Source organism: Ambystoma mexicanum, chromosome 1q, assembly GCF_040938575.1.
Source record: "Ambystoma mexicanum isolate Mex_15411 chromosome 1q, UKY_AmexF1_1, whole genome shotgun sequence".
In the NCBI taxonomy this organism is placed as follows: Eukaryota; Metazoa; Chordata; class Amphibia; order Caudata; family Ambystomatidae; genus Ambystoma; species Ambystoma mexicanum.
The window spans coordinates 1,453,555,394-1,453,627,482 of NC_090922.1; the positions used below are offsets into that span (position 1 = coordinate 1,453,555,394).

Here is a 72,089-nt window from a genome sequence, read left to right on the forward strand (position 1 = left end):
CCTGGATGGCTTTGTAGATGTTATTGATGGTTTCAACATCATTCTTATATAGGCCTTTGAGCTGGACTACAACCTGAGTGTCATCTGCGTAGTTTGTATATTGTACGCCCAGCTCATTAAGGAGCTCAAGTAGAGGTCGAATGTACAAATTAAAAAGCAGCGGCAACAGACAGGAACCTTGTGGGACACCACAGGTTTGAGAGATGGGGTGGAGTGATTATTACCCATGCAGACTCTTACCATACGAGGGCCCAAAAAGGAGGCTATCCGTTTAGACGCTAGTATGGAGCAATTTGGAACCTCTCCTAGCCTTGTCACTAGTAAGCTGTGATCAACAAGGTCGAAGGCTGCAGAGAGGTCAAGCAGCATCAGCAGTGAGGCTTGATTTTTATCTGCTTTAACCGATAGGGTGGACTTGAGGTTGAGCATAGCAGTCTCTGTTCCATGACGAGCCCTATAACCTGACTGTCGAGTACCTAGAATGTTGTGTTCTTCAACATGAGCCTGAAGTTGCATGTATGCTAGTTTATTCAATATCTTCAGTATGAAGGGTACATTAGTTATTGGCATATAATTGTCTTTGTTGGTAGGATCTAGATTTTCTTTTTTCAGCAAGGGGGTTATCCAGGCGGATTTAAGCGTAACCAGTACCACGCCTTCATCAAAAGATAGATTTATCAACTTAGTGATCCAGGGGACCAGTAAGTCTGTCCATTCCTTGAAGATATTCGTGGGACAATCATCTCCAGGACATGAGGTAGCTTTAAGATCCTGTATCACTTTAAGCACCTCCTTTTCTGAGTAGTGAGAGAAGGAGAATTGGGGTATTTTGCATTGGATGTTATTAAGATGTGTTGTGTGTTTTGTGGGTGGCGGAGAAGCCACGTTGTTAAGGGCTTTATTAATGTTTTCCTTATGGGAATCGCTTTTAGATTAAAATGGTGGTTGCCTTCAGTAGAGTCTCTTATCTGGCTACCTTCTAATTCCCTTTAATTGCAATAAAGACTTACCTTTTGCATTCTAAGGACTCCAGCCTGCCTCCTGCTTGTCCTGCCTTCATACACAGTCTGGATTCTACAGATGGCCCTCCTGGACTTTGCGCTTCCAAAGATAAGCTTGCAGAAATAGACTGGCTTCCCCTGGAACACCCATCTGCCATTTCCATGGTGGCCATCTTATCTGTAGTTTCTTTAAAGTGAAAAAACAGGTTGCGCACACTGCGCTGTCTGTTCTTCCTCTCAAAACAGGGTATTAGCAGCCTGAACATTGTTCTGGGGTGCTAAGGCCAACAATGTTGTGTTTGCTGGGCCATACATGACATAGTCACGCAAAGAACTGTCTGCTCTGGCAGACTTTTTAGCTGATGGTAAGGATGCAGTTCACATCCTGGCACCAGTCAGCAGTCTCCTCTTGTAGAACCTTTTCCATTGGCTGCTTACTCTGTTCTCCTCGGGGAATGTTCTTTTGTTGGACTCCTTGTTACCCACTGCTCTTTCACCAAGTTTAATTTAGGTGTACTCTAATTCTTCCTTTTTGTTTATGGGGATAACTTCTTTCAGGTCCATGTTGGTTTTTGCTATACAACTTTTTACTTTGGTTGTTAAATGATGTATCTTTTCACAATGCCGTCCTAGTTCAGACTCTGTCTGCGCCAAGAAGACTCTCGAGGGGTACATTGCACTATTTAGACAAGAATGAAAGAATAAACAAATAATTGTAGGGATTTGAATACTGTTGTGCCCTATTTTGATACTCTAGTCAAAATGATTGCTTGGTTTTGTCCGTAGATTTGGTTTTATTGAATGATTTTTTAAAGTGCAGATCTATAAAGTATGTCTTTTGCTGGAATAGTGGGGTTTTCCGTTTGTCTTCGCTGTCTGCCAAAAATGAAGCAACACACAGAATGTTAGAGGTTATGGTGTGTTTACTTTTCATGTGACAGTAACAATGGTGGTTGACTAACTTTGGGTTCCTTTATATAATGAACAGGGACCATTGAAGATCATTGGCCATCTCCTTGTATTGAGAGCTAATTGCATGCTGGATTTTGATGATTCAAAGCGCTTGCCAAACATCCATAATACATACAAATATTGTAATTGCCCGAATGGGAATGATGATTTATTAAAGAGAACGCCTCACCCGTCACCCGTACTTATCACAGCGCCTACCACACAGGTTCAAGCCATGTTCCCAAGGGGGGTGAGGGAACAGGATTTCAAGGTCAGCCAGAACAGTGAGCCTGTCGCACCTGAAGAGAGAGTGCAGAAGGAGAGACGCACACCCTGGGAGGATAGACAGGATCCGGGGAAGAGTTGGCAAAAGGAAATCAGCAGATCCTGGGGGACGCCTGCCCCGCAGTCTCGGAGTGAGCGAAACACCTTTTGCAGAAGAGCCTGGTGTGCAGTAAAGCGGCAGAAGAGTGGTTGAGCTTGCAACACTTGAGGAGGCCAGTGGGAGCGCTGAAAAGGAAAGCCCTGGTTGGTTGGGGAATGAGAAGTACATTGTAGTGGACCACAGACAGAGGGGTATCACTTTGGGGGTGAGAGCGAGGACCACCATCTGGAAGGGAAAGGAGATTCTGGTGCAGGAGAGAGAGTGCAGCGAAGGAGAAAGGCAAAGTTAGTGTGGGGTTGAAGGAGAAGGCATCCAACTAGAAATGAAGGAGAGCAACATGCCTAGAACCAGGAAGGGACGAGGCACCATCCAGGACAAGGACCCTGGAAGAAGAAAGATATTGGTTGAGAGAGACAAGGAAGCAGTCTTAGGCCAGCTGTGTTACATGTTACATTTCTGATTCGGCACTTTCTTGCGATACATCTGATGCAGGAAGACTGGCCTACAGCTGACACACCCAAGCCAAGCGATCGCAGAGCTGTGGAATGCGTAATGCCTCAGAGTGCATGATAACAGCTCCGCCTGAGAATGTACACAGTGATGAAGCTGCTGGCTGAAGTCCCAAGACTGCTAAAGGCTGCCAGGCAGAGACAGTCTGCTGTTATGAAATGACCTGTTTTGTTATATGTAGCTTCTGCACTCTACATAAGTATGAGCCAGGCCTGGGAGGGGCAGAACCGAATGCAGCCCTCCCAAGCATTGGTGGGTGTTAGGTTTTTAAGTTAAGAGTGTAAGGGGAAACGGTGTATGAGACAATTGGTTATTAAGAAAAAGCAAAAGCATCTCTTGTGGAGAGAGAGGTCCCAAAGGGAAGTTTTTTCATGAATTGAACGTATATTTATCTACGTGACAAAATACACCCATTGAAAATGGTACTCCAAGAAAAATCACACAAGGAGGTAACATAGATCTGTGAGCTGTTGTGGAGTATAATCAGCAAGAATCAGCCTCTGCCCCCCCCCTCTCCCAAACCCCCACAAACTCCTTTGGGTCAATGAGTAGTGAGCGACTAAAGACCAGGGGCATTGCAGATTCAACGTTTGAAATATAGTAACCCCACTTATTTGGTACCTGCCTCAGAGCCGCTATCGACACATTTTTTCCAATTACATCCATACTAAATGTTTGCATGCATTTTAAATAGAAACTCTGGAAAGGAACACTGAACACCGGCCGCAACATGATGACCTCACATCGCCTCGCCGGACACCGCATTACCCGCTCAATGTAAGCATCCATCTGTTAAAAAGTCGGCCATCTTAGCAGTTGTAGCCCCGGGCTGAAATGATCGCGGAAAAAAGGGTACAACCTGGGGAGAACAAGTTATAAAAACGCACACACATCATTTAACTGGGACGTATACATATTTTATTTACACCTCTGTAATTGAAATTGGGGAACTGATTGCACTGCAGGATAGTGGTGACAAAAGGGTCATCTAGAGGTGGAAAAAGGAGAAACCACTGGGATCCCACTGCGCTCACATGGAGTCGTCATTAAGGTGCTGCCCCAGGGAGCTATCTAGATGCAAAAGAGGTGAAAGTAAGGAGGGATTCTGAGACCATTGCGTGATCAGGCACGGAGCCCGGAGTGTGCACGATGGAGTGGACGGAGCACGGTGAAGTATTGTAGGGAAATAGATGCAAGCATTTGGGATGGAAAACCCAGGGCAGATCCATAGCAGACGGCAGCTGCCTCTAGAAGAAGATTAGTTGATGTGCAGGTAAGGTCATTTGGGGGTTGGAGTGCTCACTCAGGCCAGACTATGGTGCTTTCCTTAAGTGCCATTCTTAGATCTGGGCCCAAAGAGGTCAGGTTACCCTATACGAATACACTCAAAGTTATGGCGGTCATATGATGTCAATGAAGTTGGAGAATCCCTAAATTACAGTCGAGGGGGGAGGGGGCAAAGCCTTAACTAGATTGAGTAGTGACACATTGGGCATTTGCAACAACCAGATTTTAAGCAGCAAGCAGATTTTAAGCAGCAAGCAGATTTTATGAGTAGATGAATTGGTGAATTGGTGGAGGATATGAAATCGAAGAACAGTGTGAGGAAAAAGGTAGGAGCGACTCAAAGGAAGCTCAGTTCGGTCTGCTTAGTCCAAGTATCTCTGGCAGAGCCCTGTGCTTGGGGTGCAACGGGCTGAATGGAGCCGGAGTTGGTGCCAGGCCTGTAACCGAGGCAGATGGTGTCATGCATCCTAGTGGGTCACCAAGGCAACAGCAGGATGGAGGTGAAGGGAATTCCTTTCCAATCTGGCATCTATATGAAGTCAGTGTGAAGTAAAAAGGGGGACCCTCGGTACTGGGAGTTCTTTGGGTCCCATGTCATTTCACCGAAAACAATTACTTCGAAGGAATTAACTTCGAAGTTATTACTTCCCTTTTTTTCATTTGGGAGTCCCCTTATTCCCTCTTCCACTCTGCCTCTGCCCCAAACCCCTCCCCGCCCCTTTCGTGTACCCCTTATCCCACAACTACATATATATTTCGAAGACATTTCGAAGTAATCCCTTGAAAGTAAATTATTCGAAGTAATTTCCGCCGTCGAAGTCACGGGATACCGTTCTGTGAGAGGCTTTCTGAGTGCACTGTTCATGTTTCCAAGTATTAACTTAACAGGTGAGCCAACCTCCATGTACTAAGAACTCAAGGTTGTGACCTATTAGCTGGTGGGCACGCCCACCACAGATGTGCTGGGTGGGGGCTGCATGCCAGTGGCGTGTCCAGACTCTTTTGACTGAGGTGGATGAAGTGGGGCACTAACTTATGCAGGAGTGGCTTGAAGTGCGAGCGCACGCTCCTGCGCACCCAGACACGTCTGAATAGCATTAATTTACTATTTGTCTCTACTACCCATATCTACTTCAATTGCTAACACCAGTGTCTTACATTCCTGTGTTTAAAGTTTAATTTAAAAGATACATTAAATGATCATAGTTTAGGATAATGTGGTGGCACCTGCGGTGGCCAATCAGATTCCAAGGGTAACACATGCCGCCCCACCCCTATGCTGCAGCCGTCTCCATTGCTGGACACATCACCCCTCTCTCAGCGGGGAGCTCTCGGCCTTGGCTATCCCTCACATCTCAGCCGGCAGGGTTTTCCAACTCCATGCGTCCAAGGCCAGATCCATGTCAGGTTTTTAAAATATCCTCATTCATATTCATGAGTCAAATTTGCATAAAATGATTCTAAATGTATGCACATTTTTCCTCATGAATATTAATTAAGCAATATGACCATGAGCGGCGCGGGCATTACCTGAGTCGGTAATGCCCCCGCCGCTCGGGTCATGTTGCTTTTAGTTCCCCGGCCCGCAAGATCTGTGTGACCGGGGCACTGAAAGCATTTTTTTCTGTCCAGAAACGTTTCGGGGAAGAAAAAAAAATGTGGAGTCTCCACATTGCTGGAGGCTGCCATCGTCCCCCACCAGTGACAAAGCAGGCTGAAGATAACTGAGGTGGGGAGGGGGGAGGAGAAGAAAAAAAAACATACCGAGTCCCCAGCGGGGAGCGAGGGCAGCTTCTCAGCCGTGGAGGGTCGGAGCAGGGATGGCCCCGCTTCGAGCCTGCTCATTGGCTGAGGGGCTGCCACGCCCCCCCCCCCTCCCTGGAACAATGGCCGTGGAATCCCGGCTGATGGATTCCTGGCCGGGGTAATGCCTCTGCGAGGGCCAATCAGAGTGGTTCTCTCATTCTGATTGCGCCCTCGCCGCGTACTAATGAGGGATATCCTGAAAACCCATCAGGATTTCGACCCTTAAGGCCTGGAGTTGGACAATGTAAAAACTCATCGGGTCTGGCCTGGGGGCTGGCTGGCTTCTGTCCCTCCCCCTGACCTGGCGGTAAGGCCCAGTCAGCGAGGCGGAAAAAAAGACTTTGGGTACACCGTTTTTTCCTTACCACTCCAACATACTCTATACATACATGCTTTTGCAAAGCATGTCAGTGCTGTTCGATATGAGTGCACCCCTATTGCATCACATTGGCAATATTACAGTTCATAATATGCAGATTCCGATGGGAAATCGAGGTGCATAGATAATTCCATACTTGCAGTTCAGCTAAATTAAAGTTTAAAAACACATTCATGTGTCGAAAATTCAGGCGCGCCCAAGATTAAGGTGAAGCACAGACACAGACAAAAGAGCAAAATAACAGCAGGGGCTGCCTACCCAGCAGATCACCCGCCTCAAGGCCTTGCCTGTGCCAATCCATTACCGATCCTGCATGTGTCTGAGTAATAGCTTGTGACTGAAATTAAAGGTGCCAACCATCTCACACGCTTCTTAGTGATTTTCTGCATCTCAAGCACAGTGTTCAGGGGAGTTGCTAGGTCTGGAAAAGACCCGGGGCTAAGCTAATGTCGGAACTGTTGGGACTGGGGGCTAGCTAGCCTTTTGGCTGTAGCTCTTGAGATTCTATCCGGGGCTACAACCAAAAGATTAGGGGCTATATCCCTCTTAGCCCCCCCCCCCCTAGCAACGCCCCTGACGGTGTTCATCGGGGGCGAAGGACGATTCAATGATGCTCCAGTGGGACATTTCATTCAACATTTCACCCCCATTTCCAACCCCTGGTATTTACGTGGGGTGGGGATTAATGGGTGGAGCAATAACGCCCAAGTGGGCTGTTCTATAATGACAAATATAAACACATAAAATGAATGCCCAAATGGACTCCCATAAAAAGATATACACACACATTTATGATTATATCGGTAAAATTATATATTATATATATATATATATATATATATATATATATATATATATATATATATATATATGCACACACAAACATATATGTATACCTATATTTATACATACAAATGCATAACATACATTTTCTTACCTTTCTTGACACTCGATATATACATAGAAAAAAACATAGAAACACAGATAAGCAGATAGATAGATAGATAGAGAGATAGAGAGATAGAGAGATAGATAATGCTATACTTAAAACAATAAAAAATAAAGTATACCCTAGAAGTTCTGCCACTGGCTGAACACCCAAAAATCATTTTTACTAAATACGTTTTTTATCTTGAAAATTAGCAGAATTTTGGTTCGTTCTGGTATGCGCCGTCTTCCCACATACTCCAGAGGTAGCCCGTTGGAATCAGCTTTGAGGAGGTGGAAGATGGCGGCACATAGCTTGCAAAGGGATGAAGGGATATTTCTGGGATAGGTTACTCAAAATAGAGGCCGTGCACAGTAGCAATGGCAAAGAGGGAGGTGTTTGTGAAGGTGGCAGAAGCAAAGTTGTCGTTCTCGTTGTCCCAGAGGGCACGGCTGGCTGCCCGCACACCTTGGCCGCCCATCTGCCCCAGGATGACATTGCAGACCAGCTTGTAGCGTGGAGAGCAGTGCTCCTTCAGTTTACTGCGGATGAGGTCCGACAGGCTCTGGGACAGTTGGCCGGTGGTGGCCGCGTTGTACTTAGCATCCCCCAAATGGCCGGCAAGCGTAGACTCCAGAACCCGTTGTACTCGGCAGACATTGAACCGGCAGCCCTCGTCGGGCTGTGTCTTGTAGGTGTTCTCGTACTGGATCTCACGGATGGGCTGGTTAAGTGGCAGGCCACAGAAACTGACGCGGCCATAGTGCATCCACGGACCCATGGAGAGCCGCTTGCCCATGGGCATTGAGATGGAGTTCTTTCGGGAGAATGGAACGTTGAAGTTGCTCATGATGGAGTTTCTTCTGGATACGACCATTGGCCGCCCTTCTATGCTCTTCATACGCATTAGAGACCGCGGTGGTATGTCTATTGACTGGGAGCTGCGGCGAGTAGAGAAGGAGGCAGCTCTAGGGCGGGTGCCGGAATCTTCTGCTGCCGCCACTTGGTTGAACTGGGCTAAAGTCTCTTGAGAGAGTGGAAGTGGTTTTCCTTCCATGGCCATGTCTGCTGGGCTCATTAACCTGTAAGTGAAGAAGAGAGTTTGTGTTTAGCATCCTGCAGCCACTTCATTCAGACACAATGTATATGCTTGAAAAGTGAAGGTCATGGGTGCAAATCAGGGCAGAGTCGACTCAATCAATTGTCCATAGCTTATCAAAATGAGTGCCATTGAAGTGGAAAATAAAATAAAATGTTATGAGAAAAGTATTTTGTGTTTTACTGCATGAGCACAATCCCACTGCTAACACCATATGCGAGGGGTCAGAAATGAGAGCCACAAGCGTGTTGTATTCTTGGTTACAGACATTTTTATTAAACAAAAATGGGTTGGGAATGCACCCCTCTGGCCTTATTCTAAAAAGGAACTTCCCTATTTAGAAACTAAGACTAAGGCTCTGTCAGGATGTCAGTAACTGAAAAGCCGTCCTTGTTTCCAAAACATCCTATCCTGACCCTCACCGGATAAACAAACAACAAAAGGTGCAAGGAAATGCCTTTAACCCGATGTTAGAAAAAAGTGTTAAAAAACAAAAGTATAAGAATTACTCCAACGAAAATGTTCACCAAGATAAGCGGGTGGTCCCCTTCCCCTGGATTTATAAACAGGATGCCAAAAATGACTCTTTCGCTAACAGTTCCTTTGTGTCTTCACTAGACTCTCAAAGTTCTTGTTCAAGCAAAAAGGTCTTGAAACAGTCTTTCTGTGGAGGTCTTGTAAATTTTCAGATTACCTGGTATATTCCCTTGCCAGGAATCGTCATACAATGTTCAGCTGCCTGGTGTACTCTCTTGCTAGGACTTCTCTTTAGGCTTTTGAGATCACCTGCCAGGAAGTATTGTACAATTTGAAATGCATGGCTTCCAGGACTTCTTATGTGTTTCACAGTTCTTTGATACAACTTCAGCTGCCTGGGGTAGTCACCTGCTAGGACTTCTTATGCGTTTCACAGTTCTTTGTTGTACCACAGTAGCATATACCATGAGGTGCTTGGTATATCTATCTATGGTAATATTTGATCAAACCTCTCCCCCACACTGGCATCCCATGCATCTGAACTTGATTTGGGGTTGCGTTTGTACTTTGCCTTGTCTGGATTCAAACATTCTTCTTATTGGGTCTTCAGCTTGTTTTGCCTTAACTGCATTAAAAAAAATGTTGTCTTTACACTTCGCCTTGACTGTCTCGTTGAGCGGCCCAAACTCCAGGAGCTAACGCATGGCCCGGCCTCTCCATGGCCCTTCTTGCCCGCATGCAGCATTTCTCTACCTGTCCCTGCATCCTACCCTGATTCGCCAGTCCTGTCGGTATGCCTCGTGTTCGGGCACCTCAGCATGGATGGTAACGTCTCCTCCTGCACTCCTCGTATCCATAGTGCGGTTGCCATCTTTAAATGTCCCGCTAATTGAAGGTTTGGAAAAACAACTAGTCTGCATGCTGTAGTTCCAACTCCGGTCACTTTGCACAAACTCCTTGTTCTCCTCCTGGACTCCGTAACTGGGTGGTTAGGGGAGTTGGAGTCCATGACTGTCTAAGGGCGTTTAACTATTAGATGCTTTTTCTCATGGATTTCACATAAAGGCACATCAGAAACAAAAGGTGTTATGTGTGAGCTGAGGGTAAAAGGTGGGGGCCTGAATAGAATGACAATAGGCCATTAAGAACTCGGGTATTAAAGAGTCTTTCTCATGGGGCAGGGGGGACACTGTGAATCCTCCAATGAAGTCATGACATCTCCTCAGTAGTTGTCTCCTCCCATGTGATCTTCCCTCACATAACCTCCCCCAGGGTCAGGTACATGTAACAGTGGCTGTCGCCTGGCCACATGGGAGGAGATCACTGCCGTGGAATCCGTGATGACTCCTTTGGATTCATCATATTGCTCGACAAATAGAATAATAATAATGAAAGTAAAAATGGGGGCAAGTACAAGCATATCAGTTAAGACTAGGACTTCCCTGTTTCCCGTTTCCTGTTTTTAATGTTAAATGTAAACAGAAATGAGCTGCTTTACAATGGATCAGGGTTGGAAGCCCGTGATGGAAATATTCGAGGGAGAAAAGACAGAAGATTATTTTTCCCAAATACCCTTCGGTCGTTTCTCCCCTGAACATTTCAGACTTGGCTCCTGCCCCTGCCCCAACCTCCACCTCCAACCCCATCCCTACCCCCCTACTTACCTCTTGGCAGCACACTTCACTGTGTGCCGCCAACTCGCTCTGTGCCTGCAATGCCTATTCCCTTTCACTTCCGTGATCAGGAACCAGCGCCGCTGGGTCTTTTCCTTTTTTTTCTTTTTGTTATCGGCTGGGGTGGGACACCACCGCAACCCTTCCTCACAATATAGTGAACAAGAGTGTGGGGGTACCTTAGCATCAAATGGGGGATTTGGTCAAACTTTTCGGCCGTTCGGAATTTTTCAAATGGCTGAAATTTGGCCAAATCTCTCATTCAGGGGTTTTTTTGCTGGCTTTTTGGGTGATTCCCTTTACACAATATCTGTTATGAACTACTCACATTTTAAAAGAAGTGTAAAATGATAGACACTTTGAAGACAGACAGCAGCAGTGGAAGCACTACCCTGCCTGCATCAGCAGTGAGCCACTCCTATTTCGGCCCACCGAAGCACATGGTAAGGCGGTCGAGGGTACTGCTCATTTTGGCAAAGTTGTGTTCCTGCGCATTACAATTGAAATTGCCTGTGTTTGAAACTGTAATTTGTGTGTGGATAAATTTGCTGCCTCACGGCCTCCTTCTGTTGTCTCCCAACACCACCCATCTGTTCCTCCTCCTGCTCCCTCCCTCCGCCCACCCCTGATTGGGCACTAGGCCCTAACTGTGCCTGTTATCGGCGCCTTGGGCTTCATCATGTCCTCCGTCGTAGCCGGCAGGTGAAGGCCAGCCCCCTCAAAGGGCCTCTTCTAAGGGCCAGGTCTCTTCCTATATGGCCCTATCGGGCCTGGAGGATCGTGACGCCCCTGTCGCCTGCAGCAATATCTGGCTGCCATCGCGACTCAGCTTTACCCAGCTCCCACTGATAAGCAATCATCTCACTGTATTGTGGACCATTGTGCTCATATCTGTGCTGTACTTGTGCTCACTAGGAAATTCGAACTTAGGTGTGCTGCTTACTGCTGGTTGTTTCCCTTGTAGTGGGTCACCTGCTTTGCTTCCTAGTGTTGTGTGTCATACTGTGTGATCCCTGGCCCCCCTAACCCTCACTGTCCCCTTCTGTGCATTCATCAAATCAGCACTGGGCTGTGCTCCTCATCTTCTCTCTTCAATCTCACTTCCTCTAACTTTCTATTTGCAGCATCTATGGTGCTCTCGCCTGCTCCCATCTACTTCAACTGCTATTCTATCTCCTATCCTATCCCTCCCACTAAGTCAGGAAGGACGAATTTCAAGAGGGACATCCTGGTCTCCAACCCAGGCCTCCCTTTCGCTGATACCTACATCATCAGTGCTTCCTCCAGACAGACTCTCATCGACATCCTCTTTGTCGTTCCCTCCACAGACCTATGCACTCCTCATATGGTCTCGGTTCTTTCTCATTTTTTCTCCTCTCCCATTAATGGTGCCACTCAGTGAGAGTTCCTCTTGGACTCCTTCCACTCCTCCAAGACCATCATTAATGTCTGTCTGAATGGCACCGTCTTGGTCCAGGGCCCTCAGCCCAATCTCCTCCTTTTCGATAGGCGTCTCCCGCATCTTATCAACCTCCTTCCTTCTCCTGCTACTCCTACCAGCTTCTCTCAGTCTCCTCTGCACCTACTTCTTCTGCCACTTCTCTGGCACCCTCCTCTTTCACTCTGGCTACTTTGCCATCTCCATCTACCTCCACTGCCCACTCTTGGCCCCCCTTACCACCTCCGAAGGGCATACCTCAAGCATGTACCCCTCCATGGAAGTCTTTCAAATGTGGCAACCTGCTCCACCTTGCTACTTAGTTCTAGCTCTGCTGTCAAACACTCCTCTGACTTCAGCCACCTCCTTGAAGAACTTGACTTGGATCTCCTTGCTCTCATCAAGACATGGTTCACAGCCAACTCTGTCAGGAGTTAAGGCACTCACCTCCCTGATGGCTACAAGATCCTCTCCGAACCCCAAACCAACCGTCCCAGAGATGGAATAGCTCTGAGTTTCCCGGAGTTGATCCCTGCTTCTGTCATTTCAATGCATGATCTACTCCTCCTTTGAATGCCTGGTCTGCAGGCTGTCTATCTCTCCTAGGCTCTCTCTGACTATGGCTACCATCTACAGGCCACCTGGCCAGCTCGCCCACTTCCTCTCAGAGTGGGCTGACATCTCTTCCTCTATCCTTGCCTCTACCTATCCACTTCTCCTCCTCAGACACTTCAACATCAATTTGGAGGCTTCTAATGCCTCCTCTGGCTCTTCTGCAAACTCTGTGACACTCTCTCTCTTTCTCCATTTACCCTTCGGTCACACACACTCTGTCCGACACAACTTGGATGTTCTCATCTCGTCAGACATCCCCCTCTCAAACCAGCTCATCACTCCTCTCTCTTGGACTGACAACTTCCTGCTTTCCTCTCACCTGAAGCTCTCTGCCCCCCAGGCGAAGCCGACCCCAGAACTGCCACCTACCTTCTCGGTCATTTGGCCCATGAAGCTTGTGTCAGTGAAGGCATTTGCTGCTACTTTCTCTGCTCCTCCTACACCTGTGGCTGACCCACTCTCTGACACAGCCCTCTCTAATGTGCATCTTTCTATCTCCAACAATCTAGATGTGCTTGCCACTGTCATGAGAATCCATCTGAAGCCTACCTCCAAGTGCAACTCTTGGTATGACTCCAGTCTCGCCACCCTGAAACGCAAGTGTAGGCTGGCTAAGAGGAAAGGCAGGGTATCAGATGCATCCTCTGACAAACAGGCCTGCCACCTGCTCCAAAGGCAATACAGACTCTCTGTCCTGACCAAGAAGAGAGCCCACATCCAAGCCTGCATCTCTGTGGTCTCTAACATGGCTGAACTCTTCAAAATCTGCAAGGAGCTGGCCAATCCTTCTGCAGTCTCAACCTCTCCTGTTCCCTTCTAGGCCCTCTGTACAGCTCTGGCTTCTCACTTCACCACTAACACGCAGGACATCCTGTCCTCCCTCTCCTCCTCCTCTCCCTCTCCCTCAACCTCTCTTGGCCCCCCTCTACCTGCCTCTCCCTCTCCTCCTCCTTTCTCCTCTTTCTCTCTGACCTCTCCTGACGAGGTTTTAGACAAGTACGATCTATGATACGATATGACATGATAAGTCATTATACACGTCTGTGTTTCTAATGAAAGTGTCATCTAAGTAGGTGCTCCCAAGCTCCTCCAGAACCATCAAGGACCACATTGATACCCTTGCTCCAGCCTTCGCCATTTTCTGCAATCACTCTTTTGCCACTGGAACTCTCCCCTATCTCCTCAAGCACTCTCTTGTGCAACCCCCTTCTGAAAAAGCCTGTAGAGGAGCAGCTGTATACATCTTCAGGAGATCCGCCCCCTCTACATCCCCTATATTGGAGACATGAGACCGTGCCGTGTTTGACACCAGCCGTCATGCCAATACCGCAGCGAGTGTTTGGAAGAAGATACCCATTAAGAGAACCTTATCGAATGCACCCCCGAAGTGACGATAACCTGCGGGAGGAACTCCCTGAAGGAATATGAAAAGGAGCAAAGAACAAGATCTAGTGACTTCATAAGAAGGTGTGCACGATTTCTCGTGACACTGACTGAAGATGATGTATGGATCCTAGATGGCTAATGGTGAAGTAAAGATCAAGTGAACCGTCAAGTATAAGCGAAGATTACATGTGCACAAAGTGCTGCAGATAACGACCGTTCAAGAAATGTACAGATGCTGAAACACAAGGTAGATTAAGTCATCATCAAAGCTAGCTATGAGTAGTGAATAGAATGCAGTTGAAGCCATCATTGTACAGAAACTGGACATTGGTATCATCAAGTAAGTAAGCCAGAACCCATGAAGCAGGAATGGAAAACTGTGTTGCAGCAAGAATAATAGGCACATGGAGCTGCATGGCGCGGATGCCTGACCTGAAGTCAAGATTCAAGAAGCAAGGTCAGCTATCTATTCTGAAGAAGAAACAAGTATGCGGAGGATGAACTGTCTCCCGTTAAGGTGCGAGAAAAAACACAAAGGATGCCAAGCTTTAAGTTATTTAGAGCATTTAAAAGCTGCAAAATCTGACCAAATTGTGGTCTCCTGTCATGTGAGCCAAGGATGGAAATAAAGCTTGAACTAGCGAGTGCCCTCACTCCCGAGCATTCTCAAAGACAAGGATATTCTGCAAGGCCAAGTACAAAGACAATTTCATGGCAGAAGGCATGGGCGATGAGATGCTGGGCTAATTGAGTGGTGAGGTAGTTTCATGTCCTATCGCCTTGCACCTGGGTCTGGGTTTACGTACTTCTATATTAACCATATGTTCCAGACGTGGCACAAGCATGCCAACCAATGATATTAGTCCATATAACGAAGGACCTTATAGTTTGAAGACCAATGAGAAAATGCGTATCTAAATGTTTCTGAAATTGCATGCTTTTAGAGGTAGGCATAAGTTGTCCACCTGATACCGAACAGCCAATAACAATCCTAGCTACTATAGAAATGTATACTTAGATGTCTCCCTTAACCAATCCTGACCCTTGATAGGTTTTTCACTATTGCCACATAGTATGATGTCACTCTGATGCATTATTTAGTATAAAGTCTATATTTTGTGTGGAGATCATTGAGAGACTGAGCGTACGTCCTTTGATGGTCATTGTACATATAGCCGGTCAGATAGCACAGAGAGTAGAGCGCTCACTTTGACATCTGTGCAGAGCCTGCTGACGCAGGTTTGAATCCCGGCAGGGCCAAACTCAGCCTTTCATCCTTCCTAGGTCGATAAATGAGCACCACACACCGTGGGTAATATTAAGCAGTGCTCAGATACCTGAGGGTTTGTAGTGCTATATAAATGCTAAATTATTATTATTATTGTAACCTCCCTGTTTTAGATAATTGTTTATAAAACAGTACTTTGCCATCTTCCTAAGTTGGTTCCGTTATTTGGACTCAAAATTACTCTAGTGTGATCCCATCCATTCCATGTGCACGTTCCTAAGGGCCATATGCTCAAGCCTTCTGCCCATCCTTACTGTCCAGAAAACTACTGTCCAATCTCTATGACTCCTTTCCTGGGCAGACTCCTGGAAAAGCTGGCCATCTCCCAGTTTACTCTCCACACTGAATCTGTTGGTTGTCTCCATGACCATCAGTCTGGCTTCAGAGCAGCAAGAGGCACGTAAACTGCTTTCCTGAACACCTGTGAAGTTCTGCTCACTAATCTCGATTCTAGCATACCTTCTGTCTTCATCCTCCTGGATTTTTCCTCTGCATTTGAAATGGTTAATCATGCCATCCTGATCAATCGTCTCAGTAAGAACCTGGCCATCATAGATCAGGCCTTGGCCTGGTTGACCTTTTTCCTCCTGCACCGACCCAGCCGGGTCCAACTTGGCTCCTTTCTCTCCACCACCTCTCTCTCTCCACATGTGGTTTTGGCCAGGGCTCTAACCACTCACCCTGGCCCTCTTCCTTCACCTTCCTGTAAGGCAAAAAACCATGGTGTTATCTTCGACTCCACTCTCTCCTTCTCTCCTCACATCACAGACCTTGCCAAGAAGGCCCACTACCAGCTGTACCTCCTCAGAGGCATTCTTACTCTCCTCACTTTCCCCCACAAGCTCACCGTCTCCAGAGCACTGGTACTCTCTAGGCTGTACTACTGCAACAGCCTCTTTCTCAATCTGCCTTCCACTACTCTCCGCCCTCTGCAACTAATCCAGAACAGGACTGCAAAACTTGTCCTTGGCCTCAAGCCCAGGGATCGTATCTCTCCAGCACTGAAATTTCTCCACTGGCTCCCGGGGGCTGCAAGGGTCAAGTTCAAGACCCTCTGCATTGTCCACAAGGCTTTCAGGGCCGGGACCCGCACAACATCTATCTTTTCCTAAACACCTTACTTCTCGAGCCCTTCGCCCAGCCACCTCCAACTCTCTGAGGGTCAGCCGCTTTTCCAAGCAGAAAGTTGGGGGTAGATCTCTTTCCTCTGCAGGTGCCTCCCTCTGGAATGGCCTCTCAGCCTCTCTCAAACTTGAGCCGGGCCACCTGAAGTTCCGGAAGCAGCTCACCTTCCTTTTCGCTTCTGCTTTCTCTCGTCCTCTCCCCTGCTGACCAACCTGTATGCTGCACTGACTGGCCACCTGGCTACCCTCTGAGTCTCACGGGTACCAGCTTCCCCGTTACCAGTCGGCCCTGCACTGCCTCCACACCTACTGCGCACTTAGGGGCTGTATCTGGAACCCCACAGTCCCCTGCCTCCTTGCACTTACCCAGAGACGCGCGCTGCCCTGGATGCACTTCCACCTTCCCTCGCCCCGGCACTTCTCCTCTCCCTCCCCCTTGCACGTTGCATCTCGCACTTGCAGGATCTGAATGACACAAGGCCTAGTAAGATCGTTCGTTTTTCTCCTCCCTCTGTCTTCCCTCCCTTATCTTGTTGCGCCTAGACGCGTTATAAATGACTCATCATATCATATCTTGCGGCTTCACTTCCATGGCAGCCAGCCAATGGAGGGAAAGGATTGCTCAAGCGAGCAGTCTTCCCTGATAAATCGCCCATAACGTAGTAAACTGAAATAAGCGAGGGTCGAGGGTCGCTTGTGAGGGTGCAACTGGATATGTGGGGGGCAGCTGTAACTTTTAAATTGCAGGTGAGGACTTGCCAGGTCCCCACTGCCTGCATGACGTGACATCTGGGACTGATCTGCGAAATGCAATGTTCTGACTTTGCTAGAAAGGGACAATCAGACATGGGCTGAATGCCATTTTTGTGTTTATGCTGAGTCATGATGACTTGGAATTGTATGCGTCATTTACTGTGGCCAGTGGGAGGATGCAGTGATCAGAGCTGTGGCAGGCGAGCCTTCACATCCTGCTGGAAGTTGAGTGTCTGTTGCCTTGGAGATGAGATGAGCTGCAGGATTGCATATGCCCTGTCACAGAGAGAGTTTTCCTTGATTCCAGAGAGAGGAAGGGAGCTGCGTTCCTGAAGGCATGTATGGAGTGCTTCACAATACAAGAGAGGTGGCACTTGGGGCCCTCTTCCTGTGGCCGTGAGAGGGCCCCACATTATGCATTCTGCTGAGATCAGAGCAGGGGCAGAGTGAGCGGGCGAGATAGAGACTGACTAATGAAAATGTAATTATTGAAATGTCTCCTATTCCTTTCCTTATCCACTTTGTCGCTCTAGATGTTTCGGACTACAACTCCCACCAGCTGTAGTCATCATAGACAATGATGATTGAACATGGGTGATGTAGTTCAAGACATCCGGACAGCTGCTAGTTGCAGAAACCAACCCTAAGGAATGGGTTGAGGCACTATCAATAATCACAGAATTAAGGGGTTCGAATGGTACATTCGATGCCCCATCACTAGGCCACCAGTGCATGTCGTCATAGTAAGGAACTAACTTTCTCAAGCTGACCTACAAACTAGCGTCAAGATACCTTAGAGTGAACAATGCGCTATATAATAATAAATAATAAATCAATAAACCTTAAGCCACTTTGTTGGTAAGGGGTAGACAGTTGTTGTTATGTTACTTTATACCATGCACCGCTGCCATTTGCATGAACTCCAGGCGTGATAGGGCCTATTCCCCACAATGCATTGTGACAAAGATGAACCCCGCTCTCCCACTCCGACCCAGCCACCAACCCAACTTGGCCATCAGTCCCATTATTTTAACCAAACCTTGCGGCTGGCAATGATCCCCGGAAAGCACTATGCTGCACACATCATGCAACGTTTGCCCAGCAGTTGGAGAGACTGTGGAGGGGGCAAATAACGTTAGAAAGCCCCCTCCCACTTCGAACGACTTTAGTCAGGATGTAAGTCCAAAGGGCAATAGTGCTTCCGTTTTTCAGGAAGTTGTACATTCGTCCGAAAGGGCACTCAACGGGTTAAAGAAGTTCCATGTATCCCCTTGAACCTGCTGTGCACTGCAAGCCTGGAGGATTACAAATGTGGGTGCATGGAATGTCATGCCACCTGCATGAGTAACCCCTCATCAGCTGGGGAAGGCGACTGTAAGGCTGGTTAGGGGGTTGGCACTGGGGAGGCCACCCGGGGCATTGTGAGAAACCTGAAGGCGTCTCCCTGGCTAAACCCTGGGGATCTGTCATCCAGGTGGTCAGGACACAGCCATCGCTATTGGATCCAGTTCCTGGGGATGGACTAGTGAGGGAGGACAACCTGGATGAGGGTTCCTGGGGGAGTGGGAGTGGGACACTGATGGGTGAGGTGCGGTATCCCCATTCTTTCAACACTTTTCCCCATCCTACCACGAAGGGCATTCAAAAGAACTACCCCAAACCCCTTTTTCGACACAGACACTTTTGCACGACATAGCAGAGAACGGACTAACACCAGAAACATTTACCTGACATGTCCCAATACAAGGGTCAGGCAAAGTCAGGCAATTGATCAGAATACACACACCTGAAAAACCTTTCCCTTCCACACAGGGATAAAAGGTGGAGCAAGAGAGCACAGTACGGGCAAGGCAGACTGCACCATCAGACAGCTATCCAGACCTGGCAGTTCAAGAGGAGGAGAAAGGAGGCAAATATCGAGAGGCCCTTTTTGACAAAACTCTGCGAACACTCCGCTGAAAGAAACGTAAGACCGAGGACAATAGCCCAAGCGTGCTGCAACAGATGTCAATGATACAAAGAGTGTTTCGGCGCCTATAAGCCAGAGTGAGGGAGACTCCTGCTTCTGTGGTACCAGCCTTGACTCAAGTAAAGAGGAAAGTCAAGCGGTTCATCACAGCTGGTGAGCCTAGGGCAGAGAGTCGATAAGAATCGCGCTGTGGTGAATGAAAGTGGTAAAGTGAGAAAAGTTAAAAGAACTGTAAGATTGTAAAGGGGAGACCAGCTGCAGAAGGGGATGGCACCGGTGCTGCTCTGAGAAACTTTGGTCGATCCCAATCTGATTAAAACTACACAAACCAGAAGGCCGTAGGGGAGCCGAAAAGATAGGTCAAAGTGGTCATATAGGAGGTGAAGCAAAATCCCTGTACAGTCAAAAGCCTTTGATCTACAAACTATAAAGAATGCAAGGGAAGTGTAGTCACCACATGAGAAAGCTAGGGAAGTGAATCCCATAAACATCGAAAGTGAATGTGAAGGTGAAGTTGGCAAGTGTGAACCCGGAAGAGGGATGCTGATGAGAAGGGGGCAAAGTCTAAAGTCCCAAGAAACAGTGTGTTGACAAGAGTGAACCGGGCCGATGGATATCCACTAGAACTGTTTAAAAAGACATCAAGAGTTGTGAAAGAAGGAAAAGGCATAGTGAACCCGGTGGAGGGCGGCTAACAGTTGAGAGGGGTCCGAGCCCGAACGAGGGAGCTCCAGGGGTGAAGCCATCACCCAAAGTCTATCAAGAGAAGTAATTGTTATTTGATTTGTGGAGTACAATTTGAAAAGGGTCAGCGCCCGGAAGAGGTGGTACCAGGGGTGAATCCATCACCCTAGAAATACACGAACAGAACTTTGTGTTTGTTTGTTGTATTTCTTGGTAAACGTATCAGGACCGCGGGACTAGGAAACCATTACCCCCAGAGGCCTTGATATCGATAAGAACTGGTTTAGGATCCAAACCCAGAAGGAGATCTGAGGGGTGAAAACCGATCACCTAAAACCACGAGGAACAGGGGGTCAGCGCCCAGAAGAGGGGGACCCAGGGGTGAAAAATACCCACCCTGAATAAAACTAGGAAACACACTTTCATTTTGTTGAAAGAACTTTTGCTTTGTCATTTGAACACATCAGGCCCTCGAAGCAAGAGACCTTCTAGAGAAACGAGACTTGGGCATTGACGGTCCTGATACCTGCAAGTGGAACTGTTGACTCGTGCTGGGAAAGCTCGAGTGTGTGCTATGCTCCAAGGTCCCACCTTACCCCGTCCTCAAAACGTGGGGAAGGAAGACCCAGGCTACTACATCCTGACATATTATTTGTAAACACTTCTTTCTTTTCTTGAAAACCATCCCACAATCTTTTTGTATTAGTTGTAAAGTTTGGTAATAGGTTTCTTAGTATAGGCCATTTCTATTTTACACAACGCCACAAGGACTGCTTTATTTTCATTTGATGGTTGACGCTTGCTCCCATCTTAGATTTAGGTTTAGATTAGGCATTTTTCCAACCTGCATACAGTTTAATAAACACCCTTCAACTGTGATCACTTGTGTCTGTCTTTACTGTTTCCACCATGAGTTCCTTACAGCATCGAGCTTCACCTGACAGCAGGGCTACTGACTTACATGAGAAATCAGACTGGGTAGTCACAGTGGGCAGCGGATGGGGTTGATGGGCAGCTGGTGGAATGGTGTAATGAATGGGGGCCTTATGGATGGATGAGATGCAGAAATGCAGAGGAAGAGCAGGCTAAGCACATCATTTGTGGGTCTGAGCAAGCAGAGCTGGAATTTAATAGAAATTAATATTGCGCTTGTTGTCACCAATTCTAGGGTTGTCAGATGACTCCATGCCATGAGGGACACTCTAAACCTCCACTAGGTTTTGCTATTACCTTAGTTTTCTTTTCCTTCTTTTTACACAACGGAAAAGATCCAACTCTATTTCTCCCAGACAGCACTTACTGACAAAGTGAAAGCCCAGTACTCAGGGCCGTTAATTCACCAAAATGCCTGGGGTAGCGGAAGTGACATCGCATGACCCTTGACCTCTGATGACATCACAGGAAGTGATGTCATTTGACCCCATCCCGAAGTGATATCACGGGAAGTGATGGAACACAACCTTTCACCCCTTGACAAAACAGGAAGTGGCATCACATAGCACTGTTCCTAAGTACACTACAAAAAATATGGTTACGATATCACTGTAATGTGGTATACATTTCATAAAAGAATGCATCACCATATGTATCGTTAAGATCAGTGTGTATAGGCCCATATTACCAAATTACTGTGAATGCAAGCAGACACCCATGGCCAAATGATAATGATGTGTTATTATATTATATAGCACTTATGCTTAGCACTTTATATAGAAAAACTATACATACAATATCACCCAACCTGTGTTGGTACTCATTTATCGACCTCAGAGGATGAAAGTGTTAGAGACATGAATAAGAAAGCCATCCACTCCAGAAGCAAAGAGCCACATGGCGCTGGCCACAGCTCAGGATCTAGCATTAAAAAAAGAAAATTAAAAAAAAGACACTTTTTAAAAAGTTTTTTTTAGGGGTAGCAAGGGAGACCCCAGAGGTCGCAGTTGTGACCACTAAATGACGTTCCTGCCAGTACTGGGACATGGTTTCCTTCCTGACAAGGAGTTATCTGGCAATACTAGCTGGCGCAGAGGCGTGTCCAAGTGCATCTAATGTATTGTGTACATGAATGGTAAGTCAATAGAACGGTCTGTGGTTGTAGGAGGGGGAGCAGGGAAAGCGTGTGGGTATCTCTGCGTTCTGGTCACCATAGGAACACCTTGGAATACTTGTGGGTACCAGGAAGCAACCCAGTTGCCCTCAGCCTAGATGTAGTGCTAGAAAGTAGACATGACAGCATGGAAGGGACAGGAAGTAGGGCAAGAAGACTGAAAAGACTGGCATAGGATCCAGGGGAGAGTGGGCCACAAGTGGAGAGGATGAACAATGGTTCCAGTCCAAAGTGGAAATATTATAATGAGCAAGTTTTGGGGAGGTGGAGGAGAGCAAGTATAGGTGAATGGTGAGGACAAAGTGAGGGTGCAAGGAGGCCAGGGAGGAGAGGAATAAAGGGGCAATTGCAAGAAAGGAAAGGTTAAGCGAACCCCAAATAATGAAGAGGGTTCACCCGGGCATGACAATCAGCATACAGCGAGTTGCAGCAAAGTAGGTGACCGATTGGGTGTTATGTTCATACCCTGAGTACATTTAAATTAACGCAGGGACACCCACAGTCGAGCATCAGCTGAACCGGAAGTCTACCTGGTGGATGCTGGTCACTTATTTCCTGCTGTCAATGTTTGTACTCCAAAATCCAAGGGATGCCCCAAACGGGCCTGATCGGTACCAATCACAAATAACTTAGAGATTTCCATATCGACACACAGGTAATGGGTACTTCTGACCTGCATCCATCAACACCAAAGGTTTCTGCATCTGCCTTCCCGCTATCCGACTAACACACCTGGCCGCCCTTCTTTCTTACAGGGTTATGCGCACCAAGGCCAACATTATTGCCAGAAAGCCACTATATAAGACCACTTTAAATTACATTGCATTTTGACATCATTTGTGTTTCTGTTATGCCATGCACCAAGTCCAATGAACCGCCGAGTGCATTTCAGAGCATATGTATTATAGTGGGAGTGCCTCCAACGGAATGAGTTTTCCATAAAACCGTAAAGCAGGTGTGTCCCAGGCAAAACCGGAGTACAGAGGTTAAGAGCAAGAAATTGTGGCAGTACTTGGCAGCACACTATACAGCTAATTTTTAAATGACATTAAAAATATTTACAATTTAGACAGTGTTTTGTCCATAGGTACAAATCTACATGCATGGTTTATGGTTTCCAGAATCAGTGTCCCAGCTACTAGACCAGTCCAGTCCTCAAGCGCCCTATCAAACCCTTCTTCCAGCTACAGCATGTCCGGACCATAGTGCAGGCCCTTGTGGTCGCGCCCATTGATGGGGGAAATGCGCTCCTGACAGGGCCGCCAGCTGCTCACTTGGCTCCCCTAAAAGCAGTCATCCACGCTGCAGCATGTCCGTTTACTTGTGCATGGAAATTCGACCGACTTACTCCCGTCCTACGAACTACCAGGCTTTTGGACTGTGCACTATCCAGATGGGTGAATCCCAGTTGGAATAACTTGGCCCAAACTTAAAACAAATAGTGCATAGGGGTGCTTTTTTAGATGCCCAGTTTTTGGAAATGCATCAGCCACTGCATTCAAGAGTAACCTGTGTATTTCTGAGGCCCTGGGCTCCATGGCGAATGATGCGCTGGCCAGTTTGCATGCGCGACACTAACATATTACTTATTTCAAGCACCCACATAGTGCTGGCATCTTCCACAGAAAATAAAGCTTTTCTATCCCTGTTTGAGGGATAGAACTGCCAGCAGGACAGCAGAGGGCCACACCCCTTTTGTTTGCCTGAAGAGAACATTCACCAAAAGCTTCAGATAGGACCCTCTCATGCATTGAGCACCTCCCGCCCCCCTGCCTAGCAATATATGATTGAACGTCTGCCAAAAAGGGAACAGAAAGTGAAACAAAAGCACTGTTGTTCCCTCAGGAGCTTTTTTTGTGAGATATAATAATTAGGGACTCATCCAAAACGTCCCTGTTATTCCAGTATGGGGAATTCGGAAGGCAAGGCCTTCTGTGCGGCGTAGGGAGTCTGCATGGGGACAGGTTTGCTTTGGCATCAGTTATTGGTTCGTTTAATTTCCATATCTTTGCTCTGGAGCTGACAAAACTACTGGGGCTTTTTAGGAAGGTTTCCCATGTATGTGTAATTTTCCCTCCAGTTGTGAACCCCCCAGCTTTTTGCTGTTGTCTGACAAGCCTAGCCTGACTTTTGCCAGTGGAGCACAGCCTTCTGCTGCACTCCGCTGGGCTTTCGCTCACTTTGTTGTGGGGAAACTGAAATGCCCTTAAAGACAGTCAGTAAGTAAGTGCACAAATTACCTTAGAGTACAATGCGCTTGAGTTTACCTTTTGTTTCCAAAGGTCCTAGACTCCTTCAGAAGATTTTTTGGTAGAAGTGTGGATGTGCCTTGGACAGGGCTGGTGGCAGCTTTTACTTTCGCATATTTTTAACCCTTTCTTGCCATGCAAACCGCACTTACCACGGTTGGCACAGGAAGGTGGTCTGGCTCCAAAATGACCATGCCACAAGGTTCTTCGTCCTGTCCTTTGGCCATCTTGTCCCTTTGCCTTCCCCAGGTCGAGCAGACCTGTGTCAGTCCTTATTTGTCCATGCATTGTCCTGCGAAACGCCAAGCTTTCGCGGGCTTCTGCATGCCTTGTGTGTGTGCCTCCGGGATGTGGGCTGGACTGTCTAGTTCCAATACACATCCTGGGTGCCAGAGAGTCTGGTTGGCTGGGAATGACTGGGACCACTGTGGTCCGTGATTGGTCCATGTCTGGTGTGTCTGTATGTGAGCAGATTTCCCATTGGATCCTCTTCGTTGTGGTGCAAAGGAGCTTCTGGGTAAGAGAAGGCTCCAAACACCCACACCAGGTCTATCTCTTGAGTTCTCACTGAACCTAGGATAGGATCCAAGCATCCTGAAACTAAGAAGCCGAGTCGAAGATCCGCTGGTGACCCGCTGGAAGGTTTGACACCCTGAGCCCGCTGTTGTCCCACCGGACCCCTCTGCATTGTTTGTACTAGAAGGTCTCCAAAGGCGCTTTGACCCATTTGAATAGTGGGAACAACTCTTCATGGCACCTTCATCTTAACCTGCAAGCGAGCCTCTTCGGAAGTTTTCCTCGGCCAACCAGTGAACTGACCAGCTTACGCAGGACATTTGCTCTGAAACCGCAGCCATTTTGACTTGACACCTGGTAGATCGTAAGCACTGCATCCAAGGCACTCTCCTGCCGGGTTTCGTACACCCAGGCACCCTAGATCTGGAATTAGGAGAGTACGCCTGAACCTGAGTGCATGCGGTCACCGTGTTGCCCTGCCGTGGTGACGAACTTTGCAGATGCCTTGCTGCTGTGCCCCTCTGTGCCCTGAATGCTGCTGCAGTGAAACTGCACAGATCCCTTCATCAGGAGTAGAGAAATCACCACTGTCCTGCCACAGAATCATCTCTGTAACTCAGCCGCTGAAAGCCACAGAGCCGCATTTGAACCTGCAACCGAAGTGGACTCGACTGCTGAAGTTTGGTGCGGAATGCTCCTGGGGTCGGTGAGTACTTGCAACCCTTACTGGTGTCCCCTAGCGCATCCATCCATTTTTACACACATTTGTTCCCTGAGGGCCACTCACTTTTCCACAGGTAGCCTGTGGTACTGTCCTATTCCCAACTCCTGGAACCTGTTCTGCCCTCTTGGGGTAGACTCTCCTTTAATAGTGGGAATTTATTCTTCATCGCCTCACCCACCTTCCTGAGTCGCTACAGCCCCTGCAAGAGACCCCATTTTCGCTCTACCGCTTAATAGCGTGCACCTGCACCCGAAAGTACTTTTGAGCAATAGGCTCCACTCTTCGTAGGGACTGGACTGCCTCTTAGTTAGGGATTGATTGATGAAGAACTGCCTAAAGTCTATTTGCACTGCTTGCTCCCTTTCCTCCTAGGTTGTGGACCCAGTCTGTGCACTATTACTTTAGGCCACTTGGTAACTGTATATATGTTTTATAGAAGTGTCCAATTGGTTTGAGTATTACTGTAGATATTTGCTTTGTGTTTGATTTCAAAGGCCTTTAATAAATGTATACACATTTTTGATATACACCTGACTGGGAGTGATTTGTAGTGCCCTTTACTCTGTGCGCTCATTGTGGGCTTTCAGTCACCCTCACCCCTCCTGAGACCTAGTCTTGACCACTGCCAATGCTACCTTAAATGGTCTGGCTTGTCCAGAAGGTTACCCTATTCCAGGAAACTAGTCTGGTCTTCTGAACCTCTGCCCACCAAGTCAGAGTACAGAAATCCATCTGAACAGGGCTGACCGGCTGTGGTGGCGCCACATGAGGTACGTGGTTACCCCAATTTAACTAGTATGCCCAGGAGCACAGGTTTGGCCAGGTAAAGGTGCAAAGGGTGCTTTCAGGACTGCCACCAGGTAGGAACAAATAACCAAACTTAAAATGCAACAAGGTTTTGTTTTCAGATTGGTGAACCGTTTGTGCCAAAATAGAAAATCGGGTGAATGAAGGTATCTAAAAAGTATTTTAGGGTTCATCATTGTCCTCTTACTGAGGATTCTTTCCTAATTCAGTCTCTCTTTCTCCCAGCCTTTGGGTTACAGCTGTGGTAGTATATCAGTGGATTTTCCCAGTGCTGATTTAAAAGTTTTCCTACCCCTAGTTAGGGAAAGTCAAAACATTCATTTTGTGCTGATTGAAGATAACACTACAATTTGTCATAGAGGGCTGACTCAGGATTGGTTGACGGCACCTATGGTTCTGGCCTCACTACCGGGGTTCCTAAGCTTTCCATGGTTCTATCCACCACTGTGCCAGTGACCTCTCAATAATAAGGTCCCTACACGCTGCTGCTCCGTCACCATCTCGCTCCTCCTCCCATCTCCAATTGCTACGTAGGGTCAGTCAGACCATCTGTACATCCTGATGCTGTCTGAGTATCTGGCTTTAATCTAAAGCTGCCATCCACTCTGAAACCCTTTCAGCATTCCCACTGTGGCATTGAGCCATACTGCCTAATGTTTGTGCCGGAGGCGGGACCGGCAAAGGGTGTGAGAAGGAAGTGACGGAAGGGAAGTTAGTTAGAGTACAGAGAGGGACGAATAAAGGTGTTGTAAATTGCTCCTGTGTCCTTGTCTTTTTTAGAAGCACCCTGCGGGCTACTACGGTCTTGATAAGGGTGCCCCCCAATAAGTCAAGACACAGCATTGGCGACGAGCGGATATGCCCAAGCCTATAACAGCGTTGGCGGGGCCCGTGCTTTAGTTTGCCCGAAGGAGGTTGGTCGCGCACCACGGTGTGTGGCGGTGTAGAGGATATATTTGCAGCATCCATGAAGGATCCCACAGTGTAGCAAGAGCGGCAGGGTTCTTCCCTCTTCATCATTGGGAACGCTGAGAGGAGGACCTGCAGCAGCTACTGAGGAGCGCCTTGTGTGCAAAACACACAGCGGCGCACGTGGCATGCATTTTGGTGCCACATCACTGAGGCCACGATAATACAGGTGGCATGGCCGGCCGCCTGGGCGGCGCACCTGCAAAAGGCATGCAAACAGGTGCCCTGAAGGCATCCTGTCCACAAGGAAGACACTGTTTCCCCTGCATGTGATCTAAGAGCTCAGGTGACAAGCAACAAGAGCATACAAGCTGGCCCACAAGGCACATAACTGAAAATGACAGACCATGACATTCCTGCCACCGTGCCAGTCAGGCCGCCTGTGCAGGTACCACCTAGATCGCATGAATCCCTGGCACTACAACTGCATGGTGTCTTTGATGTTACAGACACCAGCAACATGAGGCCCAGATTGGCTAGAGATGTTGACCTCTACGTGGGAGCCATGGGGCCCATGGATGACCACAGACAGCAATGCATATTGAGGCTGGCAGTAGGGTCTGTGACTAGAGATATCATTGATGAACTACCAAGTGACTACATGGACCCAATTCAAGGGTTAAAAGTAGCCCCCACCACTTATTTCCCTCCTCACACTTCAGGATGTTGCTGAATGAAGGCTGGAGGCAGAGGAACAGAAGAGTAGAAGAGGAGGATATATATCTATCCAATGAATCCTACCAAGGGGAAGGAGAAGAATTGGACTGGGCTGGTAGGGCTGATCCTGACTCTATGAACAAGTCTGAACACCCAGAGCTAAAATATGAAAGACTGCAGAGGGCCGGCCCGGATGAAGCAGAGGAGACTTATTGAAGAAATGGGGTAAGGTGAACGGATTTGTTATTTAAATGGGGGGAGGTGGCATCAAGCCATATTGTTTAGTGTTTGGGCTGGGGGCGGCACCGGGGAAGGGGGCTGGAAGGAAGTGACCGAAGGGAAGTTAGTTAGAGTACGGAGAGCAACAAATAAAGGTGTTGGGAATTTCTCCTGTGTCCACGTCTCCCTAGAAGCACCATACAGGCTACTACGATCTTAATAAGGGTGACCACCCTTAAGTCAAGACACAACACCCACTCTCCCATTATCTCCTTCTGATATATTTTACGGGGATCCCTCTCTCTTAAGCTCCTTCCACCTTCTGATTGTCTCCTCTTTTTCTATTTCTCTTATCATTTCCTGTACAAACACATTGGGCCTCATTATGAGTCAGCCGGTCCGGAAACAACGGTGCCGGTAAATCCACCGCCACCATTGTTTCCGGACCGGCTGATCCCGAGTCCTGCAGGCGGGAGGAGTCACTCCGCCCAGGTCTGACCTGGCGGATGTAACACCACCCGTCTGAAGGCGGACATGGAAACACTGGCTCTGTCATCGGACTCCATGGCAATGGGGATTTACAGAATTCCGCCTCCGGAATTACCGGGTCACCCGGGTTGTAATGCACCGGTGATTCCAGCAAACATGGAGGTGGAATGGTATTACTGGTCCGGCGGCAGCCTGCTGGTTTTTCCAGCACGGCTACCGCTGGACTCGTAATGAAGCACTTTGTCTTTCTCTTCAAGTTCTCTCTTTTTGCTCAACCACTGTTTATCTTGGCCCACCACCTCTTCCTTCTCAGACTCTATCTCTCCATTGCTCCTCTGAGTCTCAGCCTCCTCCTGTCTATTGTTTACTTTAATGATCTTTGCCTTTACCATACAAACCTCCTCTACAAGTTCCTCAACATCTTCTCTGTCGCGCTACTTTGTACTCCCCTCCTCCACCTTCTTGGTCTCTCCTCCTATAACCTGAATGTGACTCCTCTCCTCCACCTCATTGACATCGCTTCTGGCACATCACCTATACTCTCCTGTATTTCTCCTCCAACCACTTCTTATAATAAACCTCTTACCTTCTCCTCCAAACTCTTCCCACTTTTCCCCAACCTCCTTCTTAAATATGCCAACCACCTCCAACAACCTCCTGACATTCTCCTTAACTTTCCTTGCTAACACTTACATTCTCTGGCTTTCACCTTAAATTCTCCACCCTTCTTCAAAAACAAACCTTCAGTCTCCAGCTTTATATCTCTCCAAACAACCCCCTGACATATCTCTGCCTCCTCAGATTCTATTGACACCTCTTCCACCTTTTCTAATATAACCTCCACCACCTTCCCAATAGGGCCGTCTTCCACCACCGGGTTTTCAGCTCCTCCTCTCCTGTCTCCTTCCAACTCCTTCCGCATTCCTTCCTCCAGCTTCAGCTGCCATCCCCATTCCTCCGAGCTCCCACTCTGACTGACTGGGAGTCTGGCTGTATATGGGGCTTTGGCCCTTCCTTCCAATCTCTCTTTGGGGTAAGAGGGCTCCGGAGTATTGACTTGGTATCTGTGGCAAATTGACTATATAAGGGGTAGATTCCCCATTTATTAAATCATCTTTGGACATAAGAAGAAGGTTTCAGCTGGATCTTTCTTGGGGTAGAGTCTGCCAAAACTCCTCTGCCCTAAAGGTAAAGATATAGACTGCAAGGAAGGAGCAAGAACCCCTTCACCCCTCCCAGAGGATCATTTGGCGTGGCCTGCTGCTGGAACAAGACCTATCTCCCCGCGTAGACACTGGTCTGCAGGACTCTTCTTACGGGAGGGGCAGCCCTGTATCTGCTCTCTGGCACCTCTCCTGGATGGGACGGGCAGAACAATAATTCACCTTATCATTTGAGACCCTGCAGGTCTTACAGCAATCGGGGACAAAGAAACAGCTCTGGGCTCTGATTCCCACCTCAAACTGCTTGTGCGCTACACCGACCCGGATATCTCCCGCTTGTCCCATGCTTCTTTGTGCCAAGTGCCATTGCCGCTTGTTGACTCCCACTGTGTGTTGGATCCTGTCAACCCACTCACCAACCAGAACCCGAATCACCATCCCAGAGAGCTCCCAGACTCATGGATCGACGCCTTGGAGCTCGAAGAACAAGACAGAAAAGTATCTGTAGTGGATATGTCCCCCGGGCCTGGTTTTAAGGAGCTTAGTGTCTTTTAAGACCCCACTGTTTACCTTTCCTAAAGACATATACTTCGATCTTGGATATTGCAGCTGCAAATATTGCCCGTCTACCCCTGTCTGAGGAGGGTGTCTTGTGAGTGGCTGGTTTGCGTTTGTCTATGGTGAGTAAGGTGAAGAGAAGGGTGCCACCATCCACGCTGCAGACCCTATGACGCAATGCAAACTATCGCAGTGTGCAAATCAACGGCATGCAAAGTTGCTGTAACCCAGATGGGCGTAATGTGCTGCCACACCGGCAATGCTCTAGAGATATGATGCAAACAACTTGCGTGCACATCTCAAGGTCCACTTTAATGTTTTAACAATAAAATGTTGAGCATTTGATGACTGTTTGCTCACTGTGGATGGCATGAAGCACCCAAGCCTTGAATTGCACCGTTGCCAGGGTAACACAGCTAAGGATAAACAAAAAGTCTCTTTAAAATATTGCAACAGGTCTATAATCCCTTCAAGCTAACCACATTACTGGGGCCAGATTACAGAATCTTTGCACCAGCGCAACTGCTCATTTGCATGTTATTAGGGCAAAGTTTGCCCTAGTGCAAAAAAAATTGGTGGTAATATTCGAAAACCTTTGCACCATGACAAGAGCAATTTGGCCAACGTTTGACCCTGTGGAAAACGCCATACTTTCAATGCATTTTTGCACCAGTGCAACATTTCTGTAATCTGACTACTGTTGGACTGGAAATACACTTGCTCTCACAAATGTGTCTGGTGACTCTAATCACTTCAGCAAACACTACTTTTGACCTCTGCGAGGCACCACTCATTCCAGTAAACGCAGAAATGGAAACGCCGTCTATTTTATTCTGCAATAGAAAACGTGCCTTGCACACACGATTCTCTTGGTGTCTAGTCAAATGGTCGACAGACAAATGTTCGACACAATTTGGTCGACAGGTCAAATGGTTGAATTTTTTAAAAATTTATATATATATTTTTTAGGTTTTCGTTTAGGGGAAAAAATGGTGTTTTTTGAAAAAAAGAGGGTTGGGTCAAAAAAAAAATATGAATATGACCATTTGTCGTGTGGACCATTTATATTCGAACAAATGACCTAGAACCGATTCTCTCTACACCCCTCTCCTCACTGCAGTGCTCCCCAGTGCTTGGTCAGAATGTGAGGCTGCAGATAGTCACACACAGAGGCGTTGCTAGGTGGGGGCTGAGGGTGCTATAGCCCCGGGTCTTTTGGTTGTAGCCCCAGATAGAAGCTCAGGGGCTACAACCAAAAGGCTATAGCTAGCCCAGAGTCCCGCCAGTCCAGACATTAGCTTAGCCCCTGATCTTTTCCAGACCTAGCAACACTCCTGGCACACATGCATTGTAGATTCAATGTCATAGTTAACAAACATATTTGCGGCAAATCTGATCATGTCGAGCTGAGACAGACGCTGCTCAAAGGTATTCAACAATCACAGACGTGTCAAACGTAGTCAACGTTCATTGTCTACGTTCGCACAAGGTCCTGGGAAAGGTGCCTCGGCAACCTCTATGCATGACAAAGACAACTGCACACGGGGTTTAATGCGAATTAGAAAACAAAGGGTTGTCTGTAAACATGTATTGGAAAAGGCCTACTGACGTACGTCATAATTATCGAGGTGGTGTGAGCGGGAGCCCACAGAAGCTGACAGGAAGTAGCAATCACTCCAGCTGCGGAAATGGAGAGGAGAAAGAAAAGTGGGCGGCGTCGAGTTATCAGGTGAACTGCTCTCACCGGAGGAAACCAGTTTCTGGTCGGTTTCAAAGAGAGTCGGTGTGTGTTTATAGTACACAGTGCCTTGCATCCAGGAGACCACAAAACATTCGACAGACAAAGGGAGCGGCCATTTTGCAATCCCTTAGTAGGGAGCACAGCTGTGATGGGGCTTGAATTGCAAGACCTCGGAACCCATATTAAAAGCCTCAAGCAGGGAGGGAGTACAGGAACCCCTTCCTTGGGAGGGCTTAAGCCCTCCCGCTTTGAGAAGGTTTCAAGGGGCAACCCCTCTGATTAACTGCTGGGCTCGACGTTTACATGGCTCACACCTTTAATGGTGAGAATCGCATTGTGAAAATAGCCTCTGAAATAGGGTGAAAGATCTTTCTGATGGGCCAAAGGAAGGCATTCATTAATTAATCTTTTATAATACCCTTAATACTGGAGGTGGGATTTGAACCTGTGTTGCTCTAGGTTGCCCTGCTTCCAAGAGAAACACGTTGCACCTGAGCTATCCCCCCGGCCCTGGTATGGCATGATCTCTATTAAGCCCCCTGGCCTCAGTGGAAGGAGTGAGGGAGTCGACAGCCCAATGGGTAAATGGCCACACTCACAACCAGCTTTCAAAACTGTCAACTAGCACCCCCAATATTTGGAGGTTAGCTACGCGGATGCTGGCGTAGAAGTTCTAAGGTGCATCAACACGGGGGCTGCTTTGGTAACAAAACTGTCTACATGGAGGGGGGGGGCTCCAAGGGTCCAGTAGCATGGAGCAGGACAGGAAAAGCAGGAAACCTAATGAGGATAGAAGCAGGTCTCTTGTGGACTAGGGATTCCGTTATCCTCCAGGTCAGGGGTTTGCAACCTTTGGCTCTCCAGATGTTTTGCACTACAACTCCCATCATCCCTAACCAGCGTAGTCAATAGCTAGCTATCATGTGACTTGTAGTCCGAAACGCCTGGTGAGCCAAAGGTTGCAGACTCCTGCTCCAGGTCGCCATTGTTGGAGCATGAGGAAGTGGCGTCTATTGGTAATGATATGGCGCAGGGCATTAATCTTTACCATAGGGACGTCATGAGTGGTTCAGGCCCTGCTGTGCTGGATAAGGGAGCTATATGTAACTGTAAAGAAAGGTTTTGGGTGATTGTGGCAAGTGCTGTGGAACACAGGGAATGCATGCTCGATTCAAATAACAGGATCTGATCAGCAAAGGGTTAAATCGCCTTGGTACATAAGGAAGACAGGTGATAAGAAATCTTTTGATGGGTTGCATAAAGAAATCAGGATGCTGTTAGGAATGCTATGCACAGAGCGTTACTGCGTGGAACAGATGGTGGAACACAGAGTGAACCAGTGAGGCGAGAGTGAGAGGGTAGCTGTGGAGTGGTGAGGACAACAGTCGGGTGTTGCTGCGAAGATATGACTTCAAGAAATAAAGGAAAGTCAAACTCACACTTCGTGTCAGCAATCCTCTTTCCTCACAACAAACTGGCGATGAGCGACGTTTCACGATTGGCAGCAAAGAGAGTTTTAGGAAGCATGTTTGGCAGTACATGGGCCCAACTATTCAAGTGAGAGGAAGGAAGCGCTTCTGTTTCATTCACTAGGCCAGCAGGGCAAGACATCCTCAAGAACCTCCCAGACCCTACAGAGATGCAAGATATGACTGATTATGACGTCAGTATTGCCAAACTGGACCAAAATTAAGAGGTGAGAAAGAACAAGATTTTGGCCCATTATCACTGCAGCGTCAGTAAGCAAAGGCACGGGGGACCACTGATGAGTTTATTACAGCGCTCAGAGGGCTAGCCATGAAATGTCGTTTTCGTCATTGTCAGGAGGAGCACATACGTGACCAGTTCATGATCAAGTTCATCAATAACAAGCTCTGGAGAGAGAGAGGGGTCGTACTTTGGGCAGGCCATCGAAATTGCAAAGAACACCAAACACACAGAGGGTTGACTCAAGGAACTTCACGCAGATTCCTCCAACAAATGTGGTGGCGAGGACAGTCCAATCAATAAAACTGATGCACAAACCTAATCCATGCAAAGATGTAATTTCAACATGAGGAATGCAGAGCAAAAACCAAAGGTTTGCAGGGATGTTGGGATTCAAGGGCGAAACATGAGAGAAGACACCCGTGTATGGGGCGTGTCATTCAAAGCAGTAGGAGGTGGTGCTAGAGGCAGGAGATGCTGTCGCTGTGGACATTTCTACCATCTGGTGAGCGACAAGGAGTGCATTGCTGTACCCATCATCTGTCCAGGCTGTGGGAGGAAGGGGCATTTGGCTAGATGTTACAGGAATTTCAGAAGGACTGCAGGAATGGTGCAAGAGATCACTGAAAGTGCCAACTCCGAAGACATTGTTGAGGGAAGAAAGTAGTGTTATCGATCAATACCGTATATGGATGGCTCAGGAGGAAAAAACCACTTGCTGACAGTTGTATAAATGAAGTAATAGTTTCCATATTGATTGACAGCTGGGTAGATGACACCCCGATCATCTTGGAAACTTGGAAGAACAACTTTGAATGTTGCACTTTGTAGGAGCCAGAAATAAGAGCCAATGGGCCTCATTCCGAGTACGGCGCTAACCAATGGCGCTATTAACGCCTCTGTTGACGCCGTACCCGGACCGGCAGCGCCTTGGTGGATGGCGGAATTACCGCCCCATTCCAAGGTTGGCGGGGCGGTAATTCCCCATTCACCAAGGCTCTTCCCCATTCCCAAATGAGCCCCCATAGGGCTCAATGGGAATGGGGAAGATGCAAATAACGGTGACCGTTCATTACGGTCACCGTTATTGGCTTGGAGGCCCCTTTGCGCCCTCGGCTTTAACACCTGCTCAAAGCAGGCGTTAAGGGCGAGGGCGCAAAGGGAACTCAGAGTATGGCGGTAAGGGATCACCGCCACCGGTCTCGTTACTGGTGGCCGCTATCCCTTACCGCCATACTCGGAATGAGGCCCAATGTTTACGGGGATGTGCCTATTGACATTGTAGGAGAATCTGAAGCTGTGCTCCGATTTACAAACGAGAAGCCATTGGTAAGGGCCATGTAGATCGAAATGGGGAAGAGTTGCCAATCTTGCCATAAGGTTGCATTCACTGCACGCAGCAAACGTTTTGATGGTACATGGAATACAGTCAGACACTCAAGGTGGGGGAGAGGTGAATGGGAAAATAGCCACCTGGTGCCCAGAAGTGTTCGAAGGCAAGATACAGTGCCTCAAATGTTTCATTCACCAAATAAGGCTCAAAAGGTGAACTGAACCGGTTGTTGCCAAAGTACAGCTGAATCCGATGGCCTTGAGGGAGGAAGTGGAATGTAAATTGAAGCGCAAGGAGAAAGAGGGGGTCATGGAAGTCGTTGAAGCCTCTGAATGAGACAGGCCAATAGTTGTAGAGCGAAAGGCCAGTGGTGCAGTGAGACTATGTATCAACCTCAGGAACCTGAACAAGTATGTGGTAACTGAGAAACTTCTCCTTCCAAAGACTGATGAGCTGCTGACGAAAGTATCTGGTCCCCAGATGTTCTCATTGTTGGCCTTTCAGGAAGCATCTCATCACGTAGAACTACATCCAGATTCCGTGGATCTGGTAGCATTTGTGTGATGTATTATCAGGATGATGTGTTGATTTGAGGAAGAGTGAGAAGGAACATGACTGTAGACTCAAGAGAGTGTGGAAGGAGACAGGACTCACCATATTGCTGAAGAAATTCAGGTTCAGGGAGTCAAGGATGACGTACCTGAGTCATGAAGTTTCTGGGGGCGGGATTCATCCCAAACAAGACACTTTGGTGGCTATTAGAGACATGCCTGAACCTGCGAATAATACAGGGTTGGCAGCATTTCTAGGGTTGATTGAATTTTGTAGCAAATTAATTGGAAATCTGTCCAACAGGAGATGGAATCTAAGGAGACTCAAGATTGTGGTTTGGAAGTTTGTGTGTTTGGAAGAATGCAAAAAAGAGTTTTCGGAGGTGAAGTTGGGGATTTATCTTGGTTCAAGAAGAATCGCATGACGGTGGTCTATTCTGATGCCAGTGGTTTTAGTTTGGGAGCTATGCTTATGCAGGAAGAAACTAAGAGGCTAAGCAAGTACACATGATTGTGTTTTCTCCCTGGAACCTCAAGAATGCGGAAACAAGGTATTCAGTGATTGAGAAAGAGGCGTTGGTGTGTGTGTGGGCCATAGCCAAGTTCAAGACGTAGCTGTGGGGGAGAATGTTTGTGTTAAGGACCGATCATAGGCCGTTGGTCAGCAGTTTTAACAAAGGGGGTCTCGAGGGAGTGTCTAATAGGGTTATGAAGTGGGTGGGTAGGTGGAATTTTCAGAGGAACATGTTCATGGTTAAAAACAACGTTATCGCTGATGCGCTGTCCAGAGGGGCAGTAGAGGATGACGGTGCTGCTGGTGAGGAAGTGATGGTGGAGATGACAGGATTAGGGGCATTTTTCAGGTACACCAATGCAAGAGACAGGTTGATTGGGATGAGGAATGTGCCCAAGATGAAAGAGCTGGAATGTGGCTGGTGAAGGGGAAAGAGTGGAAATTAAAGAGTTTCAGAGGGTTCGAGACGGGTTGTCTGTAGAGGTGGATATTCATGCAGAGGTCATCGTTTGACAATACCGGAAGGGGTAAGGTAAAGTGTGGTGGAGCTAGAACACAAATGTCATTTAGTTATAGGGAAGACTAAGGCCTTGATCTGTGCTGACTTTTGGTGGCAGGGAACAGATCGACATATAGAACACAAAATCCTAGTGTGCAGGGAGTGTACGGAGAGTGACAAGATGGTAACGTGGGAAGAGATTGCTTTGGATCTCTTGGGTCATTTTAACAGTGGAGGTTAGTTGTAGTGATGGGCATGTTGTCCAAGTGGCCGGTGGCGTGCATAATGAAAGATGTTACCTCTGATAAGCAATTAGATTTCTTAAGCCATTGTTTTGGAGGGAGGGTTTCTTTAATTTTTTGCACTATGGTACTTGTGCCCCTTTCCCTATTTGGGAAAAACATTGGATATGATTTATCATTGACCTTTTTTCAGTGTTTTTGTCTAAAGTCCCTTTTCAAAATTCCTGCAATACATAACCAAGTAAACTGAGAACGTGAAATAATTATTTTTTAAATATAGGTGATAAAGTACTCAACAAATGTTCTGTTTTTCTTAAACATCATCAGTGTAGGGTACGTGCCCATGAGCACCCCATGGCTTTTGGGCCTAGGAGATGGAAAGAACACTTTTGGGAAGCAGCACCTGTAGGACGCTAATGGAAGGTCTTGCGAGGCAGAGCTCCAAGGGGGATGATAAAAGGGTTCTAAGCGCTGTAGACAGGCCTAAGAAAGCGGATACAATTGGCGAGAGGCCACCAAAGTCAGCGAAGACATAGAGGTTTTCGCATGCACATTTAAGCTTGACCAGTGTGCCAACAGTTGAATGTAAAATACTTTGGCAATGTAGAGGGTGCGCTTCAGGGGGCCCACATGGGGTGGCATCAGCCGTTAAGACAAGGGAGAACCCAAGTCTTGAGTTGCAATTTAGCATTGAACGATGGCGGTAGTTTTAATATATAAAATGCAAAGTAGTCATTTTAATTTTTCTACATAGTTTAGGTTATTTAGACTCTCTTCAAACTTTGTTTGACTCTTTATTTTCCCAGGATCAGTGGTACATTCGAGTCCAGTCTTACACATACTCTAGCCATCACAGCCCTGAGGAATGTCCTTGGGAGAAAACATGTCAGCTTCGCAAAAATAGATTGATGCTCTTTTATGGAATACAAATGTATATGACATGAGAGCTGTTGCCTTGCTTTTTGTGAGCTGGGACTAGACCCCAGGTATAACATTGGAAGGGAATACTCTTCTCATGCTTTTATTCTATGGGAGGCCTGTTTACCTGTGTATGTCTGTCTCTGGACTGGATCTAGCTAAGATCTAGATACAGTCCGATGATGAGATCCCTGAGCTAATATACATTTATGGACTAAGGACCTTTCTGCTGGTATAGGCAGAATATTTTAATTCTCTGCCCAGAAAGTCTATGAACCTCAAACATGCACCCCACATGGTTGATTCCCTATAGTGAGTAGCCTCACAGGTCAGCAAGACTGGAACATTGATGTTGCACATTCACATTGATGTTAATCATACATTATGCAATGATGGGGCAGGTGTACATAACATCAACCCGCACTCCCTTTTTGGACTAAAGATGACCGATTTCCACCAACACCTCCTACCTGGCCAGTTGAACGTTCATGTGGGTGCGGTACAGCATTAAAAAATACAATAAGAAGTGTTTTTTGTGTGGCTTCAGGGCAATGTTGAAAAGACCTGGCCGCTAACCTGCTGGAAGGTGTGTGGACGGATTTACCCGTGACACCTGACACTATTCAATATTACTCATATTAGGCCCCTTGTTGACTGGTATTGGTCATTTCTGAATCCTCTTAGTGAAGGACCAAGGGTGGTCATTGTACGGTGATACCCCCACATTGATAGCACGCCCTCAGGCCATTGACCTGGTGATCCAGCTGAAATCTTTGCATGACACAGAACAAGCTTAGGTATGGCCAGATTAAAGGGGCTATCACATATATCACTGCCTCCATGAGTCTCTTAAAATAGGTTGCTATGGATGCATTATTGTTGGCGAGAAGATCGCCAAGGCTGAATTCCTCAGTCTTGATTTAGGTAGTGTAAGGGAGGCATGGTATCACAAGTATGACACTGACACAAGAGTTACAAGTTTCAAAACCTTTATTAAATTCTTGGGGTTTGGAAAAACTCCTACTTTCCCCTATACTTATGCTGGATGTAGTCTCTACCATCAAATAATTAAAACAAAACATAGTCCTAGTCAATCTTTGCTAAATCAAAATGGCCTATAAGAACAAAACCCAATGCCTGCCCTATCTCATACACAAAAAGTGTGTATATGGGAATGTGTATGAAAAGGAAAATCAGTGTTATAACATTAAGGCTCAACTTGGCTGAGTCAGCTCTCCTCCCCACATTGGACAACACGAAGTAAGGCAGCCCCTGTAAACAGGATTACACACTCTAGCTCAGGTTATCAAAAAAAGGCAGTTCAAAACGCTTGGCCTTCCATGTTAAAGTCACTTATTCTGGCTTTCCACCAGTTATTTCACAGTTCAACAAATGTTCATGTAGGTCTCCCTCTGTCGGGCTCAGACCTCTCAAGGCATCAATAGTTCACGTTGGTCTCCCTCAGTTGGGCTCTGAACTATAAACCAAAAAGTACCTGATTCAACATAGATCTTCATCATCCGGGCTCAGACCGTGCAATCACAGCACTTGCAGGGGTTCCCTTCCCCAAGCTTTATTCACATTCGTTAGGGCTTCCCTTCTCCTAACTTATTTCACATTCCAGGTCTCCCTCAGTCAGGCTTGGACCTTTCACTGACATCGAAGACTTTCGAATGTGCAAGGATTTTACTATAGCCCCGTTCAGGACCACTTCGACTTTCACTCCAGCTCTCCCTTTATGTTATTTACCCCAGTGTCTCTTGGTCTTGGTTGTTCCATACCACAAGCACAAAGGTTCAAAGAAATCTTTCTCTTAAAGCATTAACCTTTTCACTTCCCTTTTGCCAGGGTTAATCTTGACCGTTGCGCATTTCAGAGTTAATTCACTTTGCCACTTTATAACAAGACACCAACATTTTTCACACAGACTTTCAAGTGGGCTACTTCCTTTCACTGGACCACTCCACTACTCTGTATCACTGGCTTCACAGTTATTGGCAACTTAAAAATTCTTGACTGGTTTACTTTCTTTCGCGTATCATCAGCATGTGCGCAACCTTCAATTGTGAGAGATACACGGTTACAGCTTCATTCTTTCCTTGACACAAACCGGCCTTTCATGTCTTTTACTGACTCACCAGCTGTGTGCATTCCCTTGTTGTTTCTGCAGGTTTGATTCACAAGTCAAGGTTAATACTAGAGGCTTTGCCTTGCCTCCCCAACTCTGTCGTTCACCTGGGAGGGTCACTGGCATCCTTGAAACACAACGCAGGCTTCTTCTTGTCTGCAATTTGGCTTTCTTTGTGTCTCCTTCATGGCTTCCCAGAGGCAACAACCTTCTGCAGGGAACTTCAGGATTTCTCTACCCTTTGCTCTAATCCCTTGATCGGTCGTCCTGCTCTAGTGAATTCGCCTTCACCCTGGAAGATCGGCTCCTTCTTGTGTTCTACCTTGCTCAGGTTTTATCAAATAAAATGTCTCTGGACTTCCAGTCCCTCAATGCTATGTTCTTATTTCGGTCCCACTGTGTCATTGGAATAGGCGGGATACCATACCTCCCACAGTGTCCAAGGACCCCTCTTTCAGATGATCCTCCCTTGCTTGTCCGCCCCCAGGGTTGGGATCCAAGAGCAATGGCCCTCCCCTGGCCACCTGAGTCAGGGATCCCTTGGAATAGCGTGGGAGAAACGCCTCCGGTTTCTCACAGTAGCCCTGTTGGCTGTTGTCCTGAACAACAAAACCCTAATCGTCCAAGAAAAGACTCTCTTATTGGCTCAATTGCACCGTTTAACTGGCTCGCCTGGGCCTGGAGCCATTGGATGCTATGGTGGATTTATAGATCACAAGCTTGTAATGAATGGGCCCTTTCCTTTTTACATGCCGTGAGCATGCACACCACCGTGGCAGCGCATGACGTGTCCTGCCGCGTCACTAATACTTCAGTCAAAGGAGGGAAAATTACAGCATAAACTGCTTCTTCCTGTCCAACACTTTGTAAAAGCACTCCTTTTATTATTTCAGCCTCCAGGTGGTGCCTAGTTCAAAGCAGAGCTTCTCTCCCCTAGAAAGCGCCATGATAAAACAGGCAGTCTACTCCTGCAGACCACTCTTGGCTGGGAGAGCACATTTCCTCAGAAAGATTATTATACTGATATTTATTCATTGTGTGAACCTAGTTCGGGTTCAACGGAGCACTGCAGAAGTCGTAGAGCAAACATTGATCTTTGTGTCATAAGCAGCAAATTAGGGGCAAATGGTCTTATGAAGCTTGTGCCCAAAATTGAATTCAACACATTTTTCAATGTCCTTACAGTCTGGGGGAATTTATTTATCTATTTATTGTTTGTGTATGAGGCAGCTTCAGTGAAACACAGTCACTTTGTGACTCCACTTGAGTTCATCCTTGAGTGTGGGAGCTTCCTATGTCTTGTGGTCTCTCAAAGGATCTTATTAGTCCTCACTGGGGTCATGTCCCTGCTCTACTACTGTAGTGTAATATGCGGGGCGCCCACTGAACAACCGGTTGAGGGCTTAGGGTTACACTGCTCACCTCATCTCCAGCCTGTAGAGAACCCACCAGTCCACCTGAGCCCTTAAACCCTGTCATTGGCTACCAACCAACCAACGTGTTATCTTTAGGATCCTAGGTCTGACCGACAACCTCTTCATGCTCACGTACCCTACTGCTTTGGCCAAAGTGCTCTAGCTCCACCCGCTGAGCAGACACCAAATGAATGGTGAATGCTAGGTCCCTATCCGCCCACGCACTGGACATCGCGGACTTCATAACTCATGAAATGCTTGATCTCCTCGCAGTTACAGAAACCTGGCTTAATGCAGCCTCTGGCCCATCTCGGGCCTTTGCTATACCAAATGACTATGCTATCATAAGATGCGATAGAAACACCAACCAAGTGAAGGGAGGCGGACTTGCCCTCGTCTTCAGAAACACCTACGACATTAGAGTCATTCAGGACGCTCAAATTCCCTCTGCCGAATCCCTGTCCATCAAACTGCCACTATCACCTAACCACACAGCAACAGTGCACCTTATCTACCGACCACCAGGACCTATTTCCTCATACATAAAGGATATTGTATCCTTTGTATCCAGCGACACTAAACCTAATTCACAAACTATCCTACTAGGGGACTTCAACCTTGGTTTTAATGACCCCACGAATAATAATGCCTGTTATCTAGCTAACGCCCTATCAGACTTGGGTCATACCCATATTATTCATGAGCCCACCCATATCAAAGGAAGAACATTGGACTGGCTCACCAACCTTAACTGCTCGATCGATCTTCTATCCAATGATCCATGTATTTGGTCGGATCATCATAAAATAACCTTTTCCATCAAAGCCAACACACAACACCCTGCTCCTATTATCGCTCCAGCCACCCGCACTAGAAATAAGAAAGACATTACACCAGATAAAATCCTACCGCTATTACTTCCCCTTCTTGACAATGTGGCCACCTCTGACCACACAGCCTTAGTAGACATTTACAATCAGGCAATACTGAAGCCTTGAATACCATCGCCCCCCTAAAATTGCGGAAACCTTAACCACAACGCCACCTGAATACATGGTTCACGCCACATCTTAGAGAACTGCGTAAAACTAAGAGAACTGCAGAACCACATTGGAAATAGTACCCTTCAGTAAATAATAAAAATGAACTAATTCTAGCAACTTCTAGCTATAAACAAGCTATTATACTTGCCAAAAAAGACACCTATAACAAAAGGATCGAACAAGCAAAATCTAACACAAAAGAACTTTTTAAGATTCTAAAAGAATTATGGTGCAGCAATATCCAGAAGGCACTTCTAGATAAAATAGCCCGTTTACAATCTAAAATCAATGCGAAAAAAGACCTGTTATTCGCTGACCCTGATCATAAACAACTTCATAACCAGTCACCTACCTTTGAGCCAACCTGTAAACCATTTAGTTTCTCACCCCTCTCAATTTGGGAAGTAGAAAACATCATTAGGAAACTTGAAACCATCGAATTGCCATGGTAACACTTGTCCTGCTCCGATTATCAAAGCAGCAGCTCATGAACTGGCACCATTCATTACTAACCTTATCAACGCCTCCTTCAAAACGGGAGTAGTGCCTGATAACTTAAAAGACGCTTGGGTCATCCCACTAATCAAAAAACCCACTCTTGACCCAGCCAACCCGTCTAACTATAGGCCGATAACAACTGTACCCTTCTTACTAAAGATACTGGATAGAGCAGCCTACCTGCAAATACAGACTTATCTAGAAACAATCTTCTGGGACTAAGGCAATCCGGCTTCCGACCTAGACATGGCACGGAAACTGCCCTAATAGATCTCACTACTCAGATTCAAATTTTAAAAGACAATGGCAAACTAGCACTGCTCTTATTGCTTGATCTGTCAGCAGCTTTTGACTTGGTCAACTACCAAACGCTTTGTCACCACCTGATATCTGCAGCTCACTTTTCCGACGCAGCCACAGCGCCTTCTTGGCTAACAGAACCATGAGGGTCTTTTCTCCTACTGACTCGGCTGAACCCTCACCAGTCCCGTGTGGTGTCCCGCAAGGTTCTTGCGTGTCCCCAATGCTCTATAATGTATTTACGAAGCCCCTTTTCGATATCCTTGACTATCTGGGTGTCACGTATACTAATTATGCGGATGACACCCAGATACTGATTCCTATCTCTGGCAACTATGAAACTGATAGCAAAACCCTCAATGAAATATACGCAGTAATACAAGCGTGTATGGCACACCATGGACTTTGTCTCAATGACGAAAAAACTGAGTTGATTATCCTTTGTACACACGCTAAACTAAAAAAACTAAATACTGCTTTCAAATCGTTCACTATTGATGGTAACACCATCCCTGTCTCTAATAATACTAAAACCCTTTGTATCTACCTCGATGCCACATTATCCTTCACCAAACAAACCAATGCAGTAGCGTCTTCAGCCGCTTACACATGTAAACTTATTACCGCATGTAGGCCGTTTATCTCCACTCCCAACTGCATTACTCTTGCTAGAACGTTAGTCTTGTCCAAAGTAGATTATTGTAATGCCCTCTACTTAGGCACTAGCCACAAAAATATTCACAAACTATAAGTAACTCAAAATAACGCCATTAGAGCAGCCCTCAACCTCCCTAAGAAGTTGCATATCTCTGAGACTAGACGTAATCTGCATTGGCTCCCAATAGAGCACAGAATATCCCTCAAAGTTATTGCCCTTACCCACAAAACCAGGGCTAACCTCGCACCATCCTACATCTCTAACCAACTTACCCCGCACGCATCTACAAGACCACTTAGAACAGCTCAAGTTAACACAATGTCTAAACCAAGATTCAAACTCCATAACTCGGCAGGAGTTAGTTTCCCTGTACAAGCTTCAAAGCTATGGAACACACTACCTGTTCCAATCAGGTCGGTAACCTCCTTCAACCTATTTAAACGCAACGCCAAACATTGGCTTCATGACCTGGACACATTGACAGCTTAACATCCTAGAGCTTAGATTTACTGCCTTCCCACTGTACATATTGTAAATAATATTACTATCTGTCTCACCTTTGGCCCACCGGCTTAATTGCAACATGTATGCTTGTACCTGTATTACCAATGTATGTATTTATTTGTAACCGCAACTATTGTAACTGTTGCCTACTGCTTGCTAATGTAACTGTACTCTTATGTAACATGATCAAAAAACGTACGCGCCCCTGGGCCTGGTTGCGCTTTATAAATGAATCAAATACAAATACAAATGCTGACTTCCATAATGTTTCTCATTTTGGGAGAATATCACGGCAACATCATGGCTGGAGTGGCTACTCTCTCTCAAAGTCTCTCCTTCGGCTGCACCACTTTCTTGAACTGGACTCTATGAAATTTAAAAGAGCTCTGAGACTCACTAGCTCCTCTCAACTTCCAGGGCACCAGTGGTCCACAGATAAATATCGGTTTCTAAACCATCAATCAGCCCCACACCTCTAGTACGCCAGAAGGGATCAGAACAGATTGGAAACACAAGCAAATTATAAACCTCATTGTCCAATTTTGGTAACGTGGACGGAATGGCAAACCTACCTCCACAAGGTTGTGGATCATTGGTTAGTTACAACGCAGAGAAAATACAATAATCACCCGATGATAAATGGGACTGTCCAGACAAGGTTGTATAAAAAGTATCTACTTTATTATTATCATAACAGACAATTCTTGCAAACTCCAAAATACAACCCACCCTGTAATGTAATGCAGAGGAAAAGCAGTTTTCAAGAAGGAAAAGGACTGCACTTTGGATACTGACAGGAGGGTAGTCGGTAAAGGAATTAATTGCAATAGTTCAAGGATACTTGGTTTCAGCACAAAGGGAGCAATGGGTTGTATAATGTCACTTGGGGCCTTCACAGAAGGACCAGGTGGACAGAACCACAATGTACCTTTGTGCTTGAAGAAGTTCTTGGTGCTCAACAGGGTCAAGTCCGTTTCAGGGCACTTTGCTGCTTCTGCGACAGAGTTCAAGATGGGAGACATCTGCGGGTATCAGGCGGCAGGCAGTTCGGCGAGCGAGGCTGGACGGACGGCTGCAGGCTGGCCTACATGCAGCTCAGGGTCAGGAATTGTTGTCTAAGTGCTGGTTTGTGGGTCTGAAACACAGGTCGAGGCGTCTCGGACGATGTTAGCGACTGTGGTGTGACAACAGTCAGCAGTGTAGTCGATTGCAGCTCGAGGGGATCCTTTAAGACGGATGCTGGTTGAGGCTTGTTGACGCACACCTCCTAGCTTCTTCACTGGGCTTGTGTCATCCGTCAAGGTGGATGGCCCAAAGCTGAGGAATGTGTTGCAGGCAACGGCCTTGTCCTTGGTTTGGTTCAGAGACTCTCTGGCACTTCCCACCTAAGATGCTTGTTTGCAGAGCCCCACAGGGCAAGCTGTGTGCTGTCTGGGTACTGGTTCTGGAGCTGCTTGAGGGTCCTCTGGATTCAGTATCTCTCTCTGTTCCCTGGGAGATGTTTAGGGGAGGGATCTTGCTTCACGCTTTGGAAATCCTGGCCTTCCTTCACTGGTGGAAGCTGTAAGGCAGACTGTACCTTCAGCCAGGGTCCAAATGAGTCCTTCTTGTTACTCCTTGTGAAGTCTTCAGACGATCTGCCAAAAGAGGGACTCAAACCTCTTTTAAAGCCAAATGGGCCCAGTGATTGGTGTAGGATAAGCCTACCTTAATGAACCAATCCTGGGTCCCCACCAACGTCCTTCTGTTATGCGTGAGGTCATAATCTGAGTGCTTTGCAACAGGAAAGGTAAAGGTGTGTGAATATGTACTACTATGTCCCACCCATCTTCCTGTCTGTTGTGGATCAAAGGGTCTCTCTGGTTAATTGAGCTCTCTGTGATTCCTGAATAAAGGCAGATCTTCCTTGAAGTTGTGGCGAGAACAGACTTTCTGTCTCTATCAAATCACATACTCCTACCATCTCTAAGGGGTACCCCTGTAGGGGATTCCTACTGTAGACACAGGTACCACACATGACAGCTCGCTGTCATTGAGTTTAAGAGGCAGGAGCTGGCTTCAGGTTGACACAGTTGCATATCAAAGTTGTTGAGGGTTCCGGTCTTGTGCTAGCCCTTTGACCAGGCCTCTCGTGGGGCTGCTTAAATTAAGTCATCAGTTCACATCACTGCCACCATCAGGGCCAACAAAGAATAGGGCAGATCCATGGAGGCTTTGTCATTTAATTAGGCTGGCCATGGCAGGAGGAAGGTTTTGCCCTCCCTCTTTTGTGATGCCTTGATGTCCTCCTGGGTGTCACATTCCAACTAAATGTGACAGGGAGGACTGCGCCTATAGGCTGTGTCTACCCAGGGTAAACAGGTCTATGTGTATCTTGTGCGGTGAGCATAGGAAAATGTGTGCAGATTAGCCCCACACATTTTCCAGAGGTTGATCTACCATCATTGAATTTCCTATAAACATTTTCTTTTTTAAAAGGTGCGCACACACCCACTGTGCGGATAGTCGAATTTCTAACAGTGACTTCTCAGCCTCCTTTGGCTTTTCTTAATTTCTGTGGTTCCCTAATGACATGTTAGCCCTCTGAAAAGGCCTACCGGTCTTGTTGGGCCCTATTCAAACTCACAAATAACATACAAATAATATATAATATGGTGGTGGGTTTTGCGCTCGTGGGCCCATGGAAGCAGGTGCCACTGGTGCTCGGGACAGGGTTTAAACCTAGGAAGGACATGTATGTCCACACATCAGGTCAATATAAGGCTGAAGATAGGCCAAGGAGGCAGGGGTGTTGCTAGATCTGGAAAAGATCCAGGGCTATGCTAATTTTGGAACTGTCAGGACTTGGACCTAGCTAGCCTTTTTGGTTGTAACCCCTGAACTTCTATCCAGGGCTACAACCAAAATACCCAGGTCTATAGCCCCCTCAGCCTTCCCCCTAGCAACCTCTCTGCAAGGAGGGCATACAGAACATAACCAGTCAAACTATCTATATGTCTTTTCGGGGGCCTCTTGATCAGCAGATTGGTGTCCCTATATTTCAGGGGGGGAAGTAGGTTGTGGTTGCTTGGTACCAGAGACGCTAGCAAGCTCAGCTTCAGAACTTCCTGAGAATCAGCATCAAAGAAGTGTTCCTCCTCTCTCCTCGTTTCAGGGGAAATACCAAACCATGGGGATTTCTGGCTTGCTTCAAGCTCCACAGCGGTAGGGACGACTGATTGTCCTTTCATGGTGAAGAAATGCTGAGAGAGGTTCTTTAGTCCTCCTTACAAGAAACAGTCCAATGTAGTGTACTGAGCACCCGTGAGGAAGGTATCCTGTGGATCTAATAGGGCAGTGGGGGTATGTTTTCTAGCCTCCTTCTGCACTGCATTTAGTATTTTTCTATTTCTAGCAAGATATGATATGATATGATATTTTATTTCTATCGCGCCTGTACATAAGTGTTTCAGAGCGCGACAAGGCAAGGGGGGGGGAACAGGGGAGAACGCGCAAGTGCATGGGAGAGGGGGAGGAGTGGAAAGTGCAAAGCAGAGGAGAAACATATAAATAACAATAAATAAATAAATAATAGAGGCAACAAACAGTGGTAGTGCAGCCAGTAATTTGCAAGTGCTAGGTTTAAGGCAGCAGGGTAGGTCTGATAAGTGCAGGAAGAAAAAGGGGGGGGGCTGTATGGGTACAGATACAGACCCCAGTGCAAGGGGTGGCCGGGAGGAAGTGCGGGAGGGTAGCGGGTGAGTAGGTACCTGGGCGGGAAGGGCAGAGGGGGGCCAGGTGCACAGTGCCAAGAGAGAACAGATCAGCAGGGGAGAGGGGGAGCGAAGGCAGAAGAAAAGAGGAAGGTCTTGAGGTGCTTTCGGAACCAGAGATGGTTCATCTCAAGTTTTAGAGTGGCAGGGAGGCTGTTCCAGAGGGAGGCCCCAGCTGAAGACAGATCTACCCCCAGCTCGTTTCTTTGAAAAACCACTGACCCTGAGGGAGTTGGAGGTAGAGGAGCGAAGAGCTCGAGAGGAGAGGTATTTGCGGAGGGATAGCTGAAGGTATTTTGGACCCAGGCCCCAGAGAGCCTTGTGGACAATGCAGAGGGTTTTGAATTTAATCCATGCATCCACTGGAAGCCAATGGAGAGATTTCAGAGCTGGAGAGACACGATTCCAGGGCTTGCGGCCAAGGACAAGTCTCGCAGTCCTGTTCTGGATTAGTTGCAGAGGGCGGAGGGTAGAGGCAGGTAGATTTAGAAAGAGGCTGTTACAATAGTCCAAGCTAGAGAGAACCAGAGCTTGGGATACCATGAGCTTCTGGAGGAAGGAGAGGAAAGGCAGAGTACCTCTGAGGAAGAGCAGTCGGAAATTTGACTTTTTAGAGACCTCAGAGATGTGGGCGGAGAAGGAAAGGGTGGAATCAAAGATGACCCCGAGGTTCTTAGCCTCGCAGGTGGGGGTAGGAGGAGGGCTAAGGGAGGCCGGCAGAGAGTGAGGGGAAAGGATGGTGAAGGTGTGCCGATGAGGATGATCTCTATCTTGCTGGCATTCAGACAAAGATCATTGGCGGCACATCAATCTTGAATGGCAGTTAGGCAATCAGAGATGGGAGAGGAGGTGGCAGAGGGCAGCCCGAAAATGAGTTGAGTGTCATCAGCGTAGCACTGGAAATTTGAGCAGAAAGTGGCAATGCAGTGGGCGAGAGTTGCCAGGTATTGGTTGAAAAGCCAGGGCGAGAGGTTAGACCCCTGGGGAACACCACAGGTAGAGAGGAAGATCGATGAAAGGAAGGACCCAAGTTGGACCTGGGAGGGTCGATCTGAGAGGAAAGAGGTCAGCCAGAGCCTGATCAGTAATACCCAGGTTTTCACAGAGACGGTTGAGCAGGATGGTATGGTTGACTGTGTCGAAGGCAGAAGAGAGATCGAGGAGAATGAGGACAGAGGGAATGTTAGAGTCAAGGTTGGAGAGCAGATCTTCACGGATGTTCAGGATAGCAGTTTCCGTGCTTCTGGCAGCTCTAAACCAGATTGGTGGTCATGGAGACAACCAACAGAATTGGAATGAAGATGGCCAGCTTTTCCAGGAGTTTGCCAAGAAAGGGAGTAATGGAAATTGGGCGATAGTTAGCTGGACAAGAAGGATCAGCTGTGGGTTTCTTGAGAAGAGGATGCACAAAGGTGTGGTTTGAGGAATACTTCCTGGTATGTAACAAAATTAAACAAAATAGTAATTTCATCATTATTATTTATGCTTCTAGCACAGTGAGCTTTGTGTTAGAAATAGAAAACAAAAAGAAGAAGAATATTTCTGTTATGCACTGATGAATGGGAACAAGTGATATCCCCTGTCAGGAGATAAGGGCAAATGTCAGGGAAAGAGTATGTTTTTTATGGGAGTAAGGAAACATGTTCACAGTGCACGCTGGTCTGGGGCTCCTTATTTACACTGCGAGTTTGCAGTGGGGTTCAGACCTGAACGATGACCCACAGGTCTTTGAGGGTCACCTAATAATTAGAGAGGTGACCAGCTAACATTTGCAAGCACTATTTTCCACGGTTAATGCAGGCCTAACCTGGATGGAACACAGCCTCTGACTCCAGAACCACTGTCAACATCTTTGTGTTACCAATGCCTGCAAATGAAAATTCTCTCAACCCAGAGAGAAACAGTGCTACCTCACTGATGATGCCATTGGTACCCTTGCTCAGAGGAGATTTGCTTAGCCTTTTGATGATGGGCTTTGTTTGAGGGTGGGACCAAACTGATATGCAAATCTCCTCTTTCAAAGGAACAGTGAGCTAAAATGTGACTGTAGACCCTCCCGAGTGGGGACCATTCCAAAGCGTAAGTTATTTTAACATTGTTTGTTCTTAATAGAGGGGCACCCAAACCTTTGCCAAATGTAGTCTTCTTGGAGTTTCACCCTATTTAAGAAGGGCGCCCATATTGTGGACCACTGGCTCCCTTTACTCAGAGATGGAGCTTCACTACACTGATGAAGCATAACAAGGCAGAATAGTGTGCTTCGGATTGTTGTTGGTACTCTTGTTCGGGGAAGAATTGCCTAGATAGCTATTGGTATTCCTTCTCTGTGAAAGGTGCAGTGAGCTAAAATGTGGTTGTAAACCCTCGGAGGAGAAGCCCTCCCAGAAAACAGGTTATTAGGTCATGTTTGTGATCAATGAGCACCACAATTTGGCACAGTGTTAACTTTCTAATGACGTAAACAGTGGTGTGCTATCGTCCCTTCCTGACACTTACCTCTCTCCCCATGCACCAATGACAATCCTCCCGCACTGCATCCATCTCCTGGGAGTAAGGCTGTGATGAAAGGCCATCTGGCAAGGGTGTGAACGCCCTGTCTTTTTTATGAACTAATAATACAATGACGCAGGTAATTCCATCTCTGAAAGGGAAATCTGCTAATCGGGTTCTCCTTTCATAACATCCAGGCTAAAAGCACAGTGTCTCCTTGTACCCTGCTGCATCAGTATCCTGATTCGCAGCACCTGCTCTATCAACGGCACAGAGCAGGTTCAGAGGTCACAGGTGCGCTACTGACATCTGCTGTGACAGCCAAGTGTCTGCAGCTCAGGAGCTGCATTTAAGATATGCATCCCTGTTCCAAAAACTGCATAACTCTGTTGAGCCTGGCCTGGTGGCACAATAAACTGTTAATATAAACCATACCCGAGTTAGGGTATGGTGGCCAGCTTCTCTCAGAGTTTTTCCAGCTACATTCAATTGATTTTGCACATGTGTCAACCCTGTGGGCCCAGTACAGCTGTGAAAGGATTGTGTGTTTTCCTCCCAGACTAGGCCCATCCCTGCACACTGACAGGACTGTTGCCTCGGGGGATTACCTCTCTTGTTCTCTGTGAGGACAGGCAACACCTTTTCCCCCAGGAAAGACACTTCACAGGACGCTGGCCTGGGAACAGATACCAAGAGGTGCACCCATTCCTACAGAGCCAGGCCTCACACCAGAGGGCTGCATTTCTAAATGACTGATCGTATTGGGAAGGAAAGGGGGCAGGGTTTGTCTAGCCAGAGTGGGATCTGTACAGTCTAGACAAGGTACTGCCATCTTGATTCTCTCTGCCTCTCTTTGCTGTCCCCTCCACTTCCTTTGGTTGCGAGTTGTAAACCGGTGTTCCCAAGGCCGAGGCACGCTGTGTCCCATAACCATCCCCAGGGCCCACCTGGAGTAATCTGCTGCTGGAAGAAGACCGTCTCTCGGCCAGCCACAGCTGTGCCCAGGAACTCACCATGTTGGAGGACCCCTGCAGCTGTCTGCCAGCCTCCCCCATGTTTGGGAGCATGAGAAAAGGACTCACTATGTCCCTGAGTCCCAGGATGGGGACTCCCAGCATCCTGCGAGCAAAGACAGCGGGGATCCTAGTGTTTCTCATCGGTCAACTGCTTGGACCGTGTTTCAAGGACTGGTCAACACATTTGAACCAGCAGGACCCTGCAAACTGCTGAGAAGGTGCTAATGACTGCTAAACGCTAGAGGCGTAGCCAGGATTGTCTACTAAGTGGGGCCTGCATCTAATGTAGTTGGGCCAACTGCAGCGACATTGACATCTGTAAATGCCCACACAGCGCTGCTGAGGGGGCATTTAGAGATTTCAGTATGGCCTGCTTGCTCAGGCCCTAACCTGTCTACGCCTCTGTTAACTGCCCCCATACTCAGTTTTTCGGTCCTAGAGACTGGTTGGATAACGTTGTACTCCTTTTCCTCACACGTACATATCCTTTTTCAAGAACATTGTTGCTTTTGCTTGCCTTTCACCCCTGATTCATTACCCAGCATGCTGCATCCACTATCTTTGCTTATTCTGTTTTCTTTCCTCATGGGTGGGCTTTGTGTAGTGTTTTTCTAGTCACTTATTATTATACATGGATTGTTTAATTAAAGTGTATATATTTCTATAGAACCTTGAATGGTCATTCCTTTATCATGGACTGCTCTGCTTTGCTGTTTGGGTTGCTACTGATCAACGTTCACATCCTTGCTAAGAGTACAGCCTGCCCTCGGCTCACGTTACCACAAAAGGCGAAGGAGGTATATATCTTGAGTGTGCAGGTTTTCGCTTTATGATTGTGCTGGCTCCTGGTTTGTAGAAGTGTGAGGGCTGAGTGGCTGTGTTAGCCTCTACTGATACTTGTACTCCTGCAGGCAGATCGTCAAAGAAGTCACAAAGGCCTTGCCAGCTGTTGGAAGGTTGTAGGTCATAGGATCGACAACAAAAGGATCTATGGGTCAAAGGATCGACACAAAAGGATCGATGGGTCAAAGGATTAAATTTCTTTTTTCTTTTTTTTCAATTTTTTTTTTTTTTGGGGGGTCCCCCCAACCCCTGTTTTTGTGGTAAAAAACACTTGTTTTTCCTAAACGAAAACCCCCAAAAAATATATAATTTAAAAATAAATTTGATCCTTTGACCATCCTTTTGTGTCGATCCATTGACCCATCGATCCTTTGAATTCGATCCTTTGACCGGACACCCTGTTGGAACATGTGCGCAGGGTTCCATCAGCTGGTGTAGGCCATGTGCCGCTGACATGGTGCATGGAGAACTTCAGCTGCCCACATTCTCCTGCAAGAGCGGGGAGTGGGGCACAGAATCAAGCGGCTCCACTTTGTCTGTTCGGTGATTTTGATTGAAATATTTTTGTCAACAGCTGCTCTTGGTAAATTCCTTGTTATAGAAACCCAGGAGCCCTTAGAGTTTCACCTCTCCTCCCCTTTGGGACACAAGCTATTCGATCTGAAGTAGTTCAAATAGTCTCTCACTCTGCCTCACTAAACTCCCTCCACGGGTGTGTTCAAGTAGCAAGTTGCAGAAGCCAATAACTTCCGCTTGGTTCCATTTTTCTAGGGACCCTAGACTGAGCCAAGGCCTGCGCGTAGCTGCCAGGTTTCCAAGTTCCATGCAGAATCTTTGAGCCAGTCCTGCATATTTTCCCACTGCCTGCTGGGACTTGTAGGCCCACCCTTGCAATGGGAAAAACAAACCTGCAAGTTCCAGCATGCAAGGTGAAGCAAAAAGCAGTACTGGCTCGGGGTGTCATGCATGGAACTGGGAAACTTGCCAGGGAGGCCTGTGCATGTCTATGGCTGCAAGGAATCTCTGGTTCCATGACTCGGTGTTGCAGGAGGGTCCTTTCATTTCATATCACACTGCTGTGTTCATCGAGGATAAGATTAATTATAGAAGCACCAGAAAGCATCGCCTCTGGAGCTAAATATGCAAAGGCCAAGAAGGGGCTCTGGTCTCAATACTCATATCTGCTGAACTTGTGTCTCTATTCTCTTAAAGCAGGGCCGGCTAAATGATTCATGGGCGTGGTAGGCCAAAACATCTGGAGGGGGGCAGGTTGGTTCCCCTACCTTAAAGCAACCAAAGGCAGACCCAGAAGACTGGGATAACAACAGACCTATTTCTAACCTACCCTTTGCCAGAGAAATAATCAAGCTAAAGGAAGCCTTACACATCAACCTGCAACTCGCCACAGCCTGTCCGCCAGCATCTGATGCCTTTGCGCTTCTGAAAAGGGCAAGGAAGCAGGCTTGGACTGGTCTATAGGGCAACAGGGCAATTCCTGAAACAAAAACGCAAAATGCTAGTGTGGGCTCGTTTTTTGGGCCAAGGCGTGGCACTTTTTTTGGTCAATGTGGGTCAGTTTGATGAGTTACTTCACTATGCGGCTAGTTTTTTTTGGCCATTGTTGCTGAATAAATATTCTTTAAATTGCACAATGTGCATCACATTTCATCAAAAAACTCTCGCTTGGATACTATTCAAACAGTCTGTCACCAAAGGAATGAATTGCCATTTGGAACTGTGTACCATTTTTTCACTGGTGCCCGAGACAATTTCATGACCTAATCCGACCCTGTCAGGAAGTGCACTCGTGTTTCTGCCGGTTGGGTCTCATCAGGACTCTGTGCTATACGAACAGTAGTTGGTAGGGCTGAGAGGAAATGGCGAGTCGAAGATGATTCTTGTGTAAAACTAGGCTTCAAGTATGCCCTTGCCTCCTGTCATAGGGCCCTAAAGGCTGCCAAGCTGTCCTATTGGGGCGACGCTTGTCAATCTGATGCTGATACTGCTCCCAATCATAAACAGCTGTATCAGCATCCCAAAATTTATGCCGCAATCAATCTACTTATTTCGTTAATAAGATAGCAATTATTAGGACCAATATTGTCACCCAAATGCCATTATTTGACACTGCTCAGAAAACTATGCAATCAGTGGAGGTTATCTCTGCTGTAGTCAAGTTCGAAGGCTTCCAGTCTATCACTCCACAGGACGCTGTTAACGCTGCCTTGCGCCCTACGCAAGCTTCGCCTTCAGATGTGAGTCATCTCTCTGGGCCTCATTCCGAGGTGGGTGCAAAGGGATACCGGGCACTGTTAAGGACATTGGTGCCGGTAATCCCGTTGCGCCCTATTCCGAGGTCCCTTAGCGGGTCCCGCAATGGCCGCCTGGTTTTACCAGGCGCCCTTAGCGGGAGCCGGTAAAGGACAAGAGAGCTAATAACGGTACCGCAAATTGCGGTACCGTTATTAGCTACTTCACCATTCCCATTGAGTCCTATGGGGGCTTGAATGGGGAATGGATTATTCAATGGGAATTTACCGGTCCCTCTGGGGTCGGAATGGACCGGTTAGTCCCCTTTGAACCAGGTCGGACCTGGACCCGGTATGGGAGGTAGTCATGGCGCAAATAGCGCCATGACTACCTCCATACTCGGAATGAGACCCTCTGTGTTTAAATGAAAAAGCCACAGACATCAGTGCAATTCTTGCTGAAGCACCGAACTCTTCTCTTCGGTTTGGCTTCATTCCATGTACTCTAGCATGCGCTAATCGTTCCCTTATTCAAAAAGCCACCACTATTCTTTCCAACTATCGCCCAATCGCTTTACTTCCTTTCTTCATTGAAATGCTGGAGTGTGGGGTCGCTCCCCAGCTAAGATCTTTTTGGAAGATGTTGGACCCATCTCAACTTGGGTTTCGCCCACTAGCGGGCATAGGATCAGTGTTAGTTTCTGAATAAAATTAACTAACCTGTATTAGGGATCAAGGAGGTGTGGCGGCCTAATTTTATTGGACCTGTCCGCCGCCTTTGATACCATTGATCATGCCACGCTGATAATGAGGTTGCAGAGTACCGGTATTGCCGGTAGAGTTCTCGACTGGTTTCACTCTTTTATAGATTGTCGTCCGCAAACTGTTTCTTTGTCCCCTTTTAGTTCCCCTCCGGTCATGCTGGCCTGTGGGGTTCTACAAGGCTTGGTTCGTTCCCCCTCCTTTTCAATGTTTATATTCAAAATTAGCATGTCTCCGCCGTTAATTTGACTTTTGTTTTTTTGCATACACCGATGATACGCAGATATTGTTTCGGCGAGATTTGGAACAAGGCAGTTCTGTGAGTCGCCTGAGAATGCGTTTGAATGCAGTGAGTAACTGGATGGGCACAGACTGGTTAAAGGTCAATGGGGACAAAACAGAGGTTTTAATTGTAGGTCCTCCTTCATCATTTGAACTTTGGAATCAGATTTTCTGGCCATCGATGTTGGGTTCTTTACCAACTCTCTCTACGGTTTGTGAAGAACCTCGTAGGGAAGATCTTGCCTTCCATATCCCTGGCAGCCCAGGCAGTTCTATTTGCTCTGCTGATTTTCGCAAGTTAAACCTGCTTTACAAGAGTCTTCCTTTTGTCCCAAGCAATTTCCATGCCTTGGTTGTTGCTGCCTCCATCAATAGTAGCCTTGACTATTGCAATGCCGTCTTGATGGGTCAACTTGCTTATTTGCTAGACCGTTGACAGGTGCTCCAACACACCGCAGTCTGCCTTGCTAAAGGTCTACCTGATGGTACTGCAGCATCTGCTGCTCGTCGCGACCTTCATTGGTTACCTGTCAAAGACCCGCGTTCACTTTAACGTCCTCTGTAATATACATTGAGCTCTCCAAGGCACGGGTTGCCAAGCATTGCAGGAATAATGAGTTCCCTATTGTCCAGGCCGCTCGCTGAGATTGGCTTCTCTTTCGGTGTTTAAAGTTCCTGAGTACGGCCTTGTGCGATGTGTTGGTCAGGCCTTTGCATTGGTGGGCCCCAAACTTGGGAGCTCTCTCCCTGTTTGTCTGCGAAAGACTCCTGATTGAGTGATTGAGTGATTGATTGAGTGACAGGACCAAAGTGAAGGCCCAACGAGCTTGTTAAGGTCTTTGATGGGACTGAAAGACTCTTGTACCATGTATGTAGCACCAGGGTCGGCAACCTGTGGCTCTCCAGATGTTTTGGACTACGACACCCATGATCCCCTCCCCGTTGACTGTGCTGGCTATGGCTGATAGGAGTTGTAGTTCATAGCATCTGGAGAACGAAATGTTGCAGATCCCTGCAGCACTCTCACTCCATGAAAGCCACAGTCCAGAATCGTCCTCCTTCTAAGTCCAACTGGAAAGGCATTCCGTTAGTTGATAGGATAACATGTCTTTACACCTAATTGTTTTCACCTAAAGGATTTTTCATCAATTTCTTTTACCCAAAACTTTTTAACCTAATTTAGATAATGAAACTGATTCACCAAAAACCTCCATACCGAATTGTTTTTTTTATTGGGGTCCCTTCCCAAACCCATGTTTTCTGCCCTTAAAACACCTCAGACATTCCCAAATAAATGTAACCAACCCTTTGACCCACCCAAACATACATACATATATTTTTCACCTAAAGAAATTTCAGTTCGGAAGCATGATAGGGTTCGGCCGTGCACGAGTGGGACACTTCCGGCCGCAACCTCATATGTGTTGTTGTCTCGTGTAATTATTTTGTCTCTTTTGCTGTGTACCATCATGATTTCCGCACACGAGGGCCGCCGCCCGGGAGCCAATAACAGGTGGATACAGAAAATGAGATAACTGAACGCTTCCCGGAATCCAGGGAATGACAGGGCCCTTTTCTTTGACTGAAATCACAGTTTTAGAATCGTTCTTTGAGCCATTAAGCAAACTTAAAGGGCATTGGCAAAGCCAACCGTTTTGACTTGTGTATAGCTTTTAGATAGAGCACGATGAAGATGTGGAAACAGCGAAACGTTGGGTGTTCGCCGGGTAATAAATGCCCGTTTTTGTAGCCTTCCTGTTTCAATGAGGCCTTTTCTGCATTTGCAGTGCCCGTCTGATAAGCCTTTGTTATATATGCTCATTGTTTCTGGTTTGAGGTATTAGATTGACATCTGCCATGTAAAGATTGAGGAATGACATGCTGGAACATATATAACACATGATTTGCTGCAGAGGGGCGTGGGGAGAAGGGGTTTAGGAGAGCTGGAAGGTAAGGGGTGACAGAGAGCAGGCCCCCCCAGGGTACCCACTGAAGAGGACCAGGGGGTAGAGGCTTACCAGGAAATCTCCAGAGTTCCCTGTAGGCCAGTCCACCACTGACTGCAATGGCATTTCTAATCAAAAGCACCATGTTGCCAGGCAAGTCTTGGGAGGATAGCTCAGGGGCAACGTGCTCCTCTTGGAAGCAAGACGTCGTGGAGAAACACAGATTCGATCCCCGGGTCCGCGGTTAAGCAGGTTATAAATAACCAATTACAATGGTCAGCCATGGAAAATACAATGTATTCTACGGGCGAGAAGACCAGGGTGTGCCAATAATCTTAAAACTGCCACGGAGTAGCAGCAGGGAATCGCCCATGCTGCTTTGTGCCCACTAATTACTTTATCAAAACAGATGAGCAGCCATTCTGCCCAAAAGGCTGCAGATAATATTGCCGGGTTCATAATGCACGAGGAGTGATGCAAAGGGACTTCCCTCGCGGGTGCACCTTGTACCCAGTGAAGATGGGTGCTGTAGTCCAGGAAGAATGCTAATAAGTGGCCTGCAGTTTCAGAAAAGTTCCACGCAGCAGGTGCTCGAAAGACTGAGCTACATTACCGAGGGTGCAACGTGCGGGTGTAGGCGGCCTGTCAGTCTTGAGAGAGCGTGTAGGTTTCTTTGTACTTAAGTAGCAAATGCAATATGTGCAGATCAGGGATGAACACGGAAAGCCACCCCTCCCCCCACCCCCTTGTCCCCAGCAGGATATACGACAATCTGCTGCAGGCACTCAACCACCTGAGACACCTTCCCAGAAGCGCAACATGCGGCCTGCACATTACTCACGCATATTTCCACTGGACGTGTTAAGCCATTGAGTTATCCAAGTGGGACGGTACTTTGCAACCTAAAGGTTACTCGTATAACCCTGTCAGCTGAGCCATCTCAGTGGGACTCCAAACTGGCCTGCGGGATTTACTCATATCTCTGCCTGCAGCAGGCGCATTAACCTGCCGAGCTCCCTAGGCTCCAGCTCCCCTGAGAACCTTGCTTACCTTGTGGCATAGAAGGAACTCGGTGCTGCAGGTGCACCGACGAGGATGCGAGTGTCGGGCGGGCCAGGGGAGCGGGTTTAATACCCACCGGCCTGGGTCGGTGGGGGGCACGCGTGCACGGGCATGTTCCAGCCCACGCGCAGCGTGGATCAATGATCCATGGGCCGCGGTCAATCATTGGCCCGCGCGCGGGGGCACCCGACAATAGAAGGCCCGAAGCCGGACAGGCCCTGGGCGCCTGGCTGTCACCCAGAGTCGCCGTCTCTCTGGCAACCTGCAGTGTTGTGCTCTCGCTCCTCTCCTATCTGATGCACCCGGGATAAGGCAGCTCCAGGAGCCGGCACTGCAAACGTGCATTTAATCCTCACAGCGCGGGCTGCGAATGCCCGTCCAAAGCCAGGAGACAGCTACAGGACGTGCCAAGAGCCGAAGACACGGGCATTGTTTGGTTACCTTCTTCTCCACTCTGAGCCCTCATTCCATTGCCCTACTTTGCTCCATCCCCTTTTCCCCACTATGACTGACTCTTGCCCCAATCTGCTCGATTCTTCACTTGCCCCACTATGCTTCATCCTCCCATTGCCCCAATTTGCTGTATCCCTCCTTGCACCACTCTCCCCATCACCCCGTACCCCACTCTACTCTATCTTCTCATTGCCCCACTCTACTCTACCCTCCCATTTCCCAACTCTGCTCCATCCCCTTTTCCCCACTCTGATCCTTCCCCAATCTGCTCGATTCTTCATTTGCCCCACTCTGCTCCATCCTCCCCTTGCCCCACTCGGCTCCACCCTCCCCATGCCCCACTCTGCTCCATCCTTCTCATGCCCAACTCTGCTCTACCCTTCCCATGCCCCACTCTGCTCTGTCCTTCCCTTGCCCTACTCTGCTCTACCATGCCCTTGCTCTACTATGGTTGACCATTCCCTTGCCCCCACTCTCCCCACTCTGCTCTACCCTCCCCACCTCTTTTCTACCCTTCCCTTCCTCACTCTGCTCTATCCTCCTCTTGCCCCACTCTGCTCTACCCTTCCCTTGCCCCACTCTGCTCTACCCTTCCCTTGCCCCACTCTGCAATATCCTCCTCTTGCCCCACACTCTGCTCTACCCTTTCCTTGCCTGACGCTGCTCTACCCTTCCCTTGCCCACCCCTGTTCTAACCTTCCCTTGCCTGCTTTGCTCTAACCTCCCCTTGTCCTACTCTGCACTACCCTTCTCTTGCCCATCTCTGCTCTATCTATCCTTTGCCCCACTTTGCTGAATCCTTCCCTTGCCCCACTCTGCTCTACCCTTCCCTTGCCCCACTCTGCTCTATCCATCCCTTGCCCCACTCTGATCTACCCTCCCATTTCCCCAACTCTGCTCCATCCCCCTTTCCCCACTCTGATCCTTCCCCAATCTGCTCGATTCTTCATTTGCCCCACTCTGCTCCAACCTCCCCTTGCCCCACTCGGCTCCACCCTCACCATGCCCCACTCCGCTCCATCATTCTCATGCCCAACTCTGCTCTACCCTTCCCATGCCCCATTCTGCTCTATCCTTTCGTTGCCCCACTCTGCTCTGTCCTTCCCTTGCCCCACTCTGCTCTACCATGCCCTTGCTCTACTCTGGTCGACCATTCCCTTGCCCCCACTCTCCCCACTCTGCTCTACCCTCCACACCTCTTCTCTACCCTGCCCTTCCTCACTCTGCTCTATCCTCCCCTTGCCCCACTCTGCTCTACCCTTCCCTTGCCCCATTCTGCTCTACCCTTCCCTTGCCCCACTCTGCTCTATCCTTTCCTGACGCTGCTCTACCCTTCCCTTGCCCACCCCTGTTCTAACCTTCCCTTGCCTGCTCTGCTCTAACCTCCCCTTGTCCCACTCTGCACTACCCTTCTCTTGCCCATCTCTGCTCTATCTATCCTTTGCCCCACTTTGCTGAATACTTCCCTAGCCCCACTCTTATCTACCCTTCCCTTGCCCCACTCTGCCCTATCCTTCCCTTGCCCCGCTCTGCTCTATCCTCCCGTTGCCTGACTCTGCTCTACCCTTCTGTTGGCCCACTCTGCTCTACCCTCCTCTTGCCCCACTCTACCCTACCCTTCCTTTGCCCCACTCTGCTCTATCCTTCCCTTACCCTTGCCCATTGTAACCTGCTTTATCTTCTCCCTCCTACCTTTACCTGCTTCTTATTTTGTGCAGGGCTGATAGGTGGGTTTGTTCAAATTTCACTATCGCCAGTACACCCCATACTGGTATGCCGACCTTGTGCCCCAACTTCCTTTTTTTGGAAAAGTCGCAAAATCGTCAACTTCCCAAAATGACCTATACTGATAGCACAGGGCCAGACCCTGCCCTGTACAGCGCACACGGGTGGGGTTGGTCAGATTTCACCATCGCCAGTACACTCCAGACTGGTATGACGACCTCGGGACAGCATTTCAGCCCACCAACAGTTATAGGGATGGAGCCAACCCCGAACATACAAACATACGTTCACAAATATATATATAGATGACCGTCCTCATTTCATTCTCACTCATGTCCTTCCTTCCCCACTCCCTCATCCCAGGGCAGCAAAGAATTACATTGGAGTGAGATTTTCTCCTGAATTATTCAAATGAAAGTGCTGCACTGGGGGTTCAACGCTGCCACACACTCTGGTTGATTGGGCAGTGAAACAGTTTCAATGAGTTAAGGGGTTCACTTCTGCTGGTTGTGTTTTCCCATCTGCAGGGGTCTGGTACCTCAGCGGAAGGTGACATGGACCGATGCAGTTTGCTTTGGGGTGAAAGCTATGATTCTTTTCAACTTTCTGCAAAAACAGAAAAACTTAGACATAGCAGAAAGCAGCTATGTGAGAGCACTCTGTTTGGCCCGGTGCTTACGGCAGGAATGCTAAGTGGTGCTAAGAGCACTCTTCAACAAGAGCGGCCTTTGGTCTGTGGCTCTTCCGAGAGCAGTGGCCTGGCTGCATGGTACTTCTGGAGGCCTACCAGGAGCATTCTGCAGATACCACCAACAAACAAAATACCAGTCAAAGTCTGCCTCCCTACTGGGCATGGGTAGTGGGCTCTGCAGTCCTTTAAGAAGGGGAGGTGCACCTTTAAATGCAACCTGGCTCCTCCCTTATCCTCATGATAGTGTGTGTTCATGGTATGTTACTGGGATTTTTTTGTGGCGCACTTGCATTGCTTCCCGGCGCTCTATCGGATCTAAACAAAGTTGGGTGGGGCGGTATGGTTAGGGCGTTGAGTAGGAAATTGTTGCTAACTAGCTATGCTTTTGTGTTGGATCGTGAAGACTGGAAGTACCCTGAGCTTCTCATGTGGGATTGTTTCTACTTGTTATTTAGGCATAGAAATCAAGCGTTCTGGGCCTAGTTCCCAAGCGATGATGGGTGCTCATGTCTCTTTTAAATCTATAAAGCAGGCCCAAGAAGATCACAGCAGTTTGATAAAGCTCAAGGTTTATTTACGTATTGTTCACTTGTTTGGTGCTTATACAGGAAGCAAATATTATTTCAAAGCAAACACAGTTTCAGGAATGGTGATAGAGCAGTGGTCTTCAAACTGGGGAGTGCCCTGAAGGATGTCGGGCGGGGGGAGGGGCGGTCAGACACTTTAAAATTGGGATTCAAATTGCTGTTTTTTAATATAGAAAAGGATTAATACAACTGCTTTTAATAGAAAATATAAGCATTGGACAATCTATTTATATTTTAAAGAGCCTGGACATACTTTGGGTCCCCAAAGGGGGGGGGGCAACCCCTAGATGGGGGCCCAGACACAATATCTTTGCCCAATGGGGGAGCTGGGGCTCGGTATGAAAAGGTTTGAATAACACTATAATAGACAGAAATAAGCCACCCTACGAATCCCTCTCTCTTGTCCCCAGTTAATTCATAGGGGCCACTTCTGTCCCTCCCAAAAGCAACTGCGGTGTTCAGACCTCAATGTATGCCCCTGTTTATCACCTTGAGTGTCCGGGGTACAGTGCGCCCACAGGTTCTAGTCGCTGCCCCATGGATCATGTAGCGTTGAAAGAATGAGTGTAAATGGAAAGGGCGTTAGTAGGAATTAATCGGCATACTTCTATAGTGCAGCTCTGCAAATGGGGACTTCTGAATAATTTTGCTTTTAAGCATTTTTCTGGTGTTCACATTGGTGCAGGAAAATAAAGAACCACACCCCGCAGACAGCATCATAGGCCCGTAAAACATCTTCCTACCTTTGATCTGCAGCATGTTTAGGCAAAGGGCCCTAGGCTTAGGTTGTAGTAGTGCGTGGTGTTGGCATAGTCAAAAAAGTGGAGGGTACTCAGTAGTAGATGGAATTAGTGGATGACACACTGATTGGTTCAGGTTTGATGGGTAATAGCAATGCCTGCTTGCGTGAAACAGCCACCTCAATGTCAGTAAAAAATGCTGGTGTGTATGAATGCATTGCGGCCTTTACATAGCGATGCATAACAAAAATGGTTGCATATGGGAGTGGGTGAGAACACGCATGAGGCATTCATTTTTCACAGTCGTAGGTAGGCACAAATGAGTCCTTCAGCATCTGGGAACCTGAGCGTATAAATCTGGCAACCCCAATAAGTCCATTGTAATCCAATCTTTCTCTTTCTCATCATCCTTGTCGTCCCTTTTAGCTTTGTCGCACAATTCTTCCCCTAAACCTCCTGATCCCTCTCTTTTCTCATTTCTATCATCTTCTGACTTTGCCAACTACTTTACATCTAAAGTTGCTACCCTTCTGTCATCTTTTACTATTCCTCCTACCTCACCTTCTTTAGCAACCCTACCTCCTTACTGACTATTTTCCTTTTCCCCGGTCTTGATTCTGACACTTGTCCTTCTTGCTCGTGCACACCCTACTGCTTCGCCGTCTTGTGGGGTTAAAAATGACGGCCCCTGAGCGACAGAGATGGAGAGGTTATGCTAGGCCCCATTGTGAGAGTGAAGCTGGCTCAGTGTGGAGTTCCATTGAAATGTAAAAGCCAGTACAAAACAGTGATTTCAACATGGGGCCTAGTGAATGAGCGAGAATGGGCCTCCCTCCATTTTGTTGCAACATACTGTAAGCGACTTCAATTCAACACTACAGCTAAGTCAATGCCTAGTCTGGGATGCTGATGGAAGTCCTTATTGATGTATTTGTATGTCCAGTTCGTTTACTCTGGATGACAACCCTTATATAACACCCCTCTCTCAGAATCCCCCTGACCCCGCTGAGCCAAGAAGTAGGTTTGTTTTGCAAATTTAAAAGGTTTATTTGAAAATTAAACAATATATATCTATCACACTTTTATAGTAAATTAATATTTGATAGCACACTTGTGAGGATGATAGTAATCAACAATGGATAATGTTACAGTGGTACACTTTTTTTGATGGCTTAGAAGTGATATAGAGAGGATAAAGTAACTGAGAATGCTTTTATGGCTTCAAGGACAATGCAATGATGAATGAAAATGCAGTACAGAAAATAAACTTGATATGATTTCAACAAAAGACAATGTAATCACTTTTTTTTGACAATTCACCCCCCCCTTTATGCAAGGTAAAGAGATGAAAGGAAAGCACACAGTACTCAGGAATGCAATCAAATATAATTCAGTCCCCTCTAGCAAGCTTAGAGGAAAACAGGTAGGAGTTTGAAACACAGGCAATATACTTTGATGTGGTATGCAAAGATGTGAAAAATATGCTAAAATGATTTTAATTCCCTATAGGAGGTTCAGGGTAGGCGATAGGTACTTTGTATTAGTTCAGGATCACTTTAGCAATGCTCTATGAATGATTGTCAGGTTGCAAACAAATTTCAGCAAAGGAAAGCAAGGACAAATCTTTTTACACGTGGCTGAAATTAAGCAAAATGTCAAATCGCGGCAAATTTAGCCACGTGGGTCGAGCGCAATTACGGAGGGAGTATGAGGAGTAGCCAGTCGGTTTAGAGCTTGTTGGAAGGCTTAGAATCTCGCTTCCATCACAAACGGTTCCGGGGATACGGCCGATTTAGTAAAGGTAGTTTTTCGGATTTTAAATTTTAAAGCTCAGAATGACAGATGACAGTTTTCAGGTTTAAAGATGACAGAATGACACGATTCTAGGAGGCCGTTCTAAATAGGTTAAAATAGTTTGGATTAGATTATTTTAAACTAAGAGATTGGGTTTTGCACAGTTCTGGCGGTACTCACACTATATTTTGGACAGGAATGCGACTTCGCCACGGATCGGGTCAGGATTGGACTGCGGTTCCCTCGCCACAGACGGTCTCGGCCTGGTTCTGCTCACTGGATAATTCTACCTTCTGGGTCAGCTCTGCTAGCGGCACTGCACAGCGGTCTGGATCTCTGGTTCTGACAAAGGTTCTTGGCACTGCACGGCGGTCTGGTCTCTGGTTCTGACAAAAGTTCTTGGCAAAAATTCCAACAACTCGCCCGGCTGTTGAATAGTTTGCAAATGATTTGGAGGCCTGCTGAAAAAGGATTCAGCCTGTGGATTCAGGCCTCTATGCTACAAATTCTGGAGTTAATTTCTGGTGTCTGGAGATTGATGGATTTGAAGTCTGGATCTCTGGATGTGAAGTCTGAAGTCAAAATGCTCCGCAGAAAGTGAAAAAGAAAGTCCTATCTGGCTTCCAGTGGCTCTTTTTATGTGTTTAGAAAGTGGGTGGGTCGGCTAATTCTGCATGCCCAACCCTCTCAACTTATCATTGGCCAGTTCCTCCTCTCTTCCTTGATTGGGGGAACTGGGTTGTGAGTCAGAGTGATGAGGTAGGTTTATGGTCAGAGGATCCTCCCCTTGTCAAATTGCACACAAATCTATTTCTGATCCAAATACATATTTATCTATGTACCATTTTTCTAATATTATACATCCAGTTAACATATTTTCTGTAGCACCAAACCATCTGATCCCTGTCTTTGTAAGATGTCGTGTCCACTTATGGCAGAATTCTGCCCTTTTCATCCAGATAACGACCTCTAAACCTTTCCAGATTTTACACAAATGTGCACCAGGGATATGGGTTTCAGATGATAAAGTGTCAGATTTTTAACATGCATACATTTGGAGTAACAACCTTTTTTCCTCTACTATCCCCAAGAACATACCACAGGGTCCTAACACCTCTTAAAATGTGCACAGAAAAATCACAAGAATGATGATGTTATTTATATAATTTTTACAAGTCTGCACTATGAATTATCCATCTTTTTAAAATTATGCTCTGGCCCCAAAGGGGTGTGGTTTTCCAAAGCACATGGTGGAGTTTCTGGTTTATCCACTTCCCCCAAGCTCAGCTTGTTCACAGATGCAGTGCCCCTCCCAGTTTCTCCCAAGAGGAAGCCATTTTACGACCCCCCCCCCAATATAACATTTGCCTGATTACAGGACAGGGCTTTGTTCAATTTCCTGCAGGTACCACTCCCCTAATTCAATCAGAGAGGTGTCATCTCTTTTGGCAGGGGCAGCAGGATGCAGCCAGGCCTGGAAACACAGCTGCTGAATTCCCTCTCCTGTCGGGGGTAGTTGTCAGGCAGAATCCAGTTTCATTAAGCCAGGCTTCAGCTAAATGTCACTTTTGTTCCCAGTTTTTCTTCATTCAAATCAAACTGCAGCTAGAATGCTGATTCTAAGTTCAGAACTATGACATTTAACAGTTGCAAACTATGTGACACTCAAAAGTAGGTCACTCATTTAATTTAAACATTTTGATTTTAGTAATTTTAAATCCAATTTCAGTTAAGCTGCTGACATCCACAGCTCAGCCAGTTTTGTTATAAACATTGTTTTGGGCTCTTCATCTTTCCAGATTTTGTATGCACACAAAACTTCATTCTGCCAGATGTCTGCTGGTGTTCAGGAAGATTTTTGAATATACTACAATGTTTGAAATAGGCATTTTTAGCTTGCATTCAGGGAAACAAAGGTGATTTTAAAGCGCTTTTTTAGCCAACCAGCACTGCTGTTTTTCCTTTGGCACACATTTCACTCATGGCACTCCTGGCTTATCACGTTCATGCTGGTGGGTGGCAGGTCAGGGGACCATTTTGCTGTGCGCAAAACTGAGCAGTTCTCCAGGATTCTGGCGCAACTGTGGGCTTTTCCGCCATCTTGGATTTTCTAAGCACACAGCACCAAATGTTGCAGCTTAATAGTCCAAACGTGGGTCAGGACACCCAACAATACAGTCATTCACCCGGAAAAGAGTAAGACTTAGAACTGGAATATTGTTAACTGCATCAAATGGGTTCCAAAGACATGGGGCACTTCAGTTGCTGATTTCGTATAAATGCCCACTTTGACAGATTCAAAACTGTAACAGTGCAGATGGAAAGAATACATACATGGAAATACTGTGCATCTAGAAGCTAAAAAGGAGGAATGGTGTCTTACATTGGGAAAGTAAAGTCAAACGACAGAGTGTGTTTTCAGGAATAAAGAGACTTACTTTCAGCACATAAAAATGACAACCTTTATAAGGCAAGGCCTATTTCGTTTTGCATATATGAACAATGGTTCTTCGGTAATTGTGGCCTATCTGTGTGCACCAGATTAATGGTGAATCTACCTCTATTCTAATGTAGCAGGAAAGAAAGATTGTATTTATGAACAGCAGGCCTACATATAATGCTAAAATGTTAAATGTAAGCACATTTTGTTGATTTAAAGATGCATTTTCTGAAGGGTGGGCGCAGCAGCTGTTTGTCCCACTAAACTGAAAGGAAATCTGAACCCAAGACTTATGGGGCTTGGCCCACCAAGGAAACGGGTCTGGCTGTCAATTTAAATGCAAAGATATACAAATAAGTACATTGAAATGATGGGATTTGCAGATAACATGATCAACAGAAATGACCTTTAAGGGCAGGTTTTACATAAAATGTGCATTAGCTCTGAACAAAGACCCTTTAAAACGCTGCAGAAGAAGGGTAAAATAAGCGCTGGCCCGAGCAGGCAGCTGGTCACATGCTTCAGGAGAAATTAAACTACTTCTCATAGCATGCAGTGCCATTGATTCAACATTAAACACATTTTCCTAAATAAAAAGAGCATTGTGTGACCTTTCACCGGGTTCAATTTAAAGGGGATAAAAAGCCAGTTGGGACCATGTACAAAATGAAATTTTTGTGATGTACATAACTCAAGTTATGATCAAAAGTATGATTCTGGTATTTTCATAAATCTGAGGAATTAAAATATTGATAGACTAATAGACAGTGAAATTAATGTTAGAAGTATTTAGTGAGTTGTGACTATTTCGGCACAGCAGCAAACTGCAAAATAAAATGGTGGCTCCACCCAGGAAGGACATGCCGAAATAAAATTAGTATTTAATTTCCGACATCTAGAATCCAAAAATATATAGATTTATGAAGTTATCTGAAAATGTAAGGTATTTGCCACATTGTGAGTTTTTTCAGAATACAAAATGTAAAACCCACATGTCACTTTGGGATGACAAATCTTTCTCCTCCCTCAGCCTACAGCATACATATCTCCCAACTTCTGGTCCTATCAGCAGCCAGTGGGCGTCTTGGTGGGAGGTGAAAGGGCAGTGCTAGCCAATCCTTACCGTGGGAATTATGACAAGGTTGGAATGTCATCAGCCTTATAAGAGGGCATGTTTGCATCAGAACAAGGCTTCTTCACTTTATTCCGGGAGATAGCCTGCTGACTGACTCTTGCGAGCAACAACTAGCAGGGAGGCCTCAATCCTTGCATTGGAGACAGTGACAGGGAAATCTAGAAGCAAGCTGGGACCCCATCAGAGGAGCAGAAGGAGTCTGGGTGCAGGAGAAAATCCTTGACTGAAGCCCTTGACCAGATCTATGCTGTCCTCAGAGGAGCCCTGCTGTTTTCCATGACTAAAGCCTCCCATGTAAGTAGACCAATCCAAAAGCCATCAATTGTGTGGGGAGCTACCTGACTTATCCCTTTCCATTAGTGGGGGGACGTGGGGTGGCACTGGGAAGGCCCTTGGCACATTGTATTAAATCCAATTCAAATTAATTCCACTATAGAAAATCATCCTATCCATTTAAATTGCATTGTGTTGGGAACAGCCCACCTTTATCCTTTCCATTAAATTGTGGGGAGCGGGGAAGCTGTGTAGATCCTTAGCGCCTAGAACTGAAGTTAAATCAATTAATTCCTATATAGAAAATCACGGGATGAGTATTGTTAGAGTTCAAAACTAACAAAGTTCATGCCCAGTGTGTTCCAGCCGTATAGACCATAAAGACTTGGGTCACTGTCCTTCTGAAACCCCTAGCTCTTGTCCCAAATAGGAATGCCCCTAATCCCAAAATAAGTAATACTAAATGCTACCTTTCAAGTGAATGTAGAGGGAACAAAACAAGATTTCCCATTCATTTCAAACCAGGATTGCCAAACACTGCATTACATTTGTGTGTGTGTGTTGCAAAACGATATTTCCCATGTATTCCCTTGTATCCCAAACCGGAATTACCAAGCATTGCTTCTCATTTGAATGTGTGTTGAAAAATGATTTACCTTGTTGCTCCTTTTCCCAACCTTGCCTTTTAAGTGAAAGCCTGAAAACGAAATTTCCCATAGATTCCCTTGCCTCCCAAACCAGAATACCAAGACACTGCCTGTCCTTTGATTGTGGGTTGCAAAGCTATTTTTCCAATGTATTGTGAATGTTTGCTATTGGGTAAATTCAAATTAAATGTGTTGTAAGTTGTGACTGCATGTTTCATAATTTTATCTGTGTTTTAATAACAGAAAGTAAATTAGAGTTGTGATATTAAGACGGGTAGAAGGCCTCACCAAATATGAATCGGTAGAGTGCTTTATTGTGCGCCTCCTTGCTTGGGGGGGGGACTCCCTGAGGTGAGTGTGACCACCCAATAAACTACGACAGTCTGATCCTCTTGCTTCTATTTGTATTCCTCAAATCTATATTCAACTTCTCCCTTACCTTATCTCTCTTATTAATTCTTCGTTCTCTAATTCCTGTTTTCCTTCTCTCTTCAAGCATGCGCTCATTCTCCCAATCCTGAAGAAACCATCTCTCGACCCATCTACTCCTGCCAACACTTGGGCAATTTCTTTCCTTCCATTATTATATAAACTTTGTGCGCATGCTGCTTATGCCAAGTGTCTGCCAATCTCAATCTTCATTCTTTTGTACCTCCTCTCCAATCTGGATTTCAACCTTCTCGCTCTACTGAGACTGCTCTCTTGCATATCTCTAATGCTCTTCTCACAGCTCGTCACTCTCAATCTTCCTCTATTCTCGTTCTCTTAGATCTTTCCATGGCATTTGATACTGTTGATTACTCCCTTATTTCTTTTCTTTCTACTCTTGGGCTATCTGGCGCAGTTCTTAAATGGTTTCATTCTTATCTTTCCCAGTGGTCTTACTCAGTAACATGGGGTGGACACACTTCCCACTCTCATCCGCTTCTTTTTGGTGTTCCTCAAGGGTTTGTTGTTGGTCTTTTTCTTTTCTCACTCTATACTGCTCGGCTTTCTGTTCTTATCTCATCTCTCAATCTTTCTTTTCAATCAATCTTTCTTCATGCTGACGACACACAACTCTTTTTCTCCTTTTCTTCTTTTGATGATACTTTGCACTCTACTGTCTCAAATTTTCTATCCGCAGTTCAAAAGTGGATGTCGTCTCACTTAATTCATCTTAATCCTTCTAAGACTGAGCTTCTATTCTCTCCTGCGACTACAGGCATTGTCGTAGGCATAGCACAGTTATTACACAAATGGGCAATGGCCCAATGTATATGTGAACTGAACTTACTGTAAGGAATAACACGCTACTAATGCAAGAACTTAATAACAATGGGATACTAATGCATGTTACTAAAGCATAAAAAGGCTTACCAAGTACTAAAAACTGTGATTACCCAAGGTTATTACATCCGAATAGTGTGTATTAACTATATCAGGATATTGAGTTAACTAATGGACAGGGATTCTGTTTCTATTTGTGTAAAAACCCTGCTACGCCTTGAGAAAGCCAGCACAGGGGTGAAACATTAGCACGTGCCACCATTTGGTTAAAGTTGGCTTTCAAAACTTTATACAACCTAGGATTGTACCTGGGACCCTGTGGGTTTTTTGATTTAATCAAGAATAAACATTATGTTTGGTCATATACACCAATTTTTTATAACCTTAAAATTCATATATGTATCTGTTCTTTCTGATAACTGAATGATTGGTTTCTCCCCTCTTCTGATTTTTTTATCTGGAAATGTATTGTCATGTTGATTGTAACGCTGCTATTTTTATTTGTACTAGCGCTTTTGGCGAAAGCGCTATACAAATGTAATAACATTCAAATACAAATACAGCAGCGAGTCTCTGTGCACCATGCCTCAGACCACCATACTTATGCCTATGCACAAGTGGGGACTGTCGAACAAGTCTTATTGATAAGAGTAGCCTGGCTGCCAGCCAGCACAGCCGCTATGTTTTTATTTCTTGTTTGTAGTTTCATTGTGTTTTCTCTTCGTCTTATTCTACTCTCATGAACACCTCTATCATCTTTGTTTCTCCCCTGTCGATGTAGACATAACATCCTGTCTGACAACATGCACAACTTGTGCTCTAAAATGATACTTTCTAATAATGTCATCTACTGTGCCCCTCCTTAAAAAAATACATTCATTGGGGACTAAATTGTGTTTTCTTTTCTTTGGACCATAAGCTTTATTTTTTAACCTTTATAAAGTAGTTAATTATTCGGTTAGTGATATTTTTTAGATGCTTTTTATGGGAGCGTTAGCTTGAGGATAGTAGTGGCCTAGCCCGTCCTGATTTGTTGCTCCGCCTTCCGGTGCTTTTAATGCTGCGTTTATAGTGATAAAAGCAAAACTACAAGGACCACAATGCAAAGAATAAACTCAGGCCGGCTTAGTCTATTCCCACCTTCAGTTAGGAACAACTAAGGGGTTTTTGAGACAGTTTCCAGGCATCTCGAGCTAAAATTCTACAGAGGGAGTGTCGTCGTTTGAGTTATAAAGCAACTGATTAACCCGTTTGGGAAAATCCATTTTAGTCTTTGGTGCTATTAACCGTGAGTGGCAGGGGCAAGAGTCGCCATTAATTCTGCACTGCTTTCCTGCATGGCAGTGCAAGTGCTGCCTGCTCAGAGGGCTCGAAATACTGCATCTGGTTTCCCCGGCGACCAGTGCGGCCTGCCCCCTCCTCCTCCTCTCCTAATCTAACTGTGGCTGAAGAAAAACTTCAGAAAGTTAATTCCGCTAAATAAACTTTAACCGAAAGCACTTGTACGACCAAGAGCGGCTTCCGGACGGATTCCCTGGGGTTAAGAAGGCCCAGGCATGGCGCAGGTCCCCGCCTCCGGGTCTGGATCTTCAGCTCCCCTCCGGGGTGCCGCTGCCTCCTTCACAGACGCCCTCGGCAGCCTGCTAAATAATCCCCTCTTCAGGTGAGCCG

General features: G+C 46.8%; 2 protein-coding genes across 4 annotated transcripts in view; one reads left to right on the forward strand and one right to left on the reverse strand.

The window, feature by feature from the left end:
• Positions 1 to 7,175: 7,175 nt before the first annotated feature.
• DYNLT4 (dynein light chain Tctex-type 4) lies at positions 7,176 to 58,749 on the reverse strand. Of its 2 annotated transcripts, none has more exons than XM_069635397.1 (2): positions 16,714 to 16,801; positions 7,176 to 8,329 (listed from the first exon to the last, which is right to left on the reverse strand). In XM_069635397.1, exons 1-2 carry the CDS (start codon positions 16,794 to 16,796, stop codon positions 7,597 to 7,599), a joined length of 816 nt encoding a protein of 271 aa, XP_069491498.1. In that variant the 5' UTR covers positions 16,797 to 16,801; the 3' UTR covers positions 7,176 to 7,596. The 2 variants fall into 2 exon arrangements, with proteins under 2 accessions (XP_069491498.1, XP_069491499.1); XM_069635398.1 differs by lacking the exon at positions 16,714 to 16,801 and adding an exon at positions 58,653 to 58,749 and having other exon boundaries at positions 7,178 to 8,329.
• A 12,932-nt stretch (positions 58,750 to 71,681) lies between these two features.
• Positions 71,682 to 72,089, forward strand: part of BTBD19 (BTB domain containing 19) — a 1,265,487-nt gene continuing 1,265,079 nt past the window's right edge. The window contains exon 1 of one of the 2 annotated variants that reach the window (XM_069642352.1): positions 71,682 to 72,081. In XM_069642352.1, the coding sequence (XP_069498453.1) occupies positions 71,975 to 72,081 (107 nt within the window). In that variant the 5' untranslated portion in view covers positions 71,682 to 71,974. The remainder of the gene's footprint in view (positions 72,082 to 72,089) is intronic. The other variant, XM_069642353.1, reaches the window with a different exon arrangement.

Excerpts from the sequence above, each read along its gene's own strand:
- DYNLT4 (XM_069635397.1), bottom strand. The coding sequence starts at position 16,796 with ATGCAACGTGCAAGGGGGAGGGAGAGGAGAAGTGCCGGGGCGAGGGAA. Across the intron at positions 8,330-16,713 it reads AGGGCAGCGCGCGTCTCTGG|GTTAATGAGCCCAGCAGACA; the intron begins GTAAGTGCAAGG and ends CTTCACTTACAG.